At 42.2% G+C, this 72,089-nt stretch overlaps 1 protein-coding gene across 1 annotated transcript; it reads right to left on the bottom strand.

Annotated features, from left to right (window-relative positions):
- Positions 1-19,749: 19,749 nt before the first annotated feature.
- LOC123751378 (type-2 ice-structuring protein-like) lies at positions 19,750-47,801 on the bottom strand. Its single transcript, XM_045733471.2, has 5 exons — positions 47,693-47,801; positions 23,113-23,367; positions 21,655-21,705; positions 21,297-21,482; positions 19,750-20,329 (listed from the first exon to the last, which is right to left on the bottom strand). The coding sequence occupies exons 1-5, from the start codon at positions 47,784-47,786 to the stop codon at positions 20,088-20,090; spliced, it is 828 nt and encodes a 275-aa protein (XP_045589427.2). The 5' UTR covers positions 47,787-47,801; the 3' UTR covers positions 19,750-20,087.
- Between the last annotated feature and the right edge of the window lie 24,288 nt (positions 47,802-72,089).

Genomic DNA, 72,089 nt, shown 5'->3' with positions numbered 1-72,089 from the left:
AGAAGCCCACCCCCTAGTGTACAAGACATTAAATACTAACACGTTGGAGAAAGTCAGTATTAAAATAACAGATCAGTTTGGGCGAATGGTTAGTTTTGAAGATGGAAGGTCGGTTACGGCAGTCTTACATATCCGCCCTAAAGTATAGCAATATATATATATAGAAGTGTTTACCCATGACTTTGGTTATTATAAGAAGAGTGGTCAAGATGCGTATACCTTTTCACCCACCTTCTCAAAAGGAATTCGGTGAGATATTCGCTCCTCACACTAGAAGACATGGCTTGAGATGGGGTGCGATGAATGACATACGCACATTCCAAGCACCTTATCTCAGATCTGACGGTGGTTTCTTCGGAACCTTGGCCGGCATGGCCTGATGAGCCATACCATTTTTCATGAAAGCTGTAACGCCGAGTGCTATCGATTTTGGGAAAAATGTTCTTGGTGATTTAACCAGCGGTAAATGGGAGTGCTTTGAGAACTCACGGTACTGATGCTCTTAAGAGTGTGGGGAAGAAATTGGTAATAGGGGGAAAAATTAATAGACTCTAGGGGAAAAAAAATAAAAAATGTAAACAAGGTCAAGGCTATAAAAATGATGTATTTTCACTATCGTAAGCAGTCATACTTCATCTTTTGGTGGGGATCATGGCAGCGGCTAGTGGAGCTGGGGTGAAAATACCACTAGAATATTATAGCTCCAGGACTATTGACCAATTTCCTAGAAGTAACAGAATATGCAATGTGGAGAGTTCAATTGCCTCTACGCAGCAAATAGACATTCTACCTGTCAACCTCCCCATTAATCAACGTTTGCGGGATAATTACTTAGAATTCTACATTCCTGGAACCCAGGGCGCCTTCTTAGATCTAGCTAATATTGTTATAGATTTTAAGGTATCTTTAACGAAAGATGACGATACCACAAAATTGGAAGAGGATGACTATGTGGAATTTGTGAATGGGTTGTCAAATACCATGTTTAAAGGCGTTCAGGTGTTTTTAGGAGAGCAGGTAGTTGAAACAAATTCTAATTTTAATTATTGGTCGTTTATTAAATTAATTACCTCCATGCCTCCATCAAAAATGTCTTCCTTGGGGAGAATTGGAGGCTTTCGTAGGGACTGGAGAGATGACGATGGTATAATCACTAATGAATTCACTAATACTTATTTTACTGGAGCAACCACCAAGGATAAAAAATTTATGACTGATTAAAAAGTAGAGGTTTGTCAATGTGTTTCCCCCTAGTATTGGATATAACAATCCTAGACCAATACGTATTGGACAATATAGATGTACGTCTAAGGTTGGAGCTCTTTCCTCATGCTTGGGTGCTAAATACAAGTGTGGCCGATGGCTCTAAATATCGCTTGCATATGGATTATGCTAAGTTATGGATCACGCAGGTGTTCCCCTACCCAAGTGCTTACCTAGCCTTAAACAGCTTACTGATAGCATCTCCTGACCCCATAACCTATACTTTCAATAGAACCATTTCTAAAACATATGTTCTAGCAGGGAATCAAACTAGTCTCTAAATTGATCAGCCTTGGGTGCAAGTAATTCTACACAAGATATATATGGTAATTGTTCCAATGAATTATTATGCCAGTCTTTACCAAGGTACTGAATTATATTTTGAAAATGCAAAGCTGAAAAGTATGGCCATGTATTTGAAAAATAATGCAATTTACCGAATTGGGGGCGATTTTGACAACCACTATTCTCGCCTTTATTACGAAACTTTGAAGACATTAGGGTTAGAGCGTGACTCACTACTGGCCTATGACACTTTTAATAAGGGAAGATCGATATGCGCCTTTGACTTAAGCACCACTCAAACAAAGGATTCCCTCCCTGTGGAGAAATCTGGCAACTTGCGTATGGAGCTTGAGTTTGGTGGTGGTGTTACATATAACAGACTGGTTTTACTGTTTGGGGAAACGACCGGGGTACTATCCATCGATGGGCAGAGAACTGTTCTATGCGACGTGCGGGCTTAAAACATAATGAATTGTTATGATATAAATATTAATTTAAAAAATAATCTAGGGGATCGTGTACTCTACCTAGGTTGTTATAATGCAGATGAGATAGAACATTTAAATATCTCATCAAGGAAACCTATAGTCCTTATAACTAATATAATACCATCACACAGTAGAATAATTATGGGACATTGGGTAGGTATTTATGTTGATAAAGTTAAACATCGAATGTTTTTTCTTTTGATAGTTTTGCAATGTCACCGGTTACTTACGGTCATTATTTTAGGGGATTTATTAAAACTAACAAAATAACAGAGGTGTTTGGAATGTGCTACAGACTCCAGAGTGATTTTACTCTTGCCTGCAGGTTATATTGCATCATGTTTGCTCACAGAATAAGCCACCTGGGGATGCCTTGGACAGTACATTACTTTCATAATTTATTTTCCAGCGTTACTTTAAAATTAAATGATAAACGAGCCCTTGCTTATGCGAGACAAAATTTTCCTATGAAATATCATTGTGTTAGGACATTTTGTAGAGGTGTAGGGATTGGTTTTTATAGGTGGTGTAGAGAATATTTTTGTTAGTTAGGCAACCTAGCTAACAAGAGGGGGGATTACCCCTCCCCCCTATAAAAACCCCTCTCACCCCACAACCTCCCCAGAAGACCGTCAAGCTCACCTCCTACAAAATGGAAGGTGTCTCTCCAAAAACACCCGCAGGGAAGATTGAAGTCCTTGAAGGGCCTGGTTAGTATTGCCCTCACTTTCTGGAAATAGATTTATTTTATTTTATTTTATCCCAACAATAAAAAGTTTTTATATCCTCTATTTTTTGCCTCTTTATTTTTCTTCAGTACAGTTCTTGGGACCCGTCCACATTTGCAGGGTAGTAATTCTACGTGGATGGGGGTCTGCCCCAAACAAGATACTGTTACGTAGCCTAATTGACGATGCCTGCTGTAAAGGACACAAGGCCGCTCCTGCAGGGGGGAGAGGTAAGTAGTATTTGTTTTTAGAGAAAATAGAATATTTTTCTAATAAAAGATATAATCCTATAAAAGCCTTTAATCACTATCAATTATTTCTCCCACCTCTCTTCCAGAACACTTCAGATAGGGGAGAGAAGGAAACTCAGCCAAAAGGCGACCATCCAACTCACCCCCCACCCCCAAGAGAGGAGGATGGGGGTCAAGACCTTCCCCCACTCATCATTGACGAAGAGACATCAGAATTCTACTCAGATGAGGATGGGGAGATGGAGGGGGGTGAAGAATAAGAGGGGGACCCATAACTACAATTATTAACTATCATAATTAACTTCTTATACATTATTTGTGGTTTTTACCTAATAGAAGCATTAATAAATTATTTGATTTTTTTTAACCTTGGGGAGATTTATAATTTAATACTCCTTAAATACTCTTATATAAGACCCTAGACTGTTAGTAACCTTGTGGGAGGGGGGGGGGTGCAGCAGCAGACAAGACAACCAGCTGGGGGTGGGGGTCTCTCTTACAGTACAGTCAAGGCCGTCAGGTACGGGGGAGCGGTAGGGGGGACCACCCTACTGAGAGGAACCTGTTTTTTACACCTGCCCATACAGCCATCCTGCCTGGAGACTTTTTTTTAGAGGGAGGGGTGTAAATGGCACTCGCCTGTGTGTTTATTATGCAAATATATATAAAAAATTTTACTTAGGTATATCACCATACTTTGCCGTATAAAGAACATGATCATAGCAGTACATAATAGATATCTATCTACACTGTTTTTTGACCGCTGCCACACCCACCTCTGATGACCCAATATGGAGTGACTCTATCTGGCACTCCGCTTCTGATTTTCTTATCTGATCGACGTACATAGGTGGCTCTATCGGGTTCTAAAATATCTACTACCAAGGTACCAAAAGAATGTAACACATTGAATCCAAAAGGGTACAAAAGGAAAATAAAAGTAAAGTAAAAAACAAAGTAAAACCAAACGTAACAAACTACACACCACACAAGAACAGACATCACACCACAGAAACAAACACATTTTACAAACAAGAACAGAGCACAAACGAAACAAGACCCACAGCACACAGAAATCCCGCATACAAAACAATTGCACACTAAACGGAAAAGCTCAAGTAGACATAGAAACGACAACATAAGAAGCATAACACAGGAAATATAACATTTGAAATAGAACACGGGAAATAGAACATAGCAAATAAAATGTAACACCCAGATGGGGCGAGCCAAAACTGGACGCATGACAGAAGCACATAAGACAAGGCATCAAATACATAAGGAAAGGGAGTACACAAAGCAACCACAAGTACTATACATATTTTAAGGTAGGAACTCCTGCGCCAGAAAGCGCATGCAGTACGCCTCCCAAATCAGTAGGATGTCATCGGGTACCCGGCTACCAGGTGGCGCCCATGGCCGAGGCATCAAATGCGGCTCTCCATAAATAAACTCCCTCACCCAACACCTAGATAGTGGAAGAGCACCACAGGATCGAACGCACCCTGGCATCCCGAGAGAGGGCCAAGACCTGACCTTCACGGACCACGTCCCCGGAAGCCGTGACAAGGTCCCCCACAGAACAGGGCACCTCAGTGGCGGGAGCCAAAGGGGATTCAGGCGTGTCATGGTACCCGCCACCGGGCGCAAGAGCCGAGCCTTCCCCCCCCCCCCCCCCGGCGAATCTCCTTTCTCAGCACCATGACGAGATCCCGATCATCAGGGGCTCCCACTGCAGGGAGCCAACAGCAGGAGTCTCATGGAGGGGCACAGGAAGCAACATGGAGTCCCCCACAGCCACGTCTCCTACGGTGGGGGATGCCGGAGCACCATACTTCCCCCTACCTCCACCCAAGGTTCACCAGGAAGGGAAGACACACTCCGAACTGCCTCGAACGCTCTGAGACAGGCTGCCGGTCGTCTGAGCTATCACTTCCATCATCCTGCACCGCAACAGAACCTTCCGGCAGGCGCGCCCTTAAAGCGCCCCTGAGAACCGCAGCTTACACAACCGGGGAGGGGGCACCAGACCACACACCGCAGGAGACAGCCACCGTGACAGGAGACACCGTATCCAGAGATGTTGCAGGCAGGGGGGAATTAGTTGGGGCGGGCTGGGGCAGCTGGGTCAGCGACGGCCGAGGCTGGGACAGGGCCGCGCTAACCCTCTCGTCGATGCCTACACCTGGTTGATACCTGGTTGATGGGGTTCTGGGAGTTCTTCTACTCCCCAAGCCCGGCCCGAGGCCAGGCTCGACTTGTGAGAGTTTGGTCCACCAGGCTGTTGCCTGGAGCGGCCCGCAGGCCCACATACCCACCACAGCCCGGTTGGTCCGGCACTCCTTGGAGGAATAAATCTAGTTTCCTCTTGAAAATGTCCACGGTTGTTCCGGCAATATTTCTTATGCTTGCTGGGAGGACGTTGAACAACCGCGGACCTCTGATGTTTATACAGTGTTCTCTGATTGTGCCTATGGCCCCTCTGCTCTTCACTGGTACTATTCTACATTTTCTTCCATGTCGTTCACTCCAGTACGTTGTTATTTTACTGTGTAGATTTGGTACTTGGCCCTCCAGTATCTTCCAGGTGTATATTCTTTGATATCTCTCTCGTCTTCTTTCCAGCGAGTACATTTGGAGGGCTTTGAGACGATCCCAATAATTTAGGTGCTTTATTGCGTCTATGCATGCCGTATATGTTCTCTGTATTCCCTCTATTTCAGCTATCTCTCCTGCTCTGAAGGTGGAAGTGAGTACTGAGCAGTACTCAAGACGGGACAACACAAGTGACTTGAAGAGTACAACCATTGTGATGGGATCCCTGGATTTGAAAGTTCTCGTAATCCATCCTATCATTTTTCTGGCTGTCGCAATATTTGCTTGGTTATGCTCCTTAAACGTTAGGTCGTCAGACATTATTATTCCCAAATCCTTTACATGCTGTTTTCCTACTATGGGTACATTTGATTGTGTTTTGTACTCTGTATTATGTTTAAGGTCCTCATTTTTACCATACCTGAGTACCTGAAATTTATCACTGTTAAACATCATGTTATTTTCTGATGCCCAGTCGAAAACTTTATTAATATCAGCTTGAAGTTTTTCAATGCCCTCAGCCAAGGTAATTTTCATACTGATTTTTGTGTCATCTGCAAAGGATGATACGAAGCTGTGACTTGTATTTTTGTCTATATCTGATATGAGAATAAGGAAAAGCAGCGGTGCAAGGACTGTACCCTGAGGTACAGAGCTTTTCACTGCACTTGGACTAGATTTTATATGGTTGACAGTTACTCGCTGAGTCCTGTTTGACAGAAAACTGAATATCCAGCGTCCTACTTTACCGGTTATTCCCATTGACTTCATTTTGTGTGCTATCACGCCATGGTCACATTTATCGAAAGCCTTTGCGAAGTCCGTGTATATCACATCAGCATTCTGTTTCTCTTCTAATGCCTCAGTGACTTTGTCGTAGTGCTCAAGTAGCTGTGAGAGGCACGATCTTCCCGCTCGAAATCCATGTTGGCCTGGGTTGTGAAGGTCATTGGTCTCCATGAAATTGGTGACCTGACTCCTAATCAATCTCTCAAATACTTTTATGATGTGCGATGTTAGTGCAACTGGTCTATAATTTTTTGCCAATGCTTTGCTCCCTCCCTTGTGTAGAGGGGCTATGTCTGCTACTTTAAATGCATCTGGTATCTCCCCCGTGTCCAAGCTCTTCCTCCACACTATACTGAGTGCCTGTGCTACCGGCACTTTGCATTTCTTTATAAATATTGAATTCCATGAGTCTGGACCTGGGGCCGAGTGCATGGGCATGTTTTCAATTTCTTTTTCAAAATTTAGTGCGCTCGTGTTTATATCAGTTATATTTACAGGGGTTTGAATATCCCGCATAAAGAAATTGTCTGGATCTTCCACCTTCATGTTGTTAATTGGAGTGCTAAACATGTCCTCATACTGCTTTTTTAGGATTTCACTAATTTCTTTGTCATCCTCCGTGTATGAACCTTCACTTGTACGAATAGGTCCAATACTGGCAGTTGTTTTTGCTTTTGATTTCGCATATGAGAAGAAATATTTTGGATTTTTCTTTATTTCCTGAATTGCTTTCTGTTCTAACTGCCTTTCTTCACTTTCATATGAGTGTTTCAATTTCTGCTCGGTTTCTTCAATCTCCCTATTTAAATTATTCCTTCTTTGACGGGAAATTCGTGTCTGCATAAGCAGTTCCGTTATTTTTTTCCTGCGTTTATAGTGTCGTCTGCGTTCTCTTTCTACTTTAGATCTCTTTCTGGCTTTCCTCAAAGGAACATGTTTCAGACAGACTTGATACGCTTCTGAAGTCAGTTTTTCTATTCCATCTGTAGGACTTGTATTATTTAGAACAGTTCCCCATGGAATGTTTGTAAGTTCCCTGTTTATTATCTCCCAGTTTATCCTTTCATTATTAAAATTGAATTTACTGAATAGCCCCTCTCGCTTTATCAACGTTTTAGGTCTATTCTGAGTATTGATGGCCGTTTGCACTTCAATGAGTTTGTGATCTGAGTATGTGGTATCTGATATCGTAATGTCTCTGATAATGTCTTCATTGTTCGTAAAGACCAGATCTAGAATATTTTCATTTCTCGTTGGCTCCGATATCTGCTGATTGAGTGAAAATTTGTCACAGAATCTAAGTAGTTCTCTAAACTGTGGTTGGTTAGGTCCTGATAGATTTCCTGGTATAATATTATTGTTTGCTATTTTCCACCTGAGACTAGGCAAGTTGAAGTCACCTAGGAAGATAATATCAGGTATCGGGTTCTCCAAATTATCAAGGCTATTCTCTATTTTGCTTATCTGTTCTGTGAATTCCTCAGCCGTTGCATCTGGCGGTTTGTATATTAGTATAATCACTAAATTTATTTTCTCTATTTTTAATCCCAGTACCTCTACCACCTCATTTGTAACGTTTAGGAGCTCCGAGCATACAAGGTCTTCCCTAATATACAGACCCACTCCTCCATGTGACCTAATTTTCCTATCACACCTGTATAGGATATATCCTGGAATCCAGATCTCACTGTCCAACAATTCCCCTGCATGGGTTTCTGTGAAAGCTCCAAATACTGCATTTGACTCCGTGAGGAGGCCATTTATGAACTGTACTTTGTTGTTTGTTCTTGTTTTCAGTCCTTGTATGTTGGCAAAGATGAATGAGGTTACTCTATCAGTGATAGTTTGAATGGGAGACTTTTTCGGCAAGTCCATTATTCGTGGACATAATGAGTTTGTTCTGACCAGTACTGATTGTTGTAGGGCAGTTTTCTGTCGTAGTTGTAGTTCCCTTTCGGTGGGTAATTGTATCTGTAATTCTGGAATGCAAGTGGATCTGGTATCCAGTTCCATACACTCTCCATGCTGCTCCTTTTGAATTCTCTGCCGGTCTGGTATAAAAAATTTATAGAGTTTCCTCCAAATTCATTATCCTGCTTGCCACTCTTTATGTAGCGTTCCGTTCCTTTCACGTGAAAGTGTGGGCAGCTGAGGTCATAGCATTTTCTGTCCTCCAGTGAGGTTTCGCACATGTCAGGATGGAAAAACCTACATATTGATCCAAATCGACACTCACCTTTCCTAAGCATATTTAAACATTTTTTGGGATGTTGGTAACTGCATTCTAATCCTTTCTTATTACCAGCATATCTATGTCTGCATATGCCCTTTGCATAAAATTTGCATAAGTCTGTCCTTCTGTTCTGAATTGCTCTATCGAGAACCGTCGTGGTGTCTGTACCTATCGAGCTGTCAGTGCTGTCTGGTACACTTTCTAGTTTACTGTCATCTACATCCTGGCCTACTGAGTCAGAGTTTACAACTGCCTGAGTTTCAGCCTCAGTTTCATCCCTGACTATAGCCTCCGCCCCTTGTATATTAGAATTGTTGTTCCTTTCCCACTCCTTCTGGATGGCTGGTAGGCTTCCAATGAATGATGTTTTCCGATCATGCGTCATGTTATCTAGAAGGTTTTTTAGGATATTCCAAGCTGGCAGGTCATTTTTACACACCCAGAGCAAGTGGCCAGTTCTCAGTGCCGTAGTGTTACTCCTGTACAAGCCGAATGGAATCTAGTCTTACAGATATAACATTCAATTCCCGTTACCTTCGTCTTTAAGACGTTGTTACAGTGGCCACAAATTTGTTTATTTATTCCCATATTGCCTTGTTTTGTTGTATATATCTATATATTTATAATATTATATGTATATTGTATATTTGTAACAATATATATGTATATATATTTATATGTTTAATATTTATAATATTATATGTATACCGTATATTTGTAATATTATGTATGTTATTTTGTTCAAACTTTATGGCAGGTACTTAGCGTAGGTAGCGAGGCTGGTCCCCCGGTCGGTACAGGTGACCTCTTGTGGCCCAGGTTGATGTCACCAGTTTCCAGTTACCCGATTTATAACCACTGATGCCGCCTCTTGCCACTTTTGCTTTGATGTCCAAAGAGCTTGGAAAGGATGTGGGAGGAAGAAGGATGGGGCGATGAAATTCTTGGAAGAGGATTTGGATGTGGAGAGAGGAGGCTTGAAAGTTCGGTGGCCCGTCCACCTTGGATTGGAGATGTTTTTTCAGTCAAAGCCTGTAGCTTAAGTTCTTCTTGGGCGGCAGGAGGCTAGTGGTGGGGCAGGGTGATGTCGTCCTGTTTCACTTGAGGTGGTCTATCTGGCTTGGAGGAGGCGTCTTCCTTATTGAGGTGGTGAGAGGTAAGTTCACTGTTGCTTGGTGGTGTCTTGGCCAGGAGGTATTCGCATGTACTTCCCAAATGATAGCGGTGGTATTGGTGTTCCTGTCGGGTCTTCATCTTCTTCCAGGAAGGTCACTTGTCCCCTCTTGAAGTCGAATTTAGGGTCGATGTAGTCACTCTCCAGAGCGCAGAGGTCTACATAATGTTCCACGGTCTCGTGGTGTGTCGGAAAATCCGACACCATTTAATAATCATACAGATAATAGCTGTATTGTATAAACAAGTTACCCATAGAAAACGTAACTTGTAGTGGAATTACCATCTAAAGAAAACGGGATATCATCACCACATACCATTATAATTCACCAGCTATTCTGCTGGGAATTATTCTTAAATACATTAGTCTTTGGACTTTACCATCATAAAAACATCTTATATAAATTAACTTAATTATCAATATTAAAGTAGAGTAAATGTGACCCTTCTATCACTTTCTGAAATCTGGACAAAGTAGGCCAGGCGTCAGGGAGGAAGGGAGCGGCCATTGTTGTGTCACCTCCGAGACGTGTGGAGCAAATTCGGCTCCTATCATTCTGGACAATGTCGGCCAGTAACGTCAATAGTATGGAGTGTTAAACAGCCATTGTTTATACGAGACCAGAGGCTCACACGGGAGCAAATTCGGCTCCTGTTAATTTTACTTGGACGTAGTGTTATGGAAACCAAAGGTACCATCTCCAACACGATGTCTACAATTCAAGTTAAGTGTTCTTTCCGAAACCCATGTATCTTTCATTTATGGCCATTAATGTCATTATATAGGGTGACCCGGTTAGAGCACGTGGAAGCCTCAAACTAAAGGTAATTAAGCCAGGTCTTTAATGTTCCATGTACTGTATAGTGTTTTCTCTGAAATACTTGTCATATATAGGATTCTGGCTTCACAGCTAGCGCACTTTTGACAGGTCAAGACGAGGATGGAAGACTTTGTGCACCAGTTACTGGGTGAGGAAGCTACCTCATAGAGGATAATTTGGTGTCTACACCCTAGTTATACCTGGTGGACTAACCTGCTGTACTATAAGATAAGGAACCTTTTCAATGTATGTAGTTACTGTAGTTTGATTGGCTGCATATATATTAATTTAATAAACCCCCCTAATGTGTAGAGGATCGATTTGTGAGATTATAAGATTATTGCAGAAATACAGTCCACTTATCATTATACAAATTGCTATCGAAGTATATAAATTAACGTAAATATAAATTCATATAAATTAAATAAATATAAATCTCACAGGTCGGTTCCCACATTATTTGGTCCTTCGAAACCGAATTATTTGAACCTTCGGAACCGGAATATTCGGTCCTATGAACCCACATTTGGTCATCTTAGTACCGGATGAACCAGTTATCCAGTGGATTCATTAAATATACTAGTGCAGTGTTATTTAAACAAAGCCAGTCAAAGACAGCGGCGAAGCCTCGTGGGAGCTCAGGAGCCTCCCTCAGCCGAGTTCAGCTTAGTCAGCGGTTTCATGCACACCCACAGAAATTTGGTGGTGTGTTATTCTGTGAAATGACAGCGCTAATATAGAAGCCAGCCAAATTAGTGACTGTGTTGCGAGATTGTTCACGGATTTCGTGGTGTTACATTTCGCGAGAGATTATCTACGAATTTTGTGGACTTTATTTCGCGAGGTCACTAATAATATTTAATACTTCTAGATAATATTAGAAGTTTCATAGAGGCTAATTAAGAGGCTATTATCAATAATTGTGTATATTATTTCTCCAAAATAGAGAATTATTTAATATATATTGCACTAGTGATCACAGTATATTTACTAATTGCCAACCCACAACAGGGTAGGATATGACTAGTTGAACTATTATCGTTCATCCTAGTCCCATTATTACCATAGTCAGTTGTACTATATTGATTAACCTAGCACCATTAATGAATGGTCCAGACCCTATTTTGGGTGTAATTTTTATCAACTCGAGTTGAGTTGTGTATATATAATAATTTACTTATGATCATTACACCTTTGAGTGATTAATTAGTGTCTCTTCCATCCTAGGGTGATATTGAAGAGCTAACCTAAAGGTACTTCCAGTGACACTGGTTTATCACTCAAATCATTAGTGTGTATGATTGTATATATATAATGTGTATTAATTTTAAGTGCTAACCTCTAGTAGAGGTAGGATTATTGCCTAGTGAGTGCAGAATTTACCCTAGGCTACCATTAGTGTTTGTTCAGTATTATGAGCAGCCCAAGTACAAGCCCCACAAGGCTTCACCAACTAGCCAGTATGGATAATGCAGGGAGAATGAGAAGAACCCTTGCAGGTCTTAAAGGCCACTTAACAAGACAGATCAAGAAATGTGAAGATTTGTCACAACAATCAACAGTTGATTATGCTGACCTGGAAAGCTATTATCAAGCAGCTGCAGGTAAATTTGAGCAAATCAAATGCCAAATAGCAACATATGTGGCTGAACTTGCCAACACCAATTTATCAGAAACAGAAATAGACGACATTATGGTTGATCTTGCGAATTATGAAGATCAAACTCAGGCCACGTTACAGCCTTATGTCAAATTAATCGCCCAGAACAAGGCAACAACAACAGCAACAACAGCAACAGTTGCATCTAATACGAGTCAAGCAGAAGCTCGACTCCCTCCAATTAATTTACCCACTTTCTCAGGAAAAGATGAGGAAGATTGGGATGAATTTTGGAACAAATTCGTTGACCTTGTAGACTCAAAACAATCTTTACCAAAGAGTAGTAAATTCTCTTATTTGCAAGGCCAATTATCAGGTGAGGCTAAAACAGTAGTATCCCATCTGAGATTAACTAATGATGGCTATGATCTGGCAGTAAAACTCCTCAAGGATAATTATGCTGATCCAGAAGTAAGAACATCACATTTAGTTCATGAGCTTTTGCATTTACCCCCACCGGAGGCTTCAGCTGATTCACTCCAAGTCTTCAAGCTGGAGGTAGAATCATTGATCAATGCCCTCAGCCTGACAGCAGATACAAACGGGGCTGAGTGGGTCTTGAAAATAATTGTCCAGGAAAAAATACCTAGGGACATATTGAGACAAATGAGTGCTCATTACAATAAAAGCATCTTATCCATGAATGAAATATCTGAAGGTTTAAAGTCAGTAGTTCATCAATTACGAACACATGACAAATTAAAACCACCAAGTAAACCCTCAGAAACCAATAATAGTAAACCACAGAGTACCAAAGGTACTCCAAATCAATCTAGACAATATAATTTAACACCAAAGTGGAACAGTGGCAGTGTGGGCGTATATGCAGTGGGACCCTCCAAGCCTATAGTTACTGTGTCACCCAAGAACGTGACACCAAAGGGTACTGGAAACTATGGAACATGTTTGTTATGCAATGAGAAACATTCAATGTACCACTGCTCTAATTTTCCTGATAGTGACGCCCGTGTTGAGCGACTCAAAGATTTGCAACATTGCACGAGGTGCCTCAGGAAACATAACATCAAGGATTGTGATACCCAATTACACCCTTGTAATAGGTGTAACAAAGGTCAGCACCATGCAGCATTGTGCAGAGACACCAAAACAACGTCTCCAACCCCCAAGGTGGAAGATAGCATTCCCACCACAGTACAGTACTGCAAGGTGCAACAAACGAAGAGTGTCCAATCGGCAAAGTCTAAAGGTAATACGACTTTGCCTACTGCCCAAATTACCATCCTGAATAAGAGGGCCAAGGTCCATACCCGAGGGTTGTTTGACCAAGGATCCCAGAGAATATACATCACTAAAAAGTTGGCAGATGAATTACAATTAAGGCCTGTAGCCCAGATGTCATTCAACATCTCAGGGTTTGTAACAGATGCATGACCTCAAGTCTACCAGGTGGTACAACCATCAGTGCGTTTAGGCAGGTACGTCTGTCGAGTACAAGCCATTGTGGTGGACAAAATACCAGTAGACCTACAAGTTCAAGGTCTGAGAGCAACAGCCAAATTCCTGAGAAATAGAGGAATAAAATTGGCAGATAATATTAAGTCTGATCACCTCACCGACTTCGGTCTCCTTGTAGGGACAGACTATTGTCATCGATTCATCGGTAGCCCTACTAAATATCAGGGTATAACCATGTTAAACTCTGCAGGAGGTAAATTACTCTCAGGCCCAGTATCAAGCCTGAGGAGACCTATGCCTGCAGATAAACAATACCAGTAGAGATCTAAATTTGTCAGCTGATTATATTTCTCCAGTAGCATTATACTAAGGAGATTACAGCTGACTATACCAACAGAAGTTGATGTTAGTATCATCATTTGAAGCTGAAGATGAGTTCATGAGGCCTCAGTGGCAAATCAGTGAACAGTAGCCTACAGCTACAAGTCACTGCGACCAATGTCACTGAACCCACTGCAGTCTCAGAACCATACTTTACTTTAATGATGAGCTATTCAATCTTCTGAATCAATTAACTAAATTAAACCCCAATAAATCTGATGACTGATTTGATACATTTATTATTTAATCAAGATGTATTCCATGGGCCTCAGTGTTTATATATCAGTGACCAGTTACCTGAAGAAACTTCAAGTTATATCTAATGTCACTGATCTCACTGCAGTCCCTGAATCATACTTGACTGTAGTACTTGATCACATCCAGTCTTCTGGGTTAAATAATATGTAATAAGGCTTGAATATTAGCCTTTCAAGAGTTGACAGGGAAATGAAATCGCATTAGACTTCTAACCCCTGCAACTCTAGTACGGGACATCCGTCCTGTACGAACAGACGCACAAATGTGTGATTACTAACTACTAACATCAAATTAATCTAATAATTCGAAGGAGGAGTATCGGTGTTCGTCTGTTCTAAAGAGGACTTCGACCCGTGAGCAGCCCCCTGGGGAATTATGTCGGAAAATCCGACACCATTTAATAATCATACAGATAATAGCTGTATTGTATAAACAAGTTACCCATAGAAAACGTAACTTGTAGTGGAATTACCATCTAAAGAAAACGGGATATCATCACCACATACCATTATAATTCACCAGCTATTCTGCTGGGAATTATTCTTAAATACATTAGTCTTTGGACTTTACCATCATAAAAACATCTTATATAAATTAACTTAATTATCAATATTAAAGTAGAGTAAATGTGACCCTTCTATCACTTTCTGAAATCTGGACAAAGTAGGCCAGGCGTCAGGGAGGAAGGGAGCGGCCATTGTTGTGTCACCTCCGAGACGTGTGGAGCAAATTCGGCTCCTATCATTCTGGACAATGTCGGCCAGTAACGTCAATAGTATGGAGTGTTAAACAGCCATTGTTTATACGAGACCAGAGGCTCACACGGGAGCAAATTCGGCTCCTGTTAATTTTACTTGGACGTAGTGTTATGGAAACCAAAGGTACCATCTCCAACACGATGTCTACAATTCAAGTTAAGTGTTCTTTCCGAAACCCATGTATCTTTCATTTATGGCCATTAATGTCATTATATAGGGTGATCCGGTTAGAGCACGTGGAAGCCTCAAACTAAAGGTAATTAAGCCAGGTCTTTAATGTTCCATGTACTGTATAGTGTTTTCTCTGAAATACTTGTCATATATAGGATTCTGGCTTCACAGCTAGCGCACTTTTGACAGGTCAAGACGAGGATGGAAGACTTTGTGCACCAGTTACTGGGTGAGGAAGCTACCTCATAGAGGATAATTTGGTGTCTACACCCTAGTTATACCTGGTGGACTAACCTGCTGTACTATAAGATAAGGAACCTTTTCAATGTATGTAGTTACTGTAGTTTGATTGGCTGCATATATATTAATTTAATAAACCCCCCTAATGTGTAGAGGATCGATTTGTGAGATTATAAGATTATTGCAGAAATACAGTCCACTTATCATTATACAAATTGCTATCGAAGTATATAAATTAACGTAAATATAAATTCATATAAATTAAATAAATATAAATCTCACAGGTCGGTTCCCACATGGTGGACAAACACAGGGTAAGGAATGCAGGTCTTGAGCTGGTTGATGATCCTGTTGCATTCTAAGGCAATGACCATTCTTGTGCTTCGATTGCCGTTGAAAGTGCCACCGTGATTGAGGTAAAGTCCATAGCAGGGCCTTTTCTTGCTTGATTTGCTTGGGTTTATGTCGAAGTCTGGGGCCTCATATGTGAAGGTCTCAGCCGAGGCTTCTAGGAACTCTGGTGCTGGTTCTGGTTCTGAATCTGATTCTGATTCCACTGGCTGACTTTTTGCTCTCCTTTTCTTCCGTCTCCGGCTGGTGGGGGCAGGTGATGAGGTTGACTGGTCTGCTGTGGAGGTAGTCTGGGTGGATGCTGTTGCCTGGGTGACTTGTGCTGGGTTCGACTCCGGTGGTGGTGGTTGCGGTATGACTGCGGTTACTGTTGGTGTTGGAATTTCGTCTGTTTGGGTTGAAGCAGCGTTGTTATGTTGAAATAGGTCTGCTGGTATCAACATTGTAGGCAGGTTGTTCTGGGCGAGCAGCCTGTTCAGTATTCTCACGTATTTTGCGTTGTCTGTTCCCGCCTCTCTCTCAGCTACACTGATCAGGCATGGGATGAGAGTGGTGTTGGTCGAGGCCGCTGATTGGTTGACAGTCAAGATGGTTGGCTGAGCGGCAGTCGCCTGTGTCCTGGGTCCCCATTGGGGGGTGGTCTGGCCTGGTGTGGACGTCTGTGTAGCAGGAGCAGAAGCGTTGGGAAGCACTGGAAACGATGTAGCTTGGATATTGAAGCTCGCCGGCTGATTGGTTGTTGGGTTGGCAGTTACTGTTTTATTTATTTCATCTAGTCGTACTTGGCAGTCCATGGAGACGGCGATGTGAGCTCCTCCACAATTGAGACACAGTTTGGTGGTTGACCGGCAGGTTTTGAAGTGATGATCCTGGGTACAAATGCTGCATTTAACCTCTGCTTGTTGGCAGTTCTTGGTATCATGATCGTACTTGTAGCACTTAAAGCACTGGCGAATGTTGTAGTAACGTTCCTTCTTTATAGTGTCAGGTGTGATGGAAATATCCAGACATCTAAATCCATTTTCCACAGCTTGGGTCGCTGCAGCAGCTGTTGTGAAGGTGACCTTGAGAGTAGGCCTTGGGTTGTCGTTGTTCTTGATGACCTTGACTGTAGCAGCAGTCAGAGCCGGGTTTCTGGCGTTGATACTACCAAGTATGGTACCAGGGTCCTGGGTGGCGATGTAGACACTCGTGTGGCTGACGAAGATGGTTCGTTCAGCCAAGTAGCGACGGTTAGGAGTGATGATCAGGTTGGAGTTTCGTAGGGCGTCCTGGTGTTCTGGTGCAAACAGTTGCTCCAGAGCTTGCTCGCTTGAATAAAGAAGTACAGCGCCGTCAGCATCGTCACGGATGTCCAACGGGGCTGCATTCGTGATGTCAACGATTTTCCTTAGTAATTGGGGTCCGGTGTAAGTGGTTTCGTCACGAAACCGGACCTTTATGTGGTAAATCATGGCTCTAAACGTTGCTGCCTAATGTTTACCCACCCGGCAGTGCTGGGTGCAGAGAGCCTGATCTAGGTTTTCGGTCAGTTTTTTCAGTTTGAATAATTTTATCTGTGGTCCTTTTATCAATAATCACTTGCCACTATTCTATATTTCTAGTATTCTATATTTATAATATTCACTTCCAACTTATATGTTGTTGTAATACCCGTTCCACATCACTGTTCCACGAATCACCGTTCACTATTTTTTTGTTTTTTTTCCTAATACACGCATGTACACAAAGCCTCGTTCACTGGCTCACACGCGGTCTCCCGTTTATTCTCTATTTAACACAAAGTTCTATTGTTAATGACTATTTTCAATTTTCCAGCGGGTCACTATGCACTTTGTTATGTCTGTAATCAGTAATCCACGGCAGTAGTCCTAAGAATCCCTGTTAATGTCACGATTTTAACGGAGCGCGCACGGTACGTCTACCCCCTCCCTCGAACTCGACCTGACACCATCACCTACATCCGTACCCAGGCGAGCTGCAGGCTTCGACATTGGGGCATCAGATGGCAGGGGATCAACACACATCCCAGCACCTGGAGACTGGTCCGGGGCCGACAACGGGGAAAAATCTTCCTCCCGGTAAAGGTTAACAGGGGTGACCCAGCGCACCTCACACCCCGCAGCCTGGTGGCCCGGTAGGCCGCACCTGAAAACGTCTGGGGCTGGCCCACATGAAACACATGAAGAAGGAAACCCAACAGCATGATGGAGGATGGTATATAATCCCTGAAACACATCGAGAGTGCGGGTCCCACACGGGATCCCCTTCCACCTTTCGGTCGAGACGGCGTTTATCTTCACATGAAGTACCCGCCCAAACGGGCAAAGTACCGACGTAAAAGGTCCTCAAGGAACTCGAAGGGCGCCGCATGCACCGCCACATACGTCGTTGTACCACAACAATCGGAGAAAGTCACTGATCCACCATCACCAGGAATAATTTTTTTTTATGAAAGAACGCCTATCATAGCGCGCGACGAGATCACGGTAAACCACTGAGGAGACGAACTTCACAATCGCTCACCTCCCAGCAAGCAGCTGCACACCACACACACACAGCCTCCACAGAAACACGTAACATGTCCAGAATCACCACTTCTACTGCCTGGTAGAAAGCAATGCTGGAAAATTCCAAGCCAATAGAGTCCTGCCTGATGACAGGAGGCACAGGGCCCCGCCCCCGCCTCATAGTGCAGGCCGACACGGCCCCGGGGGCCCCTCAGTAAAGCATGGCATTCAGTCCAGGTGAGCAGCCACACCAGGGTCCACACACCATGCCGGGTTGTCAATAAATGGACGGGCAGGTGAAACAGCTGTACCCCACAGCCACCAAGTCGCATCCAGGCAATGTTATGTAGTCATTGCGCGAATTCGCCCTGACTATAGCACATCTGGCAGGTTTATGATGCTGAGCCACTACCAGAATATTCAGATTACAAACTATGTGGCAAATCTTTAATGCATTCAAAAGAACACTATGTTGTTGAATGTGAAACCATAAAAGATTTTAGACCTCCTGGCCTATTGTACCACCAACTACTTAATTATTTCATTGAATCTGGTGTACTGAACGACATCCTAACAATTTATCCAAAATTTGCTTGTCCATTTTAAAGAATGAAGAATAATTTTATTCATATTATTTTTAATTTGCATCTCTTATGAACCCATCCCTGCCCTTGTGTGGCAGTGCACAATAGAAAGTTGATTTTACATATTCATACATTAAAATATTGATTGTAACCATGATATATATGTGGTTCAGCCTATAGTTTAGACCAACTGTCTTGTGTATGACCCTCTGTCCTGTGTGACAGTGAATACCAGCATTATCTTCACTTTAATAAGCCTTAATTGAATTCCTCAGATTAGGCAAAATTGTAATTAAATTTTGTCAATAAAGATGTTAATAATAATAGCAATCGAATCGCCAATTTGTAGATTGGTGTTCGATCCCCGACCGTCAAAGTAATTGGGCAAAGTTCCTCTTATCCTAACTGTTGTTGTTTTAGATTCAGCTACTGGGATAAAAGTTCCCAGCAGCACGGGCTATGGTGAACCCGTAGTGAACTTACCTGACACAGGAGCGGGGCTGTAACTTTATATCCTAACTCCTATTCTGTCCTCATGTCCCTTCCAAAAGCCATATAGTTATACTGGCTTAGCATTTTCTCCTGACCCCTCACCTATCCTTCCTCACACGGCTCTGTGCATCTCTGGCGGAGTTGATATGAGTTCGTACTGGTAAAACATCTACAAATCAAATCTACTCTCACCTTGGTGGTTTCTCTACAGCATCGTCCGCACCTTATGTTCTACCCAACTTCTTAAAATGTATGGTACTATAAAATATACAAAATGTGCTAATAGGATAATTGTAATAACATTAAATAAATGAATTTAATAGAGCACTAATTAATAGTGTACATTTCTTTAGAAATTCCTTCAACTGATGTCACAGTCACGTTTATGGATTCCTAATATTCTCAAATTGCAGACGAGGAGTCACAATAACGTTGCTGAGATATGTTGCCCAAACCACACACTAGAAAGTGAAGGGACGACGACGTTTTGGTCCGTCCTGGACCATTCTCACAATCGACTTGAGAATGGTCCAGGACGGACCGAAACGTCTTTGTCCCTTCACTTTCTAGTGTGTGGTCTGGTTAACATTCTCAAATTATGATCGAGTTTTCAAAACTGTTAGAGATATCAAATATATCATCAGCCTTCACAAATACCATGATAAGTGCTATTACACGGTAAATCATTGAAATACATGTGAATGGCTGCATCCAAAACAATACAGTTCTGAACGTCTCCTCCAACTGGCTGTTGGACATTGTCACATCCAGTGTTGGCCCAGAATGGTGTTCCCATCCGGACAGACGACCCATCGGTCCAGGTCCACACTCCTTCGTGGCCTTCGTCAGTACCACCGATCCAATAATTAGTATCAGACCAGCCTGTGGTAAGAGAGAGAGAGAATGAAGAAGTGAACTCGAATGATGCTGATCTACACATATTTAGATGCATCATAATGTCTATTGTGTAGTTATATTTAAGACACATTCATTATGAATTGAAGAATTATTACATCCATTTAGCTTGTGTCTGTTGCAGAGGAATTGTCCATTGTTAGTGTCTTCATAAGAGTATTTATACAATATTGAGGACACAAATCACCCACAGAAACTAGTTGCAAACAGTCAAAAGGATACAAAAAAAAATGTTTAATGTTGAAAGATGTAGGGTTCTGAGCATAGGTAATAATAACAGTCCGATATCACCTGGACAGTGTTGAAATTGCCAAATCCGAATGGAAGAGAAATCAACGAGTCCTGATTAGTAGGTATCTTTAGCCAAGAAATAATTATATGAATGTTTGTAATAAGGCAAATATAATACTATAACTCATAAACAGAAGAAATAGTAATGTTGCATTTAACATGGAGATAAAACACAGATGAATACTCCATTTCTCGATGTGTGGATTGACTGAAAGTTTACTTTAATCTTGGACTCTGTTCAGGACGGTATTAAATAATGCAATCAACATTTTACCCCTACCATGTGGTTACCTTTTGAGGATTTCGCGACTCAACGTCCCCGCGGCCCGGTCCTCGACCAGGCCTTTCAGTTACTGAACTGGTCAGCCAGGCTGTTGGGCGCGGCTGCTCGCAGCCTGGTGCGCCTCGCAGCTCGCAGTAACTCCCCTGGTGTCACTTTCTGCTCAGGACAGAGACGTGTTTTCACTTTTCCTCACTCGATGCCTCTGTTCACCTAAAGATAAATATACGCAAGAGTTAGGCAACTACTGTTTGTTGAATTCTGCTAACGGCTCAGTTGTTGGCTCAAGTAAACCTCGATAATCCTGACATGGTGCCTGGTCCCCAAGAATGGGAAACGGAACCCATAACTGTGTAGACATACCGTTGCCATGAATGTAACTGATGATATCACCGAACAGGTCGGGGGTGTTCAGCTTGATCAGGTCACCGCCATGACCCTGGCAGATGGTGCGCATGCCTTGCCATGAAGCTTTGTTCACGTTTTCAAAATAGAGACACCGGCCACCGACGTCCTTGAACGGATCCGGACACACTGTTGCTGATACGCCTGGAATGGTGAACAGTTTTTATTTTCTAGTTGAAGTTTTATATGCGTATGTAATTATATTTGTATATGCATTAATTTCTCTGTATAATACAAAAACCTAACTTCATTTGAGTTTTTTGAAAGTGTAGAGCAGACCGCTTCCCGAGCGAGGACGAGTATAGTTAGTTCTCACCTGTACGTCCCGGGACTTCCTCTTGCTGGGTGTCAGTCGTGGTTGATGTTCCTGTAATAAAGACGCAGTGAGTGACCTGCTCAACTCTCAGAGATTTAAGGAAATCAGGAAAGCCTGGCTCTACACGACGACCTAAGTCACATGAGGTGTAAAGGACTCGGCTGAACAAGAGAACATGGTAGATTCAGTGACTTTCCATTTTCCAGTGTGTGAGGACGTAAGGAGTGATGTTGAACACTTTATATAAAATGTTGCAGTCTAATGGTAAGACATTTTTTTAGTGTGGGAAACTTTCCTCGAAACCCCAGGAGGGCGCTGTGCTATACTTGTAACCAGGAGTGACGTTTGGGAGACCCTTGGGCGCTAAGGCATAGCAGTGAAGGGATTATGAAAAGTATTTTATATAGATCAGACCAGTAGTATATAAGTGGGGATGTGGGTTAAGAAAATATTTAAACATCCTAAATAATACCCAACAAAGCTTAAAGCTTAACATTACTAAAGGTGTTAAAATATCACCTCTCTGGAATTTACACAATCACAGCCACCTGAGCGCCTAGTACCTACGGATCTGCCTCGCCACTGCCCACCCCTAGAAAGCTTATTGTCAAACTGTCTTATCTTCCTCATTCCTCCAGGCCGAACTGTGGTTTAATAAATAATCTTTGTGCAAATTAACACCCCTCTCCTTTCCATTCGTCGCCCAGTATTACCTTGTGTGTCTCATCCAGTCGTTATTGACATAATACACTCCACAAGACTGTGTACTACACCTACCCGTGTCTACTGAGTTTACTGGAAATACACAAGTGTTGGTTCGGATGAGTGAGGCTAACGTGAAATAAATATATTATCGGCCGTTCCATATTCGAGTGAATATGTAATGACGTAAGTATTGGTTCAACCTCCCCTCTCTTGGAAGCAAAGTAAATTAGTTAATTATGTATACCCAGCCTTATAAGTACGAATTAAGTGTAAATTAGTAAATAACGGTGAAATAATGCAGTAAATCGGTATATCCTGACGGACATATTATTGCAGATGATTTTCTCTGACCAAAAAAAGGAAGCTGGTTAGGGTAAAGCTTACGGTGAAAATGAACGACAACTGTGTGTGTTTCAGAAGCACTGTTTACATATTGGAAACTGTGTATCAGAAATATTATAATTTCATCAAAGTTTTAAACTGTGTTATTAAACATGGCAGGATATTAGACCCGCACGGAAGATATAAGGATGATTTTTAGATCAGTTGTGACAGAACGTTATAAGATGCGTCTAAAGGACATGTGATGCTTGAGACTGTAGAATTGCATGACTATCTTTTACTTCTGGACTGGCAGTAGTTGCAGCGTCACCTTTGTAGTGGTCTCTGGGCAGCATGGAAGTATGCCAGCAAGAGCTAAGACATTGGAGAAAACCCAGAATAATAACAGGAATGGTTATAGCGTATACTCACCCAAGAGGAACAACAGGAGCCAACAGTGGTCCATGGTGACTGGTTGTGTTGTGTGGTGGGAGACAGCGTCTCTGAATCTCAGAGAATCTTCCTGCCTTCTCCCTACTGCACGATCTTTTATGGAACTAAGACTGTGACGACATCTGACCAATTTCCCACTCTGAAGGTTACATCCACACCCTCCAGTTAGAGTGGTCCAATGGGAATAAAACCATGCTGAGTCTGACGTTTTTTGTTGAAGTCGCACAATCATATCTAAAAATTTACACCAAGTTTGCTAGAAACAAAGAGGTCAGTTTGGTTATGTGAGAATGAGGTCTGAAAATGAATGAGGAAGTGTAAGAAAATTGAATGTCTTGTTACAGAGCTCTGAATATAATCTGACCCAACTGCGCTATCATAGCGCAAAAGACCAAGATAATGGATACCCTAGGGAGAGTTCCCACCTGACTACACAAACACGCTGATACAAACTGAATTGTCTCAACCTCGGCCACCTGCACTGAGCCACAGTAAAATACATTAAATATTTAACATACAAAAGATATAACTAATATTACAACTTTTTTAATTTCTAGCCCATTACGGAAGGTAAACATATATATAGTAAAGAATGTCGTGTAACAGTAAATATATGAGTGAAGGAGTGCCTTAGAGACATAAGTACCGTTCGACTATTGTAAAAGGCTATGAATGCGACGACCCTAAAGAGGCATATACATTATGTATTTAAAAAAAATCTGATTAATGCCCTTTTTTGGGTTAGGTGTATTCATGTCAGATATACACCCAGTACCAAGCTTTACAATGAAACACGTGGTATGAAGACAACAATAACTCCATGAATCAGAAGTTTGTAATTCAGGGAAAGATTAATCAGAACTAACGGATATTGATCACCATCTGAGAAGATCAGGAAAGGCCATACGACAGATTGACAGACTTAACTTGAAGGATGTATATTTTATTTAAAATCGGAAGAATGTTAGGAATGAAGCCTTCGTTCTGGTATAGTAAATATTAAGCTCTGTCGTCATGGCTGTAATGTTCAAATGTTTCTTTTTTTGTCCACACTAACACGTCGTGTTATGTGAATCCACATGCGAACTGAACTGCCAGAGACACTTCTAGCCGAGTCGAGTTCGAGCTGTTACATCTGCCAGTCTACTGATTTTGTGTCTTGCTCCATAATAGTGTTTTGAGTTAAACACTTCAATGCGATAGCATATGGATCTACTGTTTTCTGTTAGCAATCATCTCGTCTTCAAATTTATCTGAGAGTTCTCTTTACTTTATTTACTTTGGTTTTTATTTTGAAGACCAAGATTAAACTCGATTTTTTATTTCCTTAAGCTTAGCATGGGCTTAGAGTTCAAATGTTCTAGAAGACCATTGTGTAAGAGGATCAAAAATTGTTTGATAGTAATCCATACATTATGCTTTCGACTATATTTTTGGTTGGCTTCAGAGACAAGCGTCATGCTCATTGATTGAAAACTAAGTAGAGCAGATAATAATAAGAATGAGGTGATTTGATAAAATGCTATGCCCAAGATTACCATCCGAGTGCCGGCGGGGAAGTGGTTCAAATAGCTTCGGCTATCACTTCCTTATGTCCGGTCGTGATGGTCAAGCGGATTAAGGCGTCCCTGTACATACCAGTTGCGTTGCTCCTGGCAGTATGGGTTCGAGTCACTTCTGGGGTGTGAGTTTTCAGTCATATATATATATATATATATATATATATATATATATATATATATATATATATATATATATATATATATATATATATATATATATATATATATATATATATATGTCGTACCTAGTAGCCAGAACGCACTTCTCAGCCTACTATGCAAGGCCCGATTTGCCTAATAAGCCAAGTTTTCCTGAATTAATATATTTTCTCTAATTTTTTTCTCATTAAATGATAAAGCTACCCATTTCATTATGTATGAGGTCAATTTTTTGTTATTGGAGTTAAAATTAACGTAGATATATGACCGAACCTAACCAACCCTACCTAACCTAACCTAACCTATCTTTATAAGTTAGGTTAGGTTAGGTGGCCGAAAAAGTTAGGTTAGGTTAGGTTAGGTAGGTTAGGTAGTCGAATAACAATTAATTCATGAAAACTTGGCTTATTAGGCAAATCGGGCCTTGCATAGTAGGCTGAGAAGTGCGTTCTGGCTACTAGGTACGACATATATATATATATATATATATATATATATATATATATATATATATATATATATATATATATATATATATATATATATATATATATATATATATATATATATATATTGTTACGAACCCGGATCCAGCGTCCGAGCCTGGAGCAGTGACAAACACGCCATCTGTGGGTCAGCTCCCGAAACCCCCGCCAAACGAACGACGACACCTAGTGAGGACAGCGTGTACTGGCCTCGAGGACCAGTTTCCAGTCTGGATCAGCGCTCAACACCGCCGCTCCTGACCTCTGGTGAGGTGGTGCTCCGACGACAGCGCCATCTATGGACTGGATACGTCAGGTGTTTGCGCCCGCCACCGTAAGTGAGGAGTATTAGTGTCCCGGTTATTAATGACGTGTCTGCTTACAGAGCCGACCTGGGACCACTGTGTTGAAGGTGGAGTCAGTCTACCCGAGGCAGCCAGTCTCCATACGGTGAAGTTTGCTGCAGCTGTTGTGACGTCGTCCCCCCGGAAGAACACTGTGGTGTGTTAGCCTGCCAGTGGAGTGGCAGTGAAAGGATTTACCCGGGACCGACTGTTGGAGACGATAATCCACTGGGGTATTGAGGACAGGAGGGTGATTGGTGATATCACACGAGACTCCTGTCTAGGGCGTACCCCTTATATCGTTCGTGGAGTGGCCGTACCAGCCTTGGTGGCTCAGTACCTGCCAGCAGACCTGCTGGACGTGTGGTTGACGGCCTCCACGACGGTGCCCCCAGTGGACCTGTGTTGTGGCTGACCTGTGGCCAGGGTAGGCTCGGCGTTCTCAGAGGACACGTCTTGAGGCCACGAAGAAAGCACCGCGGACTCAGCACCTAGCTTCTTGATCAAGAGTCTTCAACAGAAGACTAGATTGTGCCTGATCCCCTTCGTAAAGTGTTAATACCCCTCCCCCTTGTGTACGTTTTACTATTATATATTTAAATGGTGTTGGTGAACATTATAATATTAAGTTCTTAACTTTCTTTCCCTACTCCCTTTTAAGTTACTTGCGTCACGGATCTCATCCCTTGATAGCCTCTACTGGCTTGGGGTCGGATATATATATCTTCCTCTAACGACATCAGAGTAAGAACCCCGTTGCGTCCCGAGAGGGCCGTAACATAATTGGCATCCCCAGCGGGATCCGTCCCCTTGTTAAGTATGCTTGACAGGGGTGGTGAAGTGGCGTAATCCCTGTATATAATTCCCCCTGTGTGACGATTGCGACGTTATACGTCCTGTGCGGTGCTCAGAGTGACTAAGCGCGATATTGTGCAGTGCGGTGCTCGCTGTGATTAAGCGATTAAGTGCAATATTGACTAGTGCGGTGCTCAGTGATTTAGTGCAATATTGTAGAGCGAAGTGTTCGCTTGGATTCAGTGCAATATTGGGTAGTGCGGTGCCCGAAGTGATTACGTGCAATATTGGCAAGTGCAGTGTTTGGTGCGATAAAGTGCAATATTGACGTAGAACAGTGCTCGGTGCGTTAAGTGCTAAAGTGTAAGCGGTGTGTCAAGTGCTAGTTAAGTGTTCCATCGGTGACAATGGCAGAAAAAGCTACCATCGATGATCTGGACGATGTTCAGGCTTTTCTGAACAGAGTAGACTGCCTTGCCAGATTAAAATATCTGAGCAAACCAGAGCTTGTACTAGTGAGCGCCTACCTGGAGATAAAGATCCGTGCCAGTGATTCCCGTGTGGAGATCTTGTCCAAGGTTCACCGGCACCTGAAGGCAGAAGAGAAACAGGAAGGCGAGACTCCTAGTACAAGGGAAGGTGAGGAGATAGCTTCCACGGAAAAGGAAGATAAGGGCAGCGACGTTGACAGTGATGCAGGTGAGCTTAATATCAGCTTCCTAACTGTCAAGATGCGTGCCTTAGAAATAAATCGTGAAATAGAATGGAAGAAATTAGAGATGGAACGAGACTTAAAAGAAAAGGAATTGGCGATGAGGCGTTTAGAATTAGAAAGAGAAGAGAAACGAGAGAGAGAAGAGAGAGAAAGAGAAGAAAGAAGAGAAGAACGAGAAAGAGAAGAGAAACGAGAAAGAGAAGAACGAGAAAGAGAAGAGAAACGAGAAAGAGAAGAACGAGAAAGAGAAGAGAAACAGCGAGAGAGAGAAGAAAAAGAAAGACAGAGACAACATGAACTAGAAGTATTACGGTTAGGCGGTGGTCGGAGGCTAACAACGGACACCAGCGGTTTCGATCCGGTAAGGAATATCAAAATGGTCCCCAAATTCAATGAGAGGGAAGTCTCGAAGTTCTTTGCAGCCTTCGAGAAAGTCGCTGCCTCTTTGGAGTGGCCAAGGGAGAATTGGGCCATCATGATACAGTCAGTCTTGACTGGGAAGGCCCAAATCGCCTACTCTACGTTATCCCTTGACGACTCCGGCGATTACGATATGGTGAAGAAAGTGGTGCTCATGGCGTACCAATTGGTACCTGAGGCTTATAGGCAAAAGTTCAGAAACCTGAAGAAGACCTCAGAGCACACTTTCACCGAATTCGCCACCATCAAGGAGCGACTTTTCCAGGAATGGTGTGCCTCTCGGAAGGTGGAGACCAGGGAAGACCTCGAGCAGCTGATTCTACTCGAGGACTTCAAGGATTGTTTGTCTGGAGACCTCAAGACATACTTAGAAGAGCAGCAGGTGGAGACCTTGAGTGCAGCAGCCACCATGGCTGAAGAGTACATCCTGACTCATAGGCCGTCTGCTAAGTACGTCCCAAGGAATTACCAGCGCCGGTTTGACAGACCTCATGATGAAGAAGAAAGACCCGTCCCACAAAGCGCTAAGAAGACGCCCCCAAGTAGCCCCCGAAGAACAAGTCCTAGTAGTCCGAAACACCGTAGTCCGAGGAGGAACATGGTGTGCTGGACTTGTGGGCAGAAGGGGCACATAGCTGCTAGGTGCCGAGGCAGAAGAGGTGGCAGCGCACGAAGGGAGGTGATGTTGATGAGCTGTGGAACATCACCAGCAGGAAGCCAGTCGACGACGACGCAGGAAGGACCAAGTTTGTTGACCCCTCACACTTCAACCGGGTATGTAACGAGTGATCATACTGGTAGATCTGTAGTAGTGCTCAGAGATAGTGGAGCAGCCCAGTCCCTGATCATGAAGAGCTCGGTACCCGAGGGAGTAAGTGTGGACGGGAGACAAGAGGTTGTCCTGGTTGGGTTTCCAAGGACGCAGTACATCGCCCCCTTAGTGCCAGTACATCTCGACTCGCCTTATTTCAGCGGCACATGTGAGTTGGCAGTAGTCGATACCCTCCCTGTGGCTGGGATTGACGTGGTACTAGCCAACGACTTGGTGACAGATTGGAGCATCAATCTTCCCAAGGTTGCGGACGAGTCTACCGGAACAGCACGGTCTGAGGTAACAGGCAATGGTAATGTCCAGATAAAGACAGACCCGGATTTAAACATATTTAATTTGTTTTCTCCCCCGCAGATCGACAGTTATCTAGCAGTGTCTCCTGATTCTCTCGACAAGGAACATGAGGTTAAGAAGGCAGAGGTACCTGAGCTAGAAGAGAGGCCTCGTGTGCAGGCACCCACGGATACCAACGAGTCTGGAGCGAAGGCGGATGTGTGCTTGCGGTATGGCAAGTTACAGCATGTAGTGGACCAGCCAGAGATTCCCCAGACGTCAGAGGTATGTGAGGTGTGTTCAAAAGGTCTAGTGCCCTCTTCTGTCCAAGCCAGGCTAGTGGATGGTGCCGGCTATGGACATGACAAGCTCAGGAAACTTATCCCTCGACTTACCAAATGTTTCCTATCGGTATTTTATTTAATTCTCGTATGTGTTCTCGTTTGTGCTCTCAGTGAGGACCGGTGGACGACCCGACGAATGATGGCTCCCAGGAACATCGCGAAGAGGTCCCAGGGATTGGAGAGTTGTACTGCAAGTGTTGCAGTTGAAGAAGGGACCTGGGAGGTAATAGATGATACAGGAGGTACGATATGTGATAATATGAGTGACTGGTTCCGACAGGTTGACACCCCCCGCGTGACTGCTGAGCCTCAACACAGCGTTATACGGAACGTTGGTCGACCTGACGGGGGCAGAGCGAATGCCATCTTCGGTGAGCAAGCAGCCCTGTTGGAACTAGGTGCGGGCCTAGTAGAAGAGTATGTAGTAAGTACTGCCTTGCCCACTGTCGCTATCACTCTGAATTATCAGACCTCTGTATTCCAGGTTCCCGTCTCCCTGAAGGACTACCGGATCGGTACCAGAAATGCCGTCTGTGTTCAGCCATCATCAGTGCCACGACATAGGGAAGTGTCGAGTCACCCCAGATCGAGTCTACACGGATCCTCACTAGAGAGGTGTGTGATGATGCCCCTATTTGCCATCGCAGAGGAGGTGTGGAAGATTACGTCAGGCAGGTCATCGCCTGCCATTATCAAGTTCCCTTTGTGCCAGGGTTCCTCAGTACAGTTCTGTAGACGTGACAGCCTCGACATCCCAGATTATAAAGCATGTGTGTCCATTTGGAGTTGTGTCGTCGTACTAATTTGGTTTGTGTTTCTTTTTATAGAACCCCAAACCAAATTCTTTTTGGTGGGGAGGTGTTACGAACCCGGATCCAGCGTCCGAGCCTGGAGCAGTGACAAACACGCCATCTGTGGGTCAGCTCCCGAAACCCCCGCCAAACGAACGACGACACCTAGTGAGGACAGCGTGTACTGGCCTCGAGGACCAGTTTCCAGTCTGGTTCAGCGCTCAACACCGCCGCTCCTGACCTCTGGTGAGGTGGTGCTCCGACGACAGCGCCATCTATGGACTGGATACGTCAGGTGTTTGCGCCCGCCACCGTAAGTGAGGAGTATTAGTGTCCCGGTTATTAATGACGTGTCTGCTTACAGAGCCGACCTGGCACCACTGTGTTGAAGGTGGAGTCAGTCTACCCGAGGCAGCCAGTCTCCATACGGTGAAGTTTGCTGCAGCTGTTGTGACCTCGTCCCCCCGGAAGAACACTGTGGTGTGTTAGCCTGCCAGTGGAGTGGCAGTGAAAGGATTTACCCGGGACCGACTGTTGGAGACGATAATCCACTGGGGTATTGAGGACAGGAGGGTGATTGGTGATATCACACGAGACTCCTGTCTAGGGCGTACCCCTTATATCGTTCGTGGAGTGGCCGTACCAGCCTTGGTGGCTCAGTACCTGCCAGCAGACCTGCTGGACGTGTGGTTGACGGCCTCCACGACGGTGCCCCCAGTGGACCTGTGTTGTGGCTGACCTGTGGCCAGGGTAGGCTCGGCGTTCTCAGAGGACACGTCTTGAGGCCACGAAGAAAGCACCGCGGACTCAGCACCTAGCTTCTTGATCAAGAGTCTTCAACAGAAGACTAGATTGTGCCTGATCCCCTTCGTAAAGTGTTAATACCCCTCCCCCTTGTGTACGTTTTACTATTATATATTTAAATGGTGTTGGTGAACATTATAATATTAAGTTCTTAACTTTCTTTCCCTACTCCCTTTTAAGTTACTTGCGTCACGGATCTCATCCCTTGATAGCCTCTACTGGCTTGGGGTCGGATATATATATCTTCCTCTAACGACATCAGAGTAAGAACCCCGTTGCGTCCCGAGAGGGCCGTAACATATATATATATATATATATATATATATGATTTTTTTTCTTATGAAATGAGAAAATATATATATATATATATATATATATATATATATATATATATATATATATATATATATAACTGAAAACTCACACCCCAGATGTGACTCGAACCCATACTCCCAGAAGCAACGCATCTGGTATGTACAAGACGCCTTAATCCACTTGACCATCACGACCGGACATAATGAGGTGATAGCCGAGGCTATTTGAACCACCCCACCGCCGGCACTCGGATAGTTATCTTGGGCATAGCATTTTACCAAATCACCTCATTCTTTGGGGCAACACGTGAGGAACACAAATGCGAACAAGCCTGAATGGTCCCCAGGACATATGCAACTGAAAACTCACACCCCAGATGTGACTCGAACCCATACTCCCAGAAGCAACGCATCTGGTATGTACAAGACGCCTTAATCCACTTGACCATCACGACCGGACATAATGAGGTGATAGCCGAGGCTATTTGAACCACCCCACCGCCGGCACTCGGATAGTTATCTTGGGCATAGCATTTTACCAAATCACCTCATTCTTTGGGGCAACACGTGAGGAACACAAATGCGAACAAGCCTGAATGGTCCCCAGGACATATGCAACTGAAAACTCACACCCCAGATGTGACTCGAACCCATACTCCCAGAAGCAACGCATCTGGTATGTACAAGACGCCTTAATCCACTTGACCATCACGACCGGACATAATGAGGTGATAGCCGAGGCTATTTGAACCACCCCACCGCCGGCACTCGGATAGTTATCTTGGGCATAGCATTTTACCAAATCACCTCATTCTTTGGGGCAACACGTGAGGAACACAAATGCGAACAAGCCTGAATGGTCCCCAGGACATATGCAACTGAAAACTCACACCCCAGATGTGACTCGAACCCATACTCCCAGAAGCAACGCATCTGGTATGTACAAGACGCCTTAATCCACTTGACCATCACGACCGGACATAATGAGGTGATAGCCGAGGCTATTTGAACCACCCCACCGCCGGCACTCGGATAGTTATCTTGGGCATAGCATTTTACCAAATCACCTCATTCTTTGGGGCAACACGTGAGGAACACAAATGCGAACAAGCCTGAATGGTCCCCAGGACATATGCAACTGAAAACTCACACCCCAGATGTGACTCGAACCCATACTCCCAGAAGCAACGCATCTGGTATGTACAAGACGCCTTAATCCACTTGACCATCACGACCGGACATAATGAGGTGATAGCCGAGGCTATTTGAACCACCCCACCGCCGGCACTCGGATAGTTATCTTGGGCATAGCATTTTACCAAATCACCTCATTCTTTGGGGCAACACGTGAGGAACACAAATGCGAACAAGCCTGAATGGTCCCCAGGACATATGCAACTGAAAACTCACACCCCAGATGTGACTCGAACCCATACTCCCAGAAGCAACGCATCTGGTATGTACAAGACGCCTTAATCCACTTGACCATCACGACCGGACATAATGAGGTGATAGCCGAGGCTATTTGAACCACCCCACCGCCGGCACTCGGATAGTTATCTTGGGCATAGCATTTTACCAAATCACCTCATTCTTTGGGGCAACACGTGAGGAACACAAATGCGAACAAGCCTGAATGGTCCCCAGGACATATGCAACTGAAAACTCACACCCCAGATGTGACTCGAACCCATACTCCCAGAAGCAACGCATCTGGTATGTACAAGACGCCTTAATCCACTTGACCATCACGACCGGACATAATGAGGTGATAGCCGAGGCTATTTGAACCACCCCACCGCCGGCACTCGGATAGTTATCTTGGGCATAGCATTTTACCAAATCACCTCATTCTTTGGGGCAACACGTGAGGAACACAAATGCGAACAAGCCTGAATGGTCCCCAGGACATATGCAACTGAAAACTCACACCCCAGATGTGACTCGAACCCATACTCCCAGAAGCAACGCATCTGGTATGTACAAGACGCCTTAATCCACTTGACCATCACGACCGGACATAATGAGGTGATAGCCGAGGCTATTTGAACCACCCCACCGCCGGCACTCGGATAGTTATCTTGGGCATAGCATTTTACCAAATCACCTCATTCTTTGGGGCAACACGTGAGGAACACAAATGCGAACAAGCCTGAATGGTCCCCAGGACATATGCAACTGAAAACTCACACCCCAGATGTGACTCGAACCCATACTCCCAGAAGCAACGCATCTGGTATGTACAAGACGCCTTAATCCACTTGACCATCACGACCGGACATAATGAGGTGATAGCCGAGGCTATTTGAACCACCCCACCGCCGGCACTCGCATAGTTATCTTGGGCATAGCATTTTACCAAATCACCTCATTCTTTGCTATGCTATGCCCAAGATAACTATCCGAGTGCCGGCGGTGGGGTGGTTCAAATAGCCTCGGCTATCACCTCATTATGTCCGGTCGTGATGGTCAAGTGGATTAAGGCGTCTTGTACATACCAGTTGCGTGGCTCCTGGGAGTATGGGTTCGAGTCACTTCTGGGGTGTGAGTTTTCAGTTGCATATTGTCCTGGGGACCATTCAGGCTTGTTCGCATTTGTGTTCCTCACGTGTGCCCCAAAGAATGAGGTGATTTGGTAAAATGCTATGCCCAAGATTACTATCCGAGTGCCGGCGGTGGGGTGGTTCAAATAGCCTCGGCTATCACCTCATTATGTCCGGTCGTGATGGTCAAGTGGATTAAGGCATCTTGTACATACCAGTTGCGTGGCTCCTGGGAGTATGGGTTCGAGTCACTTCTGGGGTGTGAGTTTTCAGTTGCATATTGTCCTGGGGACCATTCAGGCTTGTTCGCATTTGTGTTCCTCACGTGTGCCCCAAAGAATGAGGTGATTTGGTAAAATGCTATGCCCAAGATTACTATCCGAGTGCCGGCGGTGGGGTGGTTCAAATAGCCTCGGCTATCACCTCATTATGTCCGGTCGTGATGGTCAAGTGGATTAAGGCGTCTTGTACATACCAGTTGTGTGGCTCCTGGGAGTATGGGTTCGAGTCACTTCTGGGGTGTGAGTTTTCAGTTGCATATTGTCCTGGGGACCATTCAGGCTTGTTCGCATTTGTGTTCCTCACGTGTGCCCCAAAGAATGAGGTGATTTGGTGAAATGCTATGCCCAAGATTACCATCCGAGTTGCCGTCGGGGAAGTGGCTCAAATAGCCTCGGCTATCACTTCCTTTTTGACGGCCGTGATGGTCAAGCGGATTAAGGCGCCCTGTAGTTACCAGTTGCGTTGCTTCTGGGAGTATGGGTTCGAGTCACTTCTGGGGTGTGAGTTTTCATTCGCATATAGTCCTGGGGACCATTCAGGCTTGTTCGCATTTGTGTTCCTCACGTGTGCCCCAAAGAATGAGGTGATTTGGTGAAATGCTATGCCCAAGATTACCATCCGAGTTGCCGTCGGGGAAGTGGCTCAAATAGCCTCGGCTATCACTTCCTTTTGACGGCCGTGATGGTCAAGCGGATTAAGGCGCCCTGTAGTTACCAGTTGCGTTGCTTCTGGGAGTATGGGTTCGAGTCACTTCTGGGGTGTGAGTTTTCATTCATATATATATATATATACAAATATATATATATATATATATATATATATATATATATATATATATATATATATATATATATATATATATATACAAATGGCAAGTTTTATATATATATATAAAGTTGCATATTGTCCTGGGGACCATTCAGGCTTGTTCGTATATATATATATATATATATATATATATATATATATATATATATATATATATATATATATATATATATATATATATATATATATGTCGTACCTAGTAGCCAGAACGCACTTTTTGGCCTACTATGCAAGGCCCGATTTGCCTAATTAGCCAAGTTTTCCTGAATTAATATATTTTCTCTAATTTTTTTCTTATGAAATGATAAAGCTACCCATTTCATTATGAATGAGCTCAATTTTTTTTTTATTGGAGTTAAAATTAACGTAGATATATGACCGAACCTAACCAACCCTACCTAACCTAACCTAACCTATCTTTATAGGTTAGGTTAGGTTAGGTAGCCGAAAAAGTTAGGTTAGGTTAGGTTAGGTAGGTTAGGTAGTCGAAAAACAATTATTTCATCAAAACTTGGCTTATTAGGCAAATTGGGCCTTGTATAGTAGGCTGAGAAGTGCGTTCTGGCTACTAGGTACGACATATATATATATATATATATATATATATATATATATATATATATATATATATATATATATATATGTCGTACCTAGTAGCCAGAATGTCGTACTCGGCCTACTATGCAAGGCCCGATTGGCCTAATAAGCCAAGTTTTCGTGAATTAATTGTTTTTCGGCTACCTAACCTACCTAACCTTACCTAACCTAACTTTTTCGGCTACCTAACCTAACCTAACCTATACAGATAGGATAGGTTAGGTTAGGTAGGGTTGGTTAGGTTCGGTCATATATCTACGTTAATTTTAAGTCCAATAAAAAAAAATTGTCCTCAAACATAATGAAATGGGTAGCTTTATCATTTCATAAGAAAAAAATTAGAGAAAAAATATTAATTAAGGAAAACTTGGCTTATTAGGCAAATCAGGCCGTGCATAGTAGGCTGAGAAGTGCGTTCTGGCTACTAGGTACGACATATATATATATATATATATATATATATATATATATATATATATATATATATATATATGACAATGTCAGATCACGGAGGAAAATGAAACAGGAATTTCCTTAAGTACTTTCGTATATTAAATACATCTTCAGAAGGAATCTTCAGGAATCTATATATATGTATGTATTGTGACGGGAAAGTGTAGGAGTGTAGATGTTCGGCAGTCCTCCTAATGGCTGGTGTCAATGCCTACTCACACTTACAAAAAAAAGATAGACTGCTTGGCTGTTTGTCTGTGGTAAAGTAAGGGAAGACACGCAAAACACATTGTATGAACAATGAAACTTTAATTAATATAGAAAACAAATTAAAAACAAAGACAATCTCTTGGCTATGTACAATGCAAACAAACAAGTAAAAAACATATAACATATATGAAGAATAGGGATGACGTTACTCTACAATATAAAGACAAAGTGGTTAAACAGGTGCTGAGAATATAGCGCTAGCTGAGAAACATCCACCTGATAGCGTATATCAGTTAGTTGTTCACAGCTTGAGAGCACAAGGATAATCTGACTTCAATGGCTGGTTCAAGCCCAGACATCGACTTGTAGAGGGTGCTGAGGTGCAGGTGTGCAGTCGGCGAGTCACCAATCAGAAGCAGGCAAGCTGGGAATGGTAGTTTGCTGGTTGACGATGGAGCCGGCATGGAGGGAGTGTGGAGTAGGGGGGAGTCTTGGGTATGTTTGCCTCCTGGTCAAAACGTTTTGTGCTACTGGTAGACGTATCTTGAAGGTAGCATCTTATTATTGTATAATATACGTAACTTAATGTAGAGAAGAGCAAGAACAATGGGTATAAATTGGCTAAGTTTAGATTTAGGAAAGACTTGGGTAAATACTGGTTCAGTAACAGGGTTGTTGATTTGTGGAACCAATTGCCGCGTAACGTGGTGGAGGTGGGGTCCCTCGATTGTTTCAAGCGCGGGTTGGACAAGTATATGAGTGGAATTGGGTGGTTATAGATAGGAGCTGCCTCGTATGGGCCAATAGGCCTTCTGCAGTTACCTTTGTTCTTATGTTCTTATTTCAAATTCCTATTTAAATCAACTTGAAGTGATAGTGAGTCTTCTTCCGTGTTAATTTCCCTGCCGATTTTTGTATCATCGGCAAATTTGCAAATGTTGCTACTCAAACCTGAATCTAAATCCTTGATATATATTATAAACAACAAAGGTCCCAGGACAGAGCCCTGAGGCACTCCACTTACAACATTTTCCCACCCTGACTTAACCCCATTTATATCAACTCTCTGTTTCCTTTGGAATAGCCATGCCCTAATCCAACTTAATATAGCACCTCCAATACCATGAGCCTCTATTTTTTTAATCAGTCTTTCATGTGGCACCATATCAAAAGCTTTGCTAAAGTCAAGGTACACGACATCACAATCCTTACCACTATCAACTGCCTCAACTATGCTGGAATAAAAAGATATCAAATTTGTTAAACATGAACGGCCATTTGTAAAACCATGTTGCGACTCTTATTAATTTGTGTTTTTCAAGATGAAGACGAATTTTATTTGCAATTATCGATTCAAGTAACTTTCCCACAATAGACGTTAGGCTAATTTGTCGATAGTTAGACGCAAGTGATCTATCTCCTTTCATAAAAATTGGTATCACATTAGCAACTTTCCATAACTCTGGCACTCTGCCTAACTATTGATTTATTAAATATGGTAGACAGTGGGTCGCAAAGCTCTTCTTTGCATTCTTTAAGCACCCTGGCAAACACTTCATCCGGCCCTGGGGATTTGTTTGGTTTGAGTTTAACTATTTGTTTAATTGCATCCTCCCTGGTAACTGCTAAACTAGTCAACCTGTCCTCGTCCCCACCCACATATACTTGTTTGGCTGAAGGCATATTGTTAAGTTCCTCTTTAGTAAATACAGATATAAAATATTTATTAAAAATACTACTCATCACTTCATCATTATCTGTTATTTGACCTGTCTCAGTTTTTAATGGACCTATCCTCTCCCTAATCTTTGTCCGGTATAACTGGAAAAAACGTTTAGGATTTGTCTTTGCTTGCTCTGCTATGTGAACTTCATAGTTTCTTTTTGCTTTCCTTATCTCTTTTTTAGTATTTCTAACCAGTTGTACGAATTCCTGTTCTAAACTGACTTCCCCATTCTTAATCCTTTTGTACCACGCTCTCTTTTAACCAATAAGGTTCTTCAGATCCTTTGTTATCCACTTTGGATCATTAGTATTCGATCTATTCAATTTATATGGTTATCTTGAGGTTATCTTGAGATGATTTCGGGGCTTTAGTGTCCCCGCGGCCCGGTCCTCGACCAAGCCTCCACCCCCAGGAAGCAGCCCGTGACAGCTGACTAACACCCAGGTACCTATTTTACTGCTAGGTAACAGGGACATAGGGTGAAAGAAACTCTGCCCATTGTTTCTCGCCGGCGCCTGGGATCGAACCCAGGACCACAGGATCACATGTCCCGCGTGCTGTCCGCTCGGCCGACCGGCTCCCTTACTACATACTATACTACATTCCTGGGCTTCGCTTAGAATATTTTTAAATAGGTTATATTTTGAGTCTACATCGAAAACCCCTTTTACGTCACCTATCGCTGGGATCACGTCTAGCTCCAAGACCGGCCCACTCCCCATACCCAAGACTTTCCAATCTATTTGACCCAATAAATTTCTTAGGTTATTGAAATTAGCTTTTCGAAAATCAGGCACTTTAACAGAATTTTCTCATACAGATCTATTCCATTCTATGCTAAATCTGATTTCTTTATGATCACTGTTCCCTAACTCATTCCCTATTTCGATGTCCTTAATTTGTGTTTCCCTGTTAGTTAACACTAAATCTAAAATATTATTCTCCCGCGTTGGTTCCTTAATGTGTTGCGTAAAAAAGCAATCGTCAATTAATTCTAGAAAATCTTCTGCTTCATTATTCCCTGTTTTGTTCAACCAGTTTAATCCACTAAAATTAAAGTCCCCCATGACATAAATACTGTTCGATCTAGATGCTCTAGGTATTTCATCCCATAGATGCTTTGCTTCCATTCTGTCTAAATTTGGTGGCCTATATATAACTCCTATTATAATATTATTTGCTTTTTCGTTTAATTCTATCCAAATAGTTTCTGTGTGTGGCTCAGACTTGATTCCCTCTTTGAGACATAAACCTGATAATATTCTACAAAACAAAAAAGACTTCCGAACTCCTTATCAAAAACAGGCCGAAGCCGACGGAGAACCCTCTACAGCAGGCAAGCGTTGTATACATGTACACTTGCCCCCACGAAGGATGTAACCTTCAATCTAAGTACATAGGTATGACGTCGACCAAGCTGACGAGGCGTTTGACATGCCATCTTCAATCCGGTTCCCCCAGGAATCACATGAGACAAGCCCATGACATCACCCTAACAAGAGAAATGTTGAACAAAACTACCTGTATAATAGACAAAACCCAAGATGCAAGAAGATTTCAAATTCTTGAAGCAATTCACATAAGAATAAAACAACCTACCATGAACGCTCACTTTGTCAACTGACTCCTACCTCCTTTGTCAGCTGACTATTTCTTCCTCAGCCGATTTCTATCTCCTATATCAGCTGACTTCTACATCTTTCGTCAGCTGACTCTTACCTCCTTCGTCAGCTGACTCCTATCAGCTGATCAGCTCCTATCATGCCATTTCATCAGCTGATTTCTGTCGTGGTAAACACAGACTATTCTCAGTCACGTCCTCCGGAGACCGATGCGTCATTATACCCTCCTCGATCAAATTTGCTGAAGCGGTTCCAACGCTCTCTGGATTACATTAGAGAGCTTCAGTCGTAACCATTTATAGTATGTGTTACAGTTCTGGCTGGCCTGAACACATGCACAACAGCTTAAAAAATTATTAAGGTTAGAATTAAGAAGGATAAAACTTACAATTTGAGTGAAGGTTTGTGTTGGTAAAACACGGGTGTCACAGGGTCACAGTAACAACAGTAGTACACTAGTGGTCACAGTAACGACAGTAGTACACTAGTAGTCACAGTAAAGACAGTAGTACACTAGTGGTCACAGTAACGACAGTAGTACACTGGTAGTCACAGTAACGACAGTAGTACACTAGTAGTCACAGTAACGACAGTAGTACACTAGTAGTCACAGTAACGACAGTAGTACACTAGTAGTCACAGTAAAGACAGTAGTACACTAGTAGTCACAGTAACGACAGTAGTACACGTCTAGCTTTAAGACCGGCCCACACCCCATACCCAAGACTTTCCAATCTATTTACAGTAACAGTAACAACAGTAGTACACTAGTGGTCACAGTAACAACAGTAGTACACTAGTAGTCACAGTAACGACAGTAGTACACTAGTAGTTACAGTAACAACAGTAGTACACTAGTGGTCACAGTAACGACAGTAGTACACTAGTAGTCACAGTAAAGACAGTAGTACACTAGTAGTCACAGTAACAACAGTAGTACACTAGTAGTCACAGTAACAACAGTAGTACACCAGTAGTCACAGTAACAACAGTAGTACACTAGTAGTCACAGTAACGACAGTAGTACACTAGTAGTCACAGTAACAACAGTAGTACACTAGTAGTCACAGTAACGACAGTAGTACACCAGTAGTCACAGTAACGACAGTAGTACACTAGTAGTCACAGTAACAACAGTAGTACACCAGTAGTCACAGTAACAACAGTAGTACACTAGTAGTCACAGTAACGACAGTAGTACACTAGTAGTCACAGTAACGACAGTAGTACACTGGTAGTCACAGTAACAACAGTAGTACACTAGTAGTCACAGTAACGACAGTAGTACACTGGTAGTCACAGTAACAACAGTAGTACACTGGTAGTCACAGTAATGACAGTAGTACACTGGTAGTCACAGTAACGACAGTAGTACACTGGTAGTCACAGTAACAACAGTAGTACACTAGTAGTCACAGTAGCGACAGTAGTACACTAGTAGTTACAGTAACAACAGTTCTACGCCAGTAGTCACAGTAACAGTACACTAGCACTAATAGCAACAGTAGTCATAATGTTAACAGCAGTTGCAACATTAATAGCAGTAGAGATAGTTATTGATAGTGAGATAACGAACAAACTAATTATACCTGCAAATTATAGACATTTACACAGCATCAGCGCATTACATCAACAGAATCAGGATTTAGCCCATTACCAACATCACTCTGAAAACACAGCTCATGTAACACGTATCTGACTTGTCCAGGGTATAAAACAGTTGTCAACAAACCATAATTTTTGTGACAATAAATCCTTAATCATTTCTAAAATCCAGCAGGGGTCTCCCTGCCCTGTCTGCTGACTGCTTGTTGTATTTTGTCCTGCAGACCTCCACATTTATATTCAACATTCAGTCTTGAGTTGTGTTTCCACGCAACTTTGTTGGCATTTCTGGGAAAGTTTGAGTGTGAAGTAATAAGCATGTGTTTGCTGGATAGTTGATTCCCTCCGGATAAAATTATGTAACAAGTTTTGTGAATTATTTCTTCAAGTGTAGGTGTAGAAACCAATAATGCCAGGGGGATTGTAATGAGTGGAAAGATGATTTATGCCTTGAACATTTTTTTCCATCCACGATATAACTTACACAGGTCAGCACTTTGCAGGTCACATGGTTGATGTTCTAAACACGATTTAAACGGTTTAACACCGTGGCTTTCGTCCAGGTATGAAAATTATCATGTTCACTCATAATGACATATTGACTCTCAGGATAGCATTAAAAAAAAGTAAAATGGACTCTTGGAGGATATAATATGCCTCTGATATTACTCGGAATGCTTTACCAGAATCTCTCTATCCGGTAATTTTAGTAAAAAATCTGGATATATCGAGTTTTATGAGTTAAAACAACTACATCACATTTGCCACGATTAAAGTTGTGGTTGTTTTCAGCGCTGTCTCTCACATATCTCGATAAATTATTCATTACCATCATTTTGGTGTAAATAAAACTAGATCAGCAGCATAGCAGAAAACATTTTCCTTAATACTGGCAATTTTGCGACTGCCAGCTCTACTGACTCTTAACGTTTTCAACAATGAATCAAGAGACAGAAAATAATTAAAAAATGAAAACAGCACCTTACTTGACTTCCCTTTTCGTGAGAAATTTTTAAAGGACATTACTTCCTTGAAAGTTTCGAAGCTGTTTTACATACCTGGTAAGAAATATTAAAGTATCTAGCGATTACAGGACATGTTTTCTGCTAAGTAATTCTCTAAAATATGTGGTGTATTTAAGTCAGTCAAATAATATAGAAATATCAGTAGACAAAGAGAGACCTGAGCGGCCCTGTGAATTGTACTCACCTAGTTGTGCTTGCGGGGGTTGAGCTTCTACTCTTTGGTCCCGCCTCTCAACCGTCTATCTACTGGTGCAGTGCTGAGTTTCTCGAGCTCTCTCATATCTACATTTGAAACTGTGTATGGAGTCAGCCTCCACCACATCACTGCCTTGTGCATTCCATTTACTAACTACTCTGACACTGAAAAAGTTCTTTCTAATGTCCCTGTGGCTCATTTGGGTACTTGGCTTCCACCTGCATCCCCTTGTTCGTGTACCACCCGTGTTAAATAATCCATCCATGTCTACCCTGTCAATTTCCCGGGTAGTTACCACAATTCAATTGTGGTACAGAGTAGTTGCCGTCGCCCAAAAATGCAGAGTCGTCGATTAGTCAGTTTTATGGAAATTAAAACTAATCAGTGTCTGGAGACTTAATGAGTATATAATCATATATATTGTTTAATAGTGTGTTTCGAGCATTTGTCCTCACACAAATGAGGACAAATTCTCTAACACATGCTCTGTGATCTTCTCACCCACGTTGCAAATCTCACCAACTTTCATTTTCTTGGTCTAGCGAACACTTTTCAGATCATCTGTCTAGTTCTCCAGTTTTGCCAACATTGAACTGTAAAAGATTACTTTCACAGTCAAATCAACAACGTGTATAGGAAACAGTATTGGTCTTAGTATTGATCCCTGCGGTATACTGTCTTTACTACTCCCCCTTTATTTAAGCCTCTGTCCTCTCTATGTATTTACCTTTATCTCAATCTTTACCTCCTGTTGGACAAGTATTCACTCACCAAGTTCGACACGCTTCCAGTTACTACATCTCGTTTCTTAAGTATTAGTAGCCGTCAGCTGTACTTGGCAGTGAGGAAGGTTTTTCGATAGTCTTGGACTCTATGATGATATAGTCATCCCATTCGTATTTTGTTTTCCTCCAAAGTGAGACCCGTATTGACGCTTTGTAATAAAATTTGTCTATTCTAAGTGTTTCACAAGGCTTCTGATTAATCTGAACAGTGTATTAAAGTCATACTACATTGTTTTTAGTGTTGCCTGGATATTCATTTTCCTATGTACAGGATAACACTAGCTATCGTCCAGCATGTTTGCATTGAGACTCAGCTGCATGCTTTTGTAGAAACGAGGAACCCTTGTTTGATCTTATGACATTTACCCCTCATAGATTTTTTCTACCATAATTGTAAATACTGAGATAATGCATTTACCCAAAAAATGCCAGGATATGATCCGTTCAAACTACTGTTTTTATTTAATACAAGTCCCAAGGCCAGCCTGGGTTGTAATGAGTTGGGTTCGGTTAGGTTGGGTTGGGTTAGGATGGGTTGAGCTGGGTTAGGTTGAGCTGAACTTGAGTTTTCCGGGTTTTGAGATAGGTTGGGTTGGGTTAGGGTGGGTTAGGGGAGAGATGAATGGGTAAAGTTCGTTTAGTCTTAAAAATCTTCTGATAAATTATCAATGCATTAAGTAACCTGAATTCTATAAAACATTATTAAGGTTTCCTTGGCGTTTAGCATAAAGTAAATGCGAGGCAAGGTGATAGCAATGGACTTAGTGACTTTAACAGTAGAAGTAGCAGGATGAGTAATTATTATTATAATAATAATAATAATAATAATAATAATAATTATTATTATTATTATTATAGTAATTATTATAATAATAATAATAATAATAATAATAATAATAATATTAATTATTATTATTATTATTATTATTATTATTATTATTATTATAATTATTATTATTATTATTATTATTATTATTATTATTATTATTATTATTATTATTATTATTATTATTATTATAATTATTATGAATAGTAGTAGTAGCAGCAGTCAACCTAATAATTTGTGCATTTTCCTGCTATATTAAATTTACAAGTCTACTTTTCGATATGGCAGTGTGGATCAGTCGTTCCGGTCTTCTCCTCTGTCTGATCTCATTTGTACTGCAAGGATCTGCAGCAGCACTGGTGCTATTAACTCTGTGCTCTCAGCAGAAACCCTCACGATAAATTACCAAAGACACCTTACAAGCAGAACTTATTGCAGAAGGAGGAAAGAATCGAGGCAATTACAGAAGCACCATACTGTCCCACGAGCTCAAAGCGGCAGCTAAAAGCCTTCGTGAGAACAAGGAAATAGTTGTCAGGAGAGGTGACAAGTCGCCAATATATGTCATTCTTAAAAAAGACGAATATCTGGCGAAAATGAACCTCATACTCTCTGACCAAACTAAGTTCCAAAGGGTAACGAAGGACACTACAGCCGAATTGAAAGCAAAGGTCAACAAAATGATCGAAACTGTGAACGCCAAGAAATCCGGACTCCACCTGCCAAAGATCATTGGGGAATATAAACCTGGATATGCGTATGGAAATGTCAAGACACACAAGCCTGGAAACCCACTTCGGCCAATCATTAGCCAGATACCCACACCCACGTACAGACTGGCGAAGTGACTCAACGGCCTGCTGACTCCTTATGTTCCTTGCGCCTTCAGCCTGAAGTCTCCAAAGGAATTTGTTGACTTACTGTGGGGCACACGGGCCACAGGGATAAGAGCCTCGTTGGACGTAGAATCGCTGTTTACCAACGTACCTGTGGACAAGACAATCGGGATGATAGCCGACAGAGTGTATCGTGATCCAGCCTGTACTCCTCTTGACATACCAGAAAATATTCTGAGGAAACTACTCCAAGCTTGTACTAAAGAGGCACCCTTCTTGAGCCCGGATGGGCACATGTATAAGCAAGTAGATGGGGTCGCCATGGGTTCTCCCCTAGGTGTCCTGTTTGCAAACTTCTACATGGGTACCATCGAGCAAAAAGTCTTAGTCGACATGAACTTGAAACCGGCCATATACTGCAGGTATGTTGACGACATTTTTACACAGGTACCTGATGTCAGACATCTGCAGGAGCTGAAGGAGGCATTTGAGAAGAGTTCCGTGCTGCGTTTCACTTACGAGATGGAAAAGGATGGGAAGCTGCCCTTTCTAGATGTAACAGTCATGGAAAAGAGCGGAGGTTTCCACACTGCAGTCTACACTAAGGAAACGAACATAGGAATGTGCCTAAATGCCAACAGCGACAGCCCAGACAGGTACAAGAGGAGTGTTGTTAAGGCATATGTCGACCGTGCTCTCAGCCACAGCTCAGAATGGAAGCAAGTCGACGAAGAACTCGATGTAGGGTAAGGCAGGTTCTAGTCAACAACGGCTTCTCCAATGGTTTCGTCGAAGACATAATAAGAAGGAAAGTGAAACGCCATGCAACCTCTGAAGAGACAACTAACACAACACCTGTACCCCCTATTAGACTATTTTACGGGAACTTCTTTTCCACAGCTCATAAAACGGAGGAAAGGGTCCTGAAAGATATTGTTAATAGAAACGTTATCCCTACAGACAAAAATCAGAGGATGCAACTGACGATTTACTATAAAACCAGAAAAGCGGCCAGCCTACTCATGAGAAGCTCTCCAGACACAAAGCAGAACGCTTTAAAAGAGACCAGCGTCGTCTATGCCTTCAAATGCCCACTTGGGGACTGTAAGCTCCAAAAAACCCAGTATATAGGCAAGACAACAACATCTCTTTCTAGGCGTTTAACGATGCATAAGCAACAGGGCTCCATTAAGGAACATATAATCTCTTCCCACAACCAAACCATCGCCAGAGAAATCCTAGTAAACAACACAGAAATCATCGATAGATACAGCGATAGCAGACGGCTTGACGTTTCCGAGGCACTGCACATTAAGAAGTCAACACCAGCAATCAACAGTCAATTAATGCACAACTATATTCTACCCACCTCAAGACTCCGCTCCAATATAGAAACATCAAGAAATATGGACCAATAGGTTTTTTACAATCACTTCCATTTCAATACCCATTGTTTCGTGTTCTGTCTTGTGTTGATGAAATTAATACCCTATTAAATACCACCTCACCCCATCCACCTCACTCAAATGTAGATATAAACAAATCGGAGATATGTAAGTTCTATTCAGTTGTGTATGTGTAAAGTCTTTGAAAATGTAATAAGTTTTACGAAACGCGCTCAAGTGTCGCGTCAGACTAGAAATAAAAATGAATTTTGGAGAATTGATTTTTGAATTACCTCCAACAGTGAAAAGAAATGTACGAAAGATTGAGAAAATTCGTGTTAGAATTATTAATCTTACTTTTTCGGTCATATTTAATAATATATATATATATATATATATATATATATATATATATATATATATATATATATATATATATATATATATGTATATATATATATATATATATATATATATATATATATATATATATATATATATATATATATATGTATATATATATATATATATATATATATATATATATATATATGCAGAATAACCACATATGAAAAATCGAAAATGCTTAACGCGTTTTCGGCTAATTCGCCTTCATCAGAGCAAAGTAGAATTGATTCTACTTTGCTCTGATGAAGGCGAATTAGCCGAAAACGCGTTAAGCATTTTCTATTTTTCATATGTGGTTATTCTGCATACTTGGATCAGTGTTTTTATGATCATTGTTGCATATATATATATATATATATATATATATATATATATATATATATATATATATATATATATATATATATATATATATATATATATATATATATATATATATATATATATATATATATATATATATATATATATTTATATATATAAACTGAGAACGTTAACTGACAAGGAGAATATAAATAAGGTGACTAAACTATCAAGGTAGATATTCACATTTCACAAATTTCAAAAGGGTAAATGTTAACATTGACACGACAATAAATTAATAGACGAGGAATAGAAACATCCAATAAGCGTCACTGAAGCAAATTATTTGTTAGTTTAAAGAATGTGATAGGCATATGTATTAGACACACAGTGGGCATGAATTGGACCTCCCTGGCCTCTCCCAGTAGCCTCACAGCTGTTCCTTTCTCCACGCGATATAATGACTCATGATAGTATACCAGGTGAGATACTAGGCTATATTTCCATAATTTACAATGGTATTTTTTGAGCCAATTACATTTCTCATACACGCAGATGGAGATATGATTGTTGTTTTATATTTAGCTACTCAGTACGAAGTGTCCATGCAGCACGTGTTATCGTGAGACGGTAAGGGATATGATTACACCTTTACTAGTAAGACGTGATCACTTCTCAGGGATGAGAGCTGATAGTGTTGAAGTCCTAGTTGAGTGCTACTAAAATATTCATAACGTCAGTCTAGCTAATGATGAGTTAGAAGAGTTTAGTTTATTTACACTCGGCTGGAAAAATAAATCGTTATACTGAATAAATCTTCTGAGACTTGCTTCTTCTGGACCTTAAAGCCGGTTTGGATTAAACTATTTAAATTACAGTTAATCGATATTATTGAGATAAAATAGATATAGAGAAATAGGAGAGAAAAATAGTGTAAACTTTGTTCTTAAAATATACACAGCTTTAGTTCGTTAATATGAATAGTTTCGTGCCTTCAGCCGTAAACATTGTACTCAGTATTGATCTTGGGCATACTCATCATCGCCAGCAATGATTCCATCATTATAATTACCGTTCACCTGTTAACATACCGTTGCCGTGGATGTGGCGGACAATGTCAGCGAAGAGGTCGCCGCTGTTCAGCTTGAGGAGGTCACCGCCCAGCTCTTGACAAGTCATGCGCATGCCAGACCAAGAAGCTGTCCTCACATTCTCAAAGAAGAGACACCGGCCGCCCACCTCCTCGAACGGCGCTGGACACTCAACCTCTGAGTTAATGAATACACACGTCACAATGTCTAAATGCAGACGATGAGTCACAATAACGTGGCTCAAGATATAAAGACGAAACCACTCACCACAAGATGAGGAGACGACAGACCGAAACGTCGTCGTCTCCTCATCTTCTGGAATGTTGTTTATTCTTCATAATATCCTTATTTCAAAGAAAATATTCTGCCTTTATTCCATAATTTCGTAAACATTATTCGAGTCATTATTGTGTGGGACAAATACTTGCCCGGAAAAATAATCGTCTATTTGTATTTAAGTAAAACATTGTTATTCCTACAATTGTTTGAAGTCGATATCGGCTGCAGTTTGAAGCCCGTGGTTGACGCTCCTGTAAAAATTATACACCAATAAAAATGCAACCATTAGCTGGACTTAAGCGATTAAAGAAAGACATTCATTTTCTGTTTTAGCATATATATATATATATATATATATATATATATATATATATATATATATATATATATATATATATATATATATATATATATATATATATATATTAGTATATTTTGGTAGCAGTCTTTCCTGTTGACATATATTATTAAATATGACCGAAAAAGTAAGATTAACAATTCTAACACGAATTTTATCTATCTATCTATATATATATATTTATATATATATATATATATATATATATATATATATATATATATATATATATATATATATATATATGTATATATATATATATATATATATATATATATATATGTATATATATATATATATGTATATGTATATATATATATATATGTATGTATATTTATATGTATGTATATTTATAGGTATATGTATATGTATATGTATATATATATATATATATATATATATATATATATCTGAAATATATATATATATATATATATATATATATATATATATATATATATATATATATATATATATATATATATATATATATATATACATGTACATATACATATACATATATATATATATATGTATATATATATATATATATATATATATATATATATATATATATATGTATATGGACATGTATATATATATATATGTATATGTATATGTATATGTATATGCATATATATATATATATATATATATATATATATATATATATATATATATATATATATATATATATATATATATTAGTATATTTTGGTAGCAGTCTTTCCTGTAGACATATATTATTAAATATGACCGAAAATTCGTGTTAGAATTATTAATCTTACTTTTTCGGTCATATTTAATAATATATATATATATATATATATATATATATATATATATATATATATATATATATATATATATATATATATATATATATATATATATATATATATATATATATATATATTAGTATATTTTGGTAGCAGTCTTTCCTGTAGACATATATTATTAAATATGACCGAAAAAGTAAGATTAATAATTCTAACACGAATTTTCTCAATCTTTCGTACATTACGCTTCACTGTTGGAGGTAAATCAAAAATCAATTCTCCAAAATTCATTTTTATTTCTAGTCTGACGCGACATGGGCGCGTTTCGTAAAACTTATTACATTTTCAAAGACTTTTAGTTCACAAATACACAACTGAATAGAACTTACGTATCTCCGATTTTATATCTACATTTGAGTGAGGTGGGAGGGGTGATGTGGCATTAACACAAGACAGAACAAGAGGGGATATTAATAGGGTATTAAAAGTATCAACACAAGACAGAACACAAACAATGGGTATTGAATAGAAGTGTTTGTAGAAAGCCTATTGGTCCATATTTCTTGATGCTTCTATATTGGAGCGGAGTCTTGAGGTGGGTAGAATATAGTTGTGCAATAATTGGCTGTTGATTGCTGGTGTTGACTTCTTGATGTGTAGTTCCTCGCAAACGTCAAGCCGCCTGCTATCGCTGTATCTATCGATGATTTCTGTGTTGTTTACTAGGATTTCTCTGGCGATGGTTTGGTTGTGGGAAGAGATTATATGTTCCTTAATGGAGCCCTGTTGCTTATGCATCGTTAAACGCCTAGAAAGAGATGTTGTTGTCTTGCCTATATACTGGGTTTTTTGGAGCTTACAGTCCCCAAGTGGGCATTTGAAGGCATAGACGACGTTAGTCTCTTTTAAAGCGTTCTGTTTTGTGTCTGGAGAGTTTCTCATGAGTAGGCTGGCCGTTTTTCTGGTTTTATAGTAAATCGTCAGTTGTATCCTCTGATACAACTGACCAGACATATATTATTAAATATGACCGAAAAAGTAAGATTAATAATTCTAACACGAATTTTCTCTATCTTTCGTACATTTCTTTTCACTGTTGGTGGTAATTCAAAAATCAATTCTCCAAAATTCATTTTTATTTCTAGTCTGACGCGACACTTGAGCACGTTTCGTAAAACTTATTACATTTTCAAAGACTTTACATACACAACTGAATAGAACTTACGCATCTCCGATTTGTTTATATCTACATTTGAGTGAGGTGGATGGGGTGAGGTGGCATTAATAGGGTATTAATTTCATCAACACAAGACAGAACACGAAACAATGGGTATTGAATGGAAGTGATTGTAGAAAGCCTATTGGTCCATATTTCTTGATGCTTCTATATTGGAGCAGAGTCTTGAGGTGGGTAGAATATTGTTGTGCATTAATTGGCTGTTGATTGCTGGTGTTGACTTTTTAATGTGCACTACACAAGTATTGACATTGCACTTAATGTGCAATACTCCGAAATTACCATCTCTTTTAAGGGTCTGAGTGGTGGTGCAGTGGGTTAAAGGCGTACCAGTTATGCCAGTTGCTGGAAGGCTTCTGTGCTGGCTAGGGTTCGAGTCTCCTGGTAAGAAAGTGTTCTAAAGTTGTATATACATATATATATATATATATATATATATATATATATATATATATATATATATATATATATATATATATATATATATATATATATATATATATATATATATATATATATATTTAGGGGTACCACCACTGGTTTAATTAAAAGGACCCACATCCTCGAAGAAGAAAATAAATAGTGTTCAGAGAAGACCTTGTGGATTCTCACTGAATACTTTAATCTTTTCCTCTCCTACCACCCCTATTATTTTTTTTTATTTGATTTTATTGCAATGCTACAGTTTACAGAAAGCACACACTTATATAACAATATACCAATCAGTGTTCGAAGACCTCGTCCAGCTCCTCGGGGGTCGGGTGCGTACCCAAGACATATATATATATATATATATATATATATATATATATATATATATATATTTATATGTACTCACCTAGTTGTGTCTGCAGGATCGAGCATTGACTTTTGGATCCCGCCTTTCGAGCATCGGTTGTTTACAGCAATGACTCCTATCCCATTTCCCTATCATACCTGGTTTTAAAATTATGAATAGTATTTGCTTCCACAACCTGTTCCTGAAGTGCATTCCATTTTCCCACTACTCTCACGCTAAAAGAAAACTTCCTAACATCTCTGTGACTCATCTGAGTTTCAAGCTTCCATCCATGTCCCCTCGTTCTGTTACTATTTCGTGTGAGCATTTCGTCTATGTCCACTCTGTCAATCCCTCTGAGTATCTTATACATCTCTATCATGTCCCCCCTCTCCCTTCTTCTTTCTAGTGTCGTAAGGCACAGTTCCCTCAGGCGCTCCTCATACCCCATCCCTCGTAGCTCTGGGACGAGTCTCGTTGCAAACCTCTGAACCTTTTCCAGTTTCATTATATGCTTCTTCAGATGGGGATTCCATGATGAGGCGGCATACTCTAAGACTGGTCTCACGTAGGCAGTGTAAAGCGCCCTAAATGCCTCCTTACTTAGGTTTCTGAATGATGTTCTAACTTTTGCCAGTGTAGAGTACGCTGCTGTCGTTATCCTATTTATATGTGCCTCAGGAGATAGATTAGGTGTTACGTCCACCCCAGGTCTCTTTCGCGCGTCGTCACAGGTAGGCTGTTCCCCTTCATTGTGTACTGTCCCTTTGGTCTCCTATCTCCTAGTCCCATTTCCATAACTTTACATTTGCTCGTGTTGAATTCCAGTAGCCATTTCTCTGACCATCTCTGCAACCTGTTCAGGCCCTCTTGGAGGATCCTGCAATCCTCATCTGTCACAACCCTTCTCATCAACTTTGCGTCATCTGCAAACATCGACATGTAGGACTCTACGCCTGTAAACATGTCGTTAACATATACAAGAAATATGAATTGTGTGTGTGTGTGTGTGTGTATGTATACATATATACATACACATAGATATTTAATCACCCACACAAATACTCACATCAATAATCATTTGTGTCACAAGTGATTCAATAAGAGGCTCACAACAGTCACTATACAAGGCGCTTTACATCTATGGTGAGTCACACAGTTACTAGCCTTGCTGCACACCCACCCAACTGGGCGGCAGCTTTACAGTCATGTGCATGCATTACCTGCAGTAAGTAAATTTTGAATACTTTGCTAAGATTTCGTGCAGCACATCATTATGAATGAAGTACTTATACATTTCTTGGACACTATTGATGGTGTTATCTCTAAATTCCGCGATTTTTTCATATTCCATTATATAAGGACGCAAAGTATGCGAATAGTTCTGCTGACAGAGTTTACATTTAGTCAAATCTACATCAGCAGATGTTACAAATTCCCAGAGGTACTTGTAGCCGAGCCTAAGCCTAGCAGTGGTAACATCTAGAAGTCTGCTAACATTATTGTTTGACCCATAGACGTGAGGTTCCTCCTGCATAATAGAATGATGATAGATGGAGTAACTGGTGTGAATTTCACTTTGCCTCAAGTCTCCGAAATTTAGTTGATGTTCCTGAGATATTACTGCCCTCAAGCTGCTCAAAGGCAGTCCAAGTTGGTAATCAATTTCCTCTTTACGAGCAAAAGTCTTGGCCAACTCATCAGTTCTATCATGCATTCGGAGACCAATATGGGAAGGAATCCACAGGAGACAAACTCTGACTCCACCATTGATTATTTCATTATATCTGTGTCTAGCTTCAGAGATAAGCACGTCACAGTTATGCCTTGGGGAGCTGAGGGCAGTCAAGGATGGCAACCAATTCTGTTTGAAGAGTGGGGGTCCAGTTACTTAGACGCACTCCACACTCATGGGAGAAGGAACCATATCTCCTTGTCACACCAACTGCACTTCCAGCTGCACCATTGGATCCATCCAGCTGCTGATGCAAGGATCCATCCAGCTGCTGATGCAAGGATCCATCTGTGTAAATAATCTGGGAAAGGGAGCGCTCTTTGACTAAAGCATCAATAAGGCTTTAGGCATTGTACTTTGCTTCTTGTTGAAGCAAGGCTTGCTATTTAATCAGCTTCTTGGGTGGGAAAGGGGGGACAGTAATTTGGAAAGGAGTGATCTTCCATGGGGCAGGAGAGTGTTGTTGTTGTCTCTCTTGGTAGGGGTGATGAAAGTTATACATTCTGAGCACATTGGCAGTTTCGGTAATCAATTTGAGGGATGCTGACCTTCAAGGAAGAAGGCTTGGAGGGCTTCAGTGCAGGAGACAGGGTGGGTTAGCCTAAGCATCTTGATACCAATTAAAACATTAATTTCAGTGATACGATCACTTACACATGAAATATTCAGTTCCTTCCTCAAGTTTAATAATTTAGTTGTATGGGGGCATCCGAGGATTGTCCTCTTGGCTTCGTTTTGCATCTTTTCCAGCCCTCCAAGCATTCTCTCAGGCACTAGAGCAAACATGGGTGCAGCATAATCAATCAGTGACCTAATATATGAGAGATACATAAATTTTGACAATTCTCACATTTGCACCATAGCTTGGATGGTAGCCTGCCACAGCCTTGAGAGCACGGAGCCTCTCTCTACATTGGCGAACCAGTCTGGCTACAACATTGCGGTACAGTGGAACCTCAAGACCAAGGTATTTGTATCTGGTTACATAGTCGAGCAGAGAGCCATCATGCAACTGCATTTTGCGAACTGCCCCATCCCGTCTAGGTGGGCGTCGGTTCAGGATCTTTGTTTTCTCTACTGAGATAACTAAGCCTAGTTCCTCACATGTGTGCAATACTGAGTTCAGAACATTATGGGTGTTGGTATATCCATTGGTGTTGATCAGTCTATCTATCTGAGCTAATGATGTGTTCGCTGGGTCGCCTAGTTACTGAGTTTAGAAGTGCATTGATTAACTCATTGAATAGAGTAGGACTGAGGACACCTCCCTGTGGAGTGCCAAGTTCAAAATCTCTCGTTACACTCCTATACCCTTGGAACAGTACAGATGACTTCCTGTTGGATAGATAGCCTCTTATCCACCGTAGAAGCCATCCTTAAACATTCATTTTAGCAAGTTCGCTCAGAATGACGTGTGGGTTAGCAATGTCAAAGGCTGACTTAAGATCTAGGAAAGTGGTATATGACCTATCAGTATGCAGGGTGAGGAATGTGGTAATACAGTGATGTACACTCTTTCCATGCGTAAAGCCATAAATCTGGGGAGACAACATGTTACTAATTCTGTAAAGGAGACGGTTGAGAACCATCCTCTCAAGACACTTGCAGAGACAACTAGTGAGGGAGATTGGGCGAAAAGCACTCTGCTGGTTTGGTTAAGGAATGGGAATAATAATACTGTTGGTCCATGACTTTGTAAGCTCCCCAGTTACATAGCTCATATTATACAATTCAAGCAAGGGATTTCCTGGAACTAGCAGAAGCATAAGAAGTATGCCGTAAGTAACTCCATCCTCCCCGAGTGATGTAGCTTTGCCTCTATGTAGAGCAGAGTTTAGTTCGTATTCAGTAAAAAAGTATGTCACAGTCATCCTCTTGATGAAGCATGAAGTCAAGGAGCCTTGCTCTATCAGCATATCTATTATTTAATTCATTCTGTGTGGATAGAGGAAGATTGAAATGATAGAGGCTCGCGAATTTGACATACTGTCCCGTTTTATGTTCGTGGGTCCTCGGGTTTGTTAGGTTCAGGCAGTTTAGTACAACAGTTTAGTCATCAACTGCTTCGTTTAACAATGTTCCATATGAAGAAGGATCCCCTTAAATCCTACTTTGTAGCCATTTTTCATTCTTTGTTTAATGTTCTCTTTACTCTTGTCCACAATATGTTGATATATTGGTCTTCTACAGCTTAATGACTCCATGCTCCTCTACTGTCAATATAGAGCAGGCGTCTGTACTACTCTAACTTACTTTCTTTGAGCTCAGTAATACAGCTTGATATTCAGCTACGTTGAAGAGACATTGTCAGTTAACCAATGTCCAATTTACTTGAATTTACCTGAGGGCCACCATCTATCTAGTGGCCTTGGCGGGGACAGGAAACCGGCGGCTTGTTGAAGGTACGATGTCAGTGTACTCCTTAAGTCAAGACTATATCTTGTATTTTCGGTCTTAGCTAACAAGCCATCACAATAAGGACGAAGAGTGTTTAATTTTGGTATTTTTTAATTATGTAATCGTATATTGCCTTCAACTCTCGTGTATTGTACACAATCGTTTTCTATTACAGGGAAACAATCACTACATCCGCGTTATATTCCATCTAGGGAAATGGTAATTGTTTCTTAGTCAATGAAATACATTTTTGAAGGACATCATATTTTGTAACTTAATATTTTTCATATATCGCCTCTTATTATTCATTAAAAACATAGTTCATTTCTTCCCATCTTTTAAACTGAGTGGATTAATTCACTAGTTTTCCCTCACCTTTGATTAGTATAATCACCAAGGCATGAAGTTTCACTACGCACTCACACACTGTCCTCACACCAGAGCAACTCATTCAGGTGTTTACATGTCGTCGGCCTGCGTATCTGAGTTTACCTGAGAAGTGTCAGGTGAGAGACGTCAGCACAACACACCTGGTGTCCCCGACGGTGCTTCACAACCTTGGCGGCACCTGTTGCTTCTCTTTCTTTTGTTTTTGTTTTTTAAGCTAAGACTAGTGTTCATAATGGTTATCAAATTACTTACCTAATGAATCTCTAAGCAAGACCTGTTATCCTACCTCAGCTAATCTGAAGCCTGTTCATAGAAATTAATTTATTTAATGAGACAATTCTCTCTCTCTCTCTCCCTCTCTCTCCCTCTCTCTCCCCCCCTCTCTCTCTCTCTCCCTCTCTCTCCCTCTCTCTCCCTCTCTCTCCCCCTCTCTCTCTCTCTCCCTCTCTCTCCCTCTCTCTCCCTCTCTCTCCCCCTCTCTCTCTCTCTCTCTCCCTCTCTCTCCCCCTCTCTCTCTCTCTCCCTCTCTCTCCCTCTCTCTCCCCCTCTCTCTCTCTCTCCCTCTCTCTCCCCCCCTCTCTCTCTCTCTCCCTCTCTCTCCCTCTCTCTCCCTCTCTCTCTCCCTCTCTCTCCCCCTCTCTCTCTCTCTCCCTCTCTCTCCCTCTCTCTCCCCCTCTCTCTCTCTCTCCCTCTCTCTCCCTCTCTCTCCCTCTCTCTCCCTCTCTCTCCCCCTCTCCCCCTCTCTCTCCCTCTCTCTCCCTCTCTCTCCCTCTCTCTCCCTCTCTCTCCCTCTCTCTCCCCCTCTCTCTCTCTCTCTCTCCCTCTCTCTCTCTCTCTCCCTCTCTCTCCCTCTCTCTCCCTCTCTCTCCCCCTCTCTCCCCCTCTCTCCCCCTCTCTCCCCCTCTCTCTCCCTCTCTCTCTCTCTCTCTCTCTCTCTCTCTCTCTCTCTCTCTCTCTCTCTCTCTCTCTCTCTCTCTCTCTCTCTCTCTCTCTCTCTCTCTCTCTCTCTCTCTCTCTCTCTCTCTCTCTCTCTCTCTCTCTCTCTCTCTCTCTCTCTCTCTCTCTCTCTCTCTCTCTCTCTCTCTCTCTCTCTCTCTCCCTCTCTCTCCCCCTCTCTCTCCCCTCTCTCTCCCTCTCTCTCTCTCTCTCTCTCTCTCTCTCTCTCTCTCTCTCTCTCTCTCTCTCTCTCTCTCTCTCTCTCTCTCTCTCTCTCTCTCTCTCTCTCTCTCTCTCTCTCTCTCTCTCTCTCTCTCTCTCTCTCTCTCTCTCTCTCTCTCTCTCTCTCTCTCTCTCTCTCTCTCTCTCTCTCTCTCTCTCTCTCTCTCTCTCTCTCTCTCTCTCTCTCTCTCTCTCTCTCTCTCTCTCTCTCTCTCTCTCTCTCTCTCTCTCTCTCTCTCTCTCTCTCTCTCTCTCTCTCTCTCTCTCTCTCTCTCTCTCTCTCCCTCTCTCTCCCCCTCTCTCCCCCTCTCTCTCCCTCTCTCTCTCTCTCTCTCTCTCTCTCTCTCTCTCTCTCTCTCTCTCTCTCTCTCTCTCTCTCTCTCTCTCTCTCTCTCTCTCTCTCTCTCTCTCTCTCTCTCTCTCTCTCTCTCTCTCTCTCTCTCTCTCTCTCTCTCTCTCTCTCTCTCTCTCTCTCTCTCTCTCTCTCTCTCTCTCTCTCTCTCTCTCTCTCTCTCTCTCTCTCTCTCTCTCTCTCTCTCTCTCTCTCTCTCTCTCTCTCTCTCTCTCTCTCTCTCTCTCTCTCTCTCTCTCTCTCTCTCTCTCTCTCTCTCTCTCTCTCTCTCTCTCTCTCTCTCTCTCTCTCTCTCTCTCTCTCTCTCTCTCTCTCTCTCTCTCTCTCTCTCTCTCTCTCTCTCTCTCTCTCTCTCTCTCTCTCTCTCTCTCTCTCTCTCTCTCTCTCTCTCTCTCTCTCTCTCTCTCTCTCTCTCTCTCTCTCTCTCTCTCTCTCTCCCTCTCTCTCTCTCTCTCTCTCTCTCTCTCTCTCTCTCTCTCTCTCTCTCTCTCTCTCTCTCTCTCTCTCTCACACACACACACACACACGCACCCGCACCTGCACATGCACACACACACACACACACACACACACACACACACACACACACACACACACACACACACACACACACACACACACACACACACACAGTCTTGGGTCAGCCTCGATAGGGAGCAGACGTGTAGGGTCAGCGGTCCGCATTAACCGAGGGAACAATAAGGTCAAGGGAGCGGGTGTACTGTGCAGTGAGAATCGGGACAGTGTAAATTGAACAGTGACATTGTAATGCAACACATTGATCACATCTCGTGGTGAATTATCTTAGTGAATTTAGAGAAGATAGCTAGTGAAGATCGACTTCTTGAGGCAGCATCAGTCGCATCAGCCGGGACCCACGTGGAGACCCGAAGACCTCACAGGATTACTGACGACACGCCGTGTATTCACCTAGAGTGCTTGTGGGGGGCTGGCTGGTAAGTGTCTCTCATAAGTCTCCAACAGTGTGCAAGGTTTATATAATATCATATCATAGACACTATTGCATTCCATTCAATAATACAATCGTAATAATACAATCGTGGTAGACAGGTAACAGGGACAGCAACTGTGAGCTCACTGCGAACCCAGATAAGCCGCTAATCCCCCGCCGTAATCTGATAACAACATCTCACCACCTCCTCTTAACCCCCCATCTCACTCTCCCATCACACTCCCCCCCCCCACCACTCCCACTCTCCCAAAACACTCCCCCCCCCCCCACCACTCCCACTCTCACACTAGGACTATTCTTGCTCTCTCTCTCTTGACAAGCGCAAAATGGCAGGTGGACGCAACAGGGACACAGGGAACAGCCAGAGTGACCAAACTAAGGACATGTTAACCCAAGTTCTGGAGAAATTCAGGAAGGAGATGCAGGAAATGAGGATTACAATTAACAACCTGCAAAGTGAGCTGACATCAGCAAGGGAGGAGATCAAATCCCTCACAGAGAAAAATAAGGAGACCGAGCATCAGATTATCATCCAAAGGGAGGGTGGGAATGTTACATTGGAAGGAAATGCCTCTGTACCTGAAACATTTGCGGACATACTGAAAAAGAGCTCAGAAGCTATGGACACAGTGAGGGAGGTAGCCATGCAAGCAGCCACCTCACAGGAAGCAGCAAGGTGCACCACTCAACTGCTGGAGAGAAAAAGTTCAGTGGTAGTTGTAGGCATCAAAGAACAGGAAGGATCCAACAGGCAAGAATGGAATAGCAAGGATAAAGAGACAGTACAGGGGCTACTGAAGGGGTTACAGATAGAAGGGGCTCAACGAAACATTGAGAAGGTTTTCAGGTGGGGCTGGTACAACAAGGACAGAACGGGGGAGGGGACAGACGTGTCGTCGTCGCGCTCCGTTAAAACACTGGAATAAACCGGGCTTTTTAGGATTACAACCATGGATTACGGCCCACAGTGATCACCAAGTGCATAGTGACCCGTAGGAAAATAGAATACAGAAATTAACAATGGAAATTTGAGTTAAATACAGAATAAAGGTGGTCCCACGTGGTGAGCCAGTGCCACCAGGCTCATGTGTACAGGCATAAGCGATATATATCAAATATAGCGAGCAGTGATACGTTGAACAGTGAAGTGGAGCGTGTAACACAACATATAAATTAGTGGATAGTGTTAGAGAATTGTACAAAGAAAAAGTATAAATGTAAAGTTGTGGAGGAGGCATCACACTAGGCTGTTTACACCACAGCCACGAGGCCTACACAGTGTAGAGGACGTCCCGCAGTAACAGTGTACTTCCTCAGTGATAATATACTGGCAATATATACTGTAATACGGGAAAGTGGAGCTAGGAACTAGTAATAGAGTAAGTGAATAACATTACAAGCCGGAAGACAGCAGAAATTCCCTTAGGATATTACAGGCAAATAATCAGTGTATAAATCAAGTAACTGGCAACCAGTGACATCCTGGTTGGCCATCCTGCCCCCGACCTGGGACAAACAACGGTCAACTGGACGGTCCCAAGACGACCATATTTTCTCCACAAGGCGATAAGTACCCCCACATAAACTTGAACAAATAAACATATGTAATATTATAAATATACTGGATACATATTATATATACATACATATAATACTTAAATATATGCATATATTATTATAACATCACAAACCCAACATGGAGGTGTGTGGAGGCTGCCTTAAGTCACTTCGGAAGAGTGTTGTAGGCATTGTATGTAACATTTGTAACATAAGGTTTCACCTAAGTTGTACAGGATTACCTACACAATATGCAAACCGGGAAGGTAACTACTGGATCTGTCAAAGAGACAGACAGATGTGGGAAAACATCACCAAACTAATGAATAACATTCCTGAAGAACACAGGCTACAATTCACATAAAAACTACCAGAAATATATGCAGAGTATATAAAGACAGCAACGAACTCTGAGCACAACCCAGGGACCGAGAATTTAGAGAGTCAAAGTAGCAATGTAGACGGGTATAGTGTCGAGGTACACAAAAATGAAGGCAATAGTGTAGAGCACACTGGTGATATGAATAAGGAGAGAAAAAATGAGACGAATGAGAACACAAATGAGAAAGACGAAAGCAACAAGGAGAAAGATAAGGGCAATACCGAAAATGAATGCAGAAACGAGAAAGTTGGAACAAAAAACACAGAGGTAGCCAAGTCGTTCACGGGTACAAACAAGAATAATACAATCACAAATGAAAATATTTGCTGGTATTATGCAAAAGGACAGTGTAGATATGGGCCCAGAGGCACGGAATGCTCATTCATGCACCCACGGAAATGCCGAAACTGGTTAGGGAAAGGCAGATGTCGTTTTGATACAGAGTGTAGATATTTTCACCCTAAGCTATGCACACTCTCAGTCAATGAGAGGAAATGCTACGATCTTCACTGCCCCGATTTCCACGTCAGAGGTACACAACGCCATATAAGAGAAGAAGTCCAACATAATAGCCCTGAAAATGTTTTAGAGGCAGGTACAAACAGAGGGAGAAACAGACAGGTAGAAACGTGGCAGGAGTACGGATGGAGAGGGGGAAATGCCCAAGACTGGACTACAGTTCGTCATCAAGCCCACACATACTACACCCCCCAACTACACAGAGACTACCACACTCCCCAGTATCACTTCCAAAACTGGACAAACCATTGCCACAACAACACACCCTGGGTCAGGGTAGAGAGGAGGGAGAACTACCAAAACCTTCCAGAAGTTACACACAACATGGACAATCATTCATATTTGCAAACATTCAAGGTTTAAAGCCAAAGTCAAGAAATAAAGTTAAGTTCATAAATGGCCTTCTATTAGAGTCAAACTCAATATTTGGGGCATTCACGGAAACTCATACAAAAGATTACATGGATGGTGAAATCTGGATTCCAAATTATAATCTATATAGATGTGATAGAAAAACTAGGTCAAATGGAGGAGTAGGTCTGTATATTAAAGAAGACCTGGTATGCACAGAACTACTAAATTCAACTAATGAGGTGGTAGAGGTACTTGGAATGAAGGTAGAGAAACTAAACTTAATTATTATTCTAATATATAAACCGCTAGATACAACGATTGAGGAATTCACAGAGCAGATGCACAAAATAGAGAACATACTTGACAACCAAGCAAACCCAGCTCCAGATATTATCTTTCTTGGAGATTTCAATTTACCGAGTCTAAGATGGAGAACGGCAAACACAAATATCATAGCAGGGAATGACCCGGGAAATAACCAACCACAGGTTAGAGAACTTTTGAGATTCTGTGACAAATTCTTACTCAATCAACAGATTACAGAACCAACTAGGAACGAAAACACACTAGACTTGTTATTCACAAACAATGATGAACTAATCAGGGATATCACAATCTCAGATACTTCATACTCAGACCATAAGCTCATTGAAGTGCGAACTAGCATAAATAACGGTAGTAGGTCTAAGAGACCAAACAAGCGAGAAGGAATATTCAATCAATTCAATTTCAACAATAAGAGGATTGACTGGGAAAAAATAAATGTAGACCTTGCAACCATTCAATGGGAGACGGTCTTAAGCGACAAAACTCCCACACAGGGAATAGCTCAACTGACAGCTGAAGCTTACAAGGTCTGCTTGAAGCACGTACCTGTGAGGAGGGGCAGAAAGAGGACCACTCTAGAAAGAGAACGGAGACGACTGTACAGGAGAAGGAAAAAAATAACGGAAATGCTTCGGCAGACACAACTATCACAAGCAAGGAAAACAAGCCTAAGCAGGGAGATTGAGGAAATAGAACAAACGTTGAAGCGATCATATGAGTCTGAGGAAATGGAATTGGAACAGAAAGCTATACAAGAGATAAGGAAAAATCCGAAATATTTTTTCACATACGCAAAATCAAAATCCAAAACCTCGACCAGTATTGGACCGTTAATTACAAATGAAGGTACGTACACAGAGGACAACAAAGAGATTAGTGAAATTCTAAGAAGCCAGTATGAGGCTATGTTTAGCACACCAATAAACAACATGAAAGTTGATGACCCAGACAGCTTCTTTATGAATGACATTCAAGCTGCAGATAATATAACGGATATTACCACAAACTCGGAAGACTTTGAAAGAGAAATTGATAATATGCCTATGCACTCAGCTCCTGGGCCTGACTCATGGAATTCAATATTCATAAAGAAATGTAAAGTACCAGTAGCGAGAGCACTCAGCGTAATATGGAGAAAGAGCCTGGATACAGGGGAGATACCAGCAGCACTTAAATCTGCAGATATAGCTCCGTTGCACAAGGGGGGGAGTAAAGCCTTGGCAAAAAATTATAGGCCAGTTGCACTAACTTCACACATAATAAAAGTGTTTGAAAGAGTGATTAGGAATCAAATTTCTAGTTTTATGGAAAACAATGAATTGCACAATCCAGGACAACATGGATTTAGAGCGGGAAGATCCTGTCTGTCACAGTTACTCAACCACTATGACAAAATCACAGAAGCCCTAGAAGAAAAGCAAAATGCAGATGTTGTATACACAGACTTTGCAAAGGCGTTCGACAAATGTGACCATGGGGTGATAGCTCACAAAATGAGGTCAATGGGAATAACTGGAAAAGTAGGACGCTGGATACTCAATTTCCTGTCGAACAGAACACAAAGAGTAACAGTCAATCAGATAAAATCGAGTCCAAGCGATGTTAAAAGCTCTGTACCTCAAGGTACAGTCCTTGCACCGCTACTGTTCCTTATTCTCATATCTGATATAGACAAAAATACACGCCACAGCTTCGTGTCGTCCTTTGCAGATGACACAAAAATCAGCATGAAAATTACCTCTGCTGAAGACATTGAAAAACTACAAGCAGATGTCAACAAAGTTTTTGATTGGGCAGCAGAAAATAACATGATGTTTAACAGTGATAAATTTCAGGTACTCAGGTACGGCAAAAATGAGGATCTGAAACATAATACAGGGTACAAAACACAATCGAATCTTCCCATAGTAGAAAAACAGCATGTCAAGGATCTGGGAATAATGATGTCCGACGATCTAACGTTTAGGGAGCATAACCAAGCAAATATCGCGTCAGCCAGAAAAATGATCGGATGGATTACGAGAACTTTCAAATCCAGGGATCCCATCACAATGGTTGTACTCTTCAAGTCACTTGTGCTGTCCCGTCTCGAGTACTGCTCAGTACTCACTTCCCCCTTCAGAGCAGGAGAGATTGCTGAAATAGAGGGAATACAGAGAACATATACGGCACGCATAGACGAGATAAAACACCTAAATTATTGGGATCGTCTCAAAGCTCTCCAAATGTACTCTCTAGAAAGGAGACGAGAGAGATACCAAATAATATACACATGGAAAATACTGGAGGGTCAGGTCCCAAATCTACACAGTAAAATAACAACGTACTGGAGTGAACGATATGGAAGAAAATGCTAGATTGAACCAGTGAAGAGCAGAGGTGCCATAGGCACAATCAGAGAGCACTGTATAAACATCAGGGGTCCGCGGTTGTTCAACGTCCTCCCAGCGAGCATAAGAAATATTGCCGGAACAACCGTGGACATCTTCAAGAGAAAACTGGACGGTTTTCTAAGAGAAGTTCCGGATCAGCCGGGCTGTGGTGGGTACGTGGCCCTGCGGGCCGCTCCAAGCAACAGCCTGGTGGACCAAACTCTCACAAGTCGAGCCTGGCCTCGGGCCGGGCTTGGGGAGTAGAAGAACTCCCAGAACCCCATCAACCAGGTATCAACCAGGTATCAACCAACCAGCTTGTAAAGGTTGTGTTTACAAACGAAACCACGAAGGAGGATATTCTTGAAAGGAAGAGTCGACTGCAGCATGTGGAGGGATACAAGAAAGTATTCCTGCAGAGGGACAGGACAAAGGAGGAGAGAGCCAGGGCAGCAGATGCAAGGAGGAAGTGCAGGGAGAGAGGAGCAAACCAGGAAATCACAGCCTCCAACACAACAGTCCTAGAGACAAGAGGCGAACCCAAAACCAGCATCCCAGCAACACCAGAGGAGAGGGCAACACCACCACCCCCCTCTGCATAGAAACCCTCCCTTCCCCTCACCCTACCAGCCCCCACCCAACCCTCCCTCCCCCCCCCACCCCATTCTTACCCTGTCACCCCTTCCCCATTGCCATCATGTCCCCCCTCCCACCTTTCCCCCCCTTGTACCCCCCTCCCCCTTCATCCCATACCCTCCCTATCTCTCCTCCCCCTCACCCCGTATCCTCCATGTCCCCCCTATCTCCTTAACCCACACCCTACCAGTCCCCCCTTCCCTGAAAACCCCACCCCACACCCCAAACTCCTCTGAGACCCTGCAAACCACCTCACAGATCTTCTCACCCACGGAAAAGCTTCCCACACCAGCAGAATGCTTGCCAAGAAAAGGACAAGAAAATGAACTGAAGAAAGTGAGCTTCAAGGCAATGTACACTAACATAGATGGGATTACAAATAAAACAAGTGAACTCGGAGAATGGTCTCTAGAAGAAAACCCAGACATAATAACACTCACAGAAACAAAGCTAACGAACATCATAACAAATGCAGTGTTTCCACAGGGTTTCTATGTAGTGAGGAAAGAGAGAGAAGGGAGAGGAGGAGGTGGTGTAGCTTTGTTACTAAGAGAAGGTTGGAGTTTCGAAGAGATGGTAATTCAGAACTGTGAAGGTTTCAGTGACTACATATCAGGCACAATAGCAACTGGAGGACAGAAAATTATAGTAGTGGTCATATATAACCCCCCACCGAATGACAGAAGACCCAGACAGGAATATAATAGAAACAACTTGGCCACGATCAGTATAATAGAGAGAGCAGCTTCTGTGGCTAGCAGGAACGGATCCAGGCTACTAATCATGGGAGACTTCAACCATTGGGAGATAGATTGGGGGAACAGAGATCCACATGGAGGCCCAGACACATGGAGAGCTAAGCTGCTGGATGTGGCAACAAGAAACTTTCTAAGTCAACATGTCAAGGGACCGACAAGAATGAGAGGAGGGGATGAACCAGCCTTGCTTGATCTGATATTTACCCTAAATGAGTCGGATATAAGGGAAGTTAAGTTGGAAGCCCCATTGGGAATGAGTGATCATAGTGTATTGAGCTTTGAGTACCTGGTTGAGCTGGGAATTATCACCCCCAAAAAAGAACTGGGAACCAAAGGGCTGGCGTACCGAAAGGGAAACTATGAGGAAATTAATAAATTCCTATTGGATATGCATTGGGACACAGAATTCGGAACCAAGTCTGTACAAGACATGATGAAGTATGTCACCCAAAAATGTCAGGAGGCTGTAAGCAGGTTTGTCCCAGCTCGACAGGAAAAAACAGAGAAGCAAAGGAAGAATCCGTGGTTCAATAGGGAATGTATGAAAGCAAAGGAGCTGAACAAAAGGGCATGGAGGAACTTCCGTAATAACAGAACACCAGAAAGCAGAGAGAGATACCAGAGAACCAGGAACGAGTATGTCAGTATGAGAAGAGCAGCTGAGAAAAGGTATGAAAATGATATAGCTAATAAAGCCAAGACCGAACCAAAGCTACTACACAGTCACATCAGGAGGAATTCAACAGTGAAGGAACAGGTGATGAAACTTAGGGTGGGCGAGGACAGGTACACAGAGAATGACAAAGAGGTGTGTGAAGAACTCAACAAAAGGTTCCAGGAGGTCTTTACAATTGAACAGGGAGATGTCACGGCGCTAGAAGAGGTGGCAGCAAACCAGGTGACCTTGGAAAGGTTCGAAATTACAAGAGATGAGGTCAAGAAGCACCTATTGGAGCTGGATGTGAGAAAAGCTGTTGGGCCGGATGGAATCTCACCATGGGTGTTGAAAGAGTGTGCAGGAGCACTTTGCTTGCCACTCTCCATAGTGTATAGTAGGTCACTGGAAACGGGAGACCTATCAGAAATATGGAAGACTGCTAATGTAGTACCAATATACAAAAAGGGTGACAGACAGGAGGCACTGAACTACAGGCCAGTGTCCTTAACTTATATACTATGCAAGGTGATGGAGAAGATTGTGAGAAAAAACCTAGTAACACATCTGGAGAGAAGAGACTTCGTGACAACCCATCAACATGGGTTCAGGGAGGGTAAATCTTGCCTTACAGGCTTTATAGAATTCTACGATCAGGTGACAAAGATTAAGCAAGAAAGAGAAGGATGGGCGGACTGCATTTTTTGGACTGTCGGAAAGCCTTTGACACGGTACTCCATAAAAGGTTGACGCATAAGCTGGAGAAACAGGTAGGAGTAACTGGTAGGGCGCTCCAATGGATAAGGGAGTACCTAAGCAATAGGAAGCAGAGAGTTATAGTGAGGGGTGAGACCTCAGAATGGCGTGAAGTCACCAGTGGAGTCCCACAGGGCTCTGTGCTTGGACCTATCATATTTCTGATATACGTAAATGTTCTCCCAGAGGGTATAGACTCATTCCTCTCAATGTTTGCTGACGACTCCAAAATTATGAGAAGGATTAAGACAGAGGAGGACAGCTTGAGGCTTCAAGAAGACCTAGACAAGCTGCAGGAATGGTCGAACAAATGGCTGTTAGAGTTTAACCCAAGCAAATGTTAAGTAATGAAGATAGGGGTAGGAAGCAGGAGACCAGATACAAGGTATCACTTGGGAGATGATATACTTCAAGAGTCAGAGATAGAGAAAGACCTGGGGGTTAATATCACGCCAGACCTGTCCCCTGAAGCTCATATCAAGAGGATAGCAACTGCAGCATATGCCAAATTGGCTAACATAAGAAGGGCCTTTAGAAACTTGTGTAAGGAATCTTTCAGAACATTATATACCACATATGTCAGACCAATCCTGGAGTATGCGGCTCCAGCTTGAATTCCATATCTAGTCAAGCATAAGACTAAACTGGAAAAGGTTCAAAGGTTTGCCACCAGACTAGTACCCGAGCTGAGAAGTATGAGCTACGAGGAGAGCTTACGGGAATTGAACCTCACTTCGTTGGAACACAGAAGGGACATGATCACCACATTCAAGATTCTCAAGGGAATCGACAGGGTTGATAAAGACAGGCTATTTAACACAAGGGGCACACGCACATGGGGACACAGGTGGAAACTGAGTACCCAAATGAACCACAGAGATATTAGAAAGAACTGTTTTAGTGTCAGGGTGGTTGACAAATGGAATGCATTAGGAAGTAATGTCGTGGAGGCTGACTCCATACACAGTTTCAAGTGTAGATATGATAGAGCCCAATAGGCTCAGGAACCTTTACACCTGTTGATTGACGGTTGAGAGGCGGGACCAAAGAGCCAGAGCTCAACCCCCGCAAGCACAATTAGGTGAGTACACACACACACACACACACACACACACACACACACACACACACACACACACACACACACACACACACACACACACACACACACACACACACACACACACACACACACACACACACACACACACACAAGGGAAAGAGGAGGAGATGCACCGAGCCTATTAGACCAGATTTTCACCCAGAACGTAGAAGATATCGAGAATTTAGAGCATGAAATACCTCTAGGGGCCAGTGACTATTGTGTCCTAGTCTTTGAGTACATGATGGAATTCAAACTTATGACCATGGGACAAGAGATCTGGGAAAGGAGAGTTGACTACAGGAAAGGGGACTATAAGAGGATAAGGGACTATCTGGGTGAAGTGCAGTGGGAGGAAGAAATTAGAGGAAAAACAGTCCAAGATATGATGGACCTAGTCATACAGAAATGCCAGGACGCCGAAGAGAGATTTATACCAACAGTAAAGGGAAAAAAATAAGAAGGAATATAATAACCCATGGTTTAATAGACAGTGTCATTAACCAAAAATGGCCAGCAGGCGGGAGTGGAGGAAGTACAAAAGACAAAGTACAGAGGACAACAGGAACAGATACAACAGAGTTAGGAACGATTACATTAACATAAGACGAAATTCGGAAAGGGACTATGAGAACGATATTGCAATCAAAGCAAAAAAAACAACCTAAGTTACTACACAGTCATATAAGAAGAAAAATGTCAGTGAACAACCAAGTGACAAGACTAAGGAAGACAGAGGGGGCATATACTGAAAGTGACAAGGAAATCTGCGAGGCACTGAATGCCAGTTTCCATGGAGTGTTCACTACCGAGCCTGAGCAGCTCTCATTGTTGGAAGGGGTTACCCTAGATGAATGACTATCAGATATAGAGGTGACAGCAGAGGAGGTAATGAAACAGTTGACAAATCTATATGCAACTAAAGCAGTTGGACCAGACAAAGTATCACCGTGGATACTAAAAGAAGCCACGCAGGCCCTCAGCGTGCCTCTGGCAATGATCTTTAATGAGTCACATATGTCGGGATAATTGCCCAGTTGCTGGAAGAAGGCAAATGTCGTGCCGATCTTCAAGAAAGGTGATAGGGAGGAGGCACTTAACTATAGACCTGTATCACTGACAAGCATCCCCTGTAAAATACTGGAAAGAATAATTAGGCTACGACTGGTTACACACCTGGAGAACATTAGGTTTGTGAACAAATATCAGCATGGGTTCTGGACAGGGAAATCGTGCCTAACAAACCTTCTGGAATTCTATGATAAAATAACGAGGATAAGACAGGACAGAGATGGTTGAGCAGACTGCATATTTCTGGACTGCCAAAAAGCCTTTGATACAGTACCGCACAAGAGACTGCTGTTCAAGCTCGAGAGGCAGGCGGGGATGGGAGGGAAAGGTCCTAGCATGGATAAGGAACTACCTAACAGGAAGGAGCCAAAGAGTTACGGTATGGGGCGAGAAGTCGGACTGGAGAACAGTAACAAGTGGAGTACCACAAGGATTGGTGCTGGGACCAATTCTATTTCTTGAATATGTTAACGACGTGTTTACAGGCGTAGAGTCCTACATGTCGATGTTTGCGGATGACGCAAAGTTGATGAGAAGAGTTGTGACAGACGAGGATTGCAGGATCCTCCTAGAGGACTTAAACAGGTTGCAGAGATGGTCAGAGAAATGGCTACTGGAATTAGACACGAGCAAATGCAAAGTTATGGAAATGGGACTAGGAGATAGGAGACCAAAGGGACAGTACACGATGAAGGGGAAAATCCTACCTGTGACGACGCGTGAAAGAGACCTGGGGGTGGACGTAACACCTAATCTATCTCCTGAGGAACATATAAATAGGATAACGACAGCAGCGTACTCTACACTGGCAAAAGTTAGAACATCATTCAGAAACCTAAGTAAGGAGGCATTTAGGGCGCTTTACACTGCCTACGTGAGGCCAGTCTTAGAGTATGCCGCCTCATCAAGGAGTCCCCATCTGAAGAAGCATATAATGAAACTGGAAAAGGTTCAGAGGTTTGCAACGAGACTCGTCCCAGAGCTACGAGGGATGGGGTATAAGGAGAGCCTGAGGGAACTGTGCCTTACGACACTAGAAACAAGAAGGGACAGGGGGGACATGATAGAAACGTATAAGATACTCAGAGGGATTGCCAGAGTGGACATAGACGAAATGTTCACACGGAATAGTAACAGAACGAGGGGACATGGATAAAAGCTTGAAACTCAGATGAGTCACAGAGATGTTAGGAAGTTTTCTTTTAGCGTGAGAGTAGTAGGAAAATGGAATGCACTTCAGGAACAGCTTGTGGAAGCAAATACTATTCATAACTTTAAAACCAGGTATGATAGGGAAATGGGACAGGAGTCATTGCTGTAAACATCCTATGCTCGAAAGGCGGGATCCAAGAGTCAATGCTCGATCCTGCAGACACAACTAGGTGAGTACAACTAGGTGAGTACACACACACACACACACACACACACACACACACACACACACACACACACACACACACACACACACACACACACACACACACACACACACACACACACACACACACACACACACACACACACACACCTACACACACCTACACACACACACACACACACACACACACACACACACACACACACACACACACACACACACACACACACACACACAGTTTCTGGCATTCAGAAACTTGTGTAAAGAATCATTCAGAACTTTGTATACCACATATGTCAGGCCAATCCTGGAGTATGCAGCCCCAGCATGGAGTCCATATCTAGTCAAGGATAAGACTAAACTGGAAAAGGTTCAAAGGTTTGCCACCAGACTAGTACCCGAGCTGAGAGGTATGAGCTACGAGGAGAGACTACGGGAATTAAACCTCACTTCGCTGGAAGACAGAAGAGTTAGGGGGGACATGATCACCACATTCAAGATTCTGAAGGGGATTGATAGGGTAGATAAAGACAGTCTATTTAACACAAGGGGAACACGCACAAGGGGACACAGGTGGAAACTGAGTGCCCAAATGAGCCACAGAGATATTAGAAAGAACTTTTTTAGTGTCAGAGTGGTTGACAAATGGAATGCATTAGGGGGTGATGTGGTGGAGGCTGACTCCATACACAGTTTCAAGTGTAGATATGACAGAGCCCGATAGGCTCAGGAATCTGTACACCTGTTGATTGACGGTTGAGAGGCGGGACCAAAGAGCCAGAGCTCAACCCCCGCAAACACAACTAGGTGAGTACAACTAGGTGAGTACACACACACACACACACACACACACACACACACACACACACACACACACACACACACACACACATATACACATACACACACACACACACACACACACACACACACACACACACACACACACACACACACACACACACACACACACACACACCTACACATACGCACACACACACACACACACACACATACACACACACACACACACACACACACACACACACACACACACACACACACACACACACACACACACACACACACACACACACACACACACACACATTACAAATTACAAATAAAGCAAATGAGCTGGGAGAACTGGTACTCGAGGAAATCCCAGACATAATAGCCCTCACAGAAACAAAGATCACGAAAACGATAACAAATGCAGTGTTCCCACAGGACTATTATGTTATGAGGAAGGAGAGGGAAGGAAGAGGTGGGGGTGGTGTAGCTCTGCTGGTAAGAAAAGGCTGGGATTTTGAGGAGATGGATATTCAGGGCTGTGAAGGTTTCAGTGACTACATAGCAGGTACTGTAACAAATGGAGGGAATAAAATTATAGTCGCAGTCATATATAATCCACCACCAAATGACAGAAGACCTAGACAGGAATATGATAGAAACAACATGGCCACCATTAACATAATATAAAGAGCAGCTTCTGTTGCTAGCAGGAATGGATATGGACTACTAAATATGGGAGACTTCAACCATGGGAAGATAGATTGGAAGAACAGAGACCCGCATGGAGGACCAGAAACATGGAGAGCTAAGATGCTGGACGTGGCAACAAGAAACGTTTTAAGCCAGCACACCAAAGAACCAACAAGAATGAGAGGAGAAGATGAACCAGCAATGCTTGATTTGATATTTACCCTAAATGAATGGGATATAAGGGAAGTTAAGATGGAAGCGCCCTTGGGAATGAGTGACCACAGTGTATTGAACTTTGAGTACTTGGTACAGCTAGGACTTATCTCCCCCAAAAAAGAACTAGGAATCAAAAGGCTGGCATACCGAAAGGGGAATTATGAACAGATGAGAAGTTTCCTAAGTGAAATACCTTGGGACACAGACTTCAGTGATAAGTCTGTACAGGGTATGATGGACTATGTTACCCAAAAGTGTCAGGAGGCAGTAAACAGGTTCATCCCGACCCAAAGGGAAAAATCCGAGAAGCAACAGAAGAATCCATGGTATAATAGGGCATGTATCGAAGCGAAGAAACTGAACAAAAAGGCGTGGAGGAACTTCCGGAATAAC

This window comes from Procambarus clarkii, chromosome 84 (genome assembly GCF_040958095.1).
Source record: "Procambarus clarkii isolate CNS0578487 chromosome 84, FALCON_Pclarkii_2.0, whole genome shotgun sequence".
NCBI classification, from domain to species: Eukaryota; Metazoa; Arthropoda; class Malacostraca; order Decapoda; family Cambaridae; genus Procambarus; species Procambarus clarkii.
This window is presented reverse-complemented; position numbering and strand designations above follow the sequence as displayed.

Excerpts from the sequence above, each read along its gene's own strand:
- LOC123751378 (XM_045733471.2), bottom strand. The coding sequence starts at position 47,786 with ATGCGCATGACTTGTCAAGAGCTGGGCGGTGACCTCCTCAAGCTGAAC. Across the intron at positions 23,368-47,692 it reads CCGCCACATCCACGGCAACG|ATATGATTGTGCGACTTCAA; the intron begins GTATGTTAACAG and ends GTAAATTTTTAG. Across the intron at positions 21,483-21,654 it reads GGAAGTCCCGGGACGTACAG|GCGTATCAGCAACAGTGTGT; the intron begins GTGAGAACTAAC and ends TCACCATTCCAG.